Source organism: Hippoglossus hippoglossus, chromosome 3 (genome assembly GCF_009819705.1).
Source record: "Hippoglossus hippoglossus isolate fHipHip1 chromosome 3, fHipHip1.pri, whole genome shotgun sequence".
Taxonomy (NCBI): domain Eukaryota; kingdom Metazoa; phylum Chordata; class Actinopteri; order Pleuronectiformes; family Pleuronectidae; genus Hippoglossus; species Hippoglossus hippoglossus.
Window position 1 is genome coordinate 31,856,101 of NC_047153.1, and position 72,089 is coordinate 31,928,189.

General features: G+C 40.6%; 1 protein-coding gene across 1 annotated transcript; it reads left to right on the plus strand.

The window, feature by feature from the left end:
- Nucleotides 1-27,227: 27,227 nt before the first annotated feature.
- lto1 (LTO1 maturation factor of ABCE1) lies at nucleotides 27,228-50,673 on the plus strand. The gene is made up of 5 exons (XM_034581588.1): nucleotides 27,228-27,398; nucleotides 39,113-39,218; nucleotides 39,519-39,589; nucleotides 44,577-44,694; nucleotides 50,086-50,673. Exons 1-5 carry the CDS (start codon nucleotides 27,340-27,342, stop codon nucleotides 50,155-50,157), a joined length of 426 nt encoding a protein of 141 aa, XP_034437479.1. The 5' UTR covers nucleotides 27,228-27,339; the 3' UTR covers nucleotides 50,158-50,673.
- Nucleotides 50,674-72,089: the final 21,416 nt, after the last annotated feature.

A 72,089-nucleotide genomic window follows, 5' to 3' on the forward strand; every position in this document is an offset into this window, starting at 1 on the left:
TGACTCCGGTTTGTGGAAAGAAAGATATCAATAAAATTGTTGTAAACTACCTGCACTGCACTAGACGGTACACAGACAAGGTCAGCAACAGGTTGATGAATATAGTGCAGCATTTAGCACCTGAAGAGGCTGATACTGACCAGCAACAGAAAAAGAAGAAAAGGTGGCTAAATTTCAAATGAATTCTGCTCAATGTCTCCTCCTCTCTAATGGTTGCGACTGTTGCTCATGCGGTAGAGCAGTTCATCCACTAACCAGAGGGTCGGCAGTTTGATCGCCGTCTTCCCATTCAACATGCCAAAGTTTCCTTAGGCAAGATACTGAACCCTTGGCCAGGATACTGAGCCCCCAATTTCCCCTAATAGCTGTGCTGGCAGTGAATGAATGATGAGTGACAGATCAAATACTGCAAATTGATGCTCTGTATGAATGTTTGTGTGAAAAATTGTAATGTAAAGCACGTGGAGTCAAGCCTAGAAAAGTATCATATAAATACAGACCATGAAACATTTGATATGGCTATATACAGGTACCCCACATATATCAATACTTCAAGTATTTTAGAAAACAGAAGACTCTGCAAACCAGGAGGACAGTAAATACAGAAAATGGGAAAACTATGTGGAAAGGATGTAAGGTTGATGACTAGGTTTAAGGTTTATAACTGGAGCCTCTGCCATCGCATCTCACAACTTATTCTAACATAGTGGTAACAATCAAAGTAAACCTCTTTCTTTCCCTTATGTTCATGGTTGGAGTACATGAAAATGTGACGTAAATTGTAGTTGTAATTACAATTGAGTAGCTCCTCTTGTCATCAGAGCCACCTCCTACATACACTCATCCTGTAGATCACTTAGAGTTGCACAGCATGTTTAAGATCAACCCACAAATTTCAATGATAAGGTCAGGGGAGTGTGGGGTCATTCTAAAAGCTTCAAATTGAGTTTCTTGAAGTAGTTCATGGTATAGTTTGAGATCTGCTTTAGACCATTGTCTTATGTAGAGATCAGCTGTACTCTTTTTTTCTACTCTGTTTTTACTTTCTCTTTCTTGACTGACAACAGAACAACTGCCTCCATAATCTTGTGATATTTAGTAGAACCAATATTTAGTAGAACCAATTCCTCCCTTTGTTTGTGCTGTGATTTCTGTACCACTAGCTGTCATCAAAACCAAAAGCAGAATGTTTCTGCTTTTGGTGTTAGAGTCTGTAGCTCCTTTTCAGTGTTATGACAGTTTGGCTTTGCCTTTGTATTCAGCAGTTTTATCAGACTTTTTTTTTGTCCATATCCTGTCTTCACTTAAACAGTTCCCCATAACTCCCATTTCATCATGGCATTTCACACAGGTGGAGGATGGAAGAACTTATTGTAGGTGTATGTGTGTGTGCATGCGTTCGCAGGCCCCTAATATTGACCAGTGTTGTTGTGCTGATTGTTACACCTGACTGTCCTAATCAGCTCTCAAGTCACTTCATCATGAGTTGGATCTAATAGGGGTTGATCTCTCATTACTACCCATCACAGCCCACCAGTGTGACCTATGACCTCTACTTCCTTACAACCAATCAAGATCTTTTTACCTCTTTATTTCTCACAGCCATCTGGTCAGATGTCACACAATATGTAAACAATTTGTGATAATAAAAAGGCAATGAGTGGGGTGTGACGAATACAACTTACCTTCCAAGTAATGTGAAAATCAACACCAACCTTCTCGTTATATCTTGACCCTCCCCAGTGTGATCCAGGTCATGTTTCATCCTCTCATAATTAGTCTCTATACCCAAATTTCATCACAGATCTATTAATGAGTCTATACTTTGTTTTACATGATTTGTTTAAGAAACAAAAAAAAGTGTTTTCCCTAAAACAAGGGAGTGTAACAGCCATAATGATTAATGTATTTACAGATACATTACAGATTTATTGACTTTGAAGAAACAAACACAAAATGTTTAAATGGTAACTTTTACTGTAGGCATTTAGAATTATACATTTTCAACAAATCTTAGTTACAGCTGGGAAGATATCAACAAAAAAAATCTTCAGAAGAAATATAGCCCTATATTTCTCATATGTTGGCAATGAAGGGGTGGAATTGGGTGGGGTTGTGAGGGCCTGGCAGCAGGGGTCACAGGAAGGGTGGAGGTAAGGATTAGGGGGCAACAATGAGTTAAATGTTCCCCCTCCAGACCACATGGAGGACGAAGCATCCCCCCAGTGTCCATAATTTGTCTGGAATAATTGAAAGAGAGAGTGTGTGTGTGTGTGTGTGTGTGTAACCATGGCTCAGGCCTTGCTTTCTGGTAGTTGGAGGTGAAGGGGCTCTCCAGAGAGAGTGGAGGACCCTCGCTGTCGAACAGGAATCTGAAGAGACCTCCCAGTAACCATCAGTGGTGGGACCCTGCAGTTCTGCTGATTCACAACCCTCAGTGCTCAGCGGCTGAGAGTGAAAATGTTGAGTGATTTAAAATGGGTGTTAGGGTCATATGGGAATGCATGGACCAATGGCTAATAAGTCAATAAAGGTACAGTTGAATGGTCGTCATTCACCAATATCTTCTTAAGAATGTTCTTAAATTTGTTCTTTAGAAGTTTCCTAAGAAAACTCTACGTCAGATTCATGAAGTGTTTTTAAACTCCAGAATTGTTTGCATCTGTGTTCTTAAATTAATGAATAACATGTCTTCGTAGGTCAAGAATGATCGAACGGAAATCCAGAGACGGTGCCGCACTGGACTCAAACCGTTAAAAAATTTAACCTAAAATTAAGTGAAAGCTGTATTGGGAGAAAGTTCCATAATTTAAGTAAAATATATACATTTTAAGTCAAAATAAACATTTTCAAACACAGAGGAAAGAGAAGGAAGGGAAAAGAAAAGGAAGGTGCACAGAGTTATCGGAGCTGGTGCTGTGCATCATTGGAAACTCAGCACTGTAGGTGAACTCTCAGCTGAGCATTTGTGGACACTCAACCTGAACCCTGTACAGTCTATGCCTGAACATGACAGGATCCATCGGGACCGGACATGCCAGGTCGGGTTCAGACAACATTTTTTGAGCCTGGATAAACCCACAGACCTGGGTGCACCCACAGGCCCTCACTATCTACTCACCACTATGCCGATTGAGGGGCGGGGGAAGTGCTTGAGTGAAGTCCTGGCTCCTCAGTCAAACGACCCGCAGACAGAGCTCTGATCTATATTAGTCATGTTCAGAAGTTACAGGATGAAAGAAGAGGTGCTCCAGAAATTGTGTTCCATAACAACATCCACTTCTACATAGACCTCGATCTCCCCGCTGAAGTGCTTCAGAAATGCAGTGAATAAGCTGAAGCCCAAAAAGTGTTAAAAGAAAAACAAATTAAGTTCCAGACCCCATACCCCGCAAGGATGCGGGTCTTTTATGAGGACCCGCATCTCAGCTATTCCAGGATGCTACAGAGGCAACAAGGGATATGGCTGCTCGAGGGTTACTTTGGTGAAGCCTCTCGCTGCCCTGGACAAAGAGGAGATAGGTCTCCTGTCCACCTGGCAGGTGACAGGGGGACATCGTGACTGGCACAGAGATCAGGAACTGGACGCGTCAGACGGCAGCACACAACCCAAGAAGAATCATCCCTCTCAATTCAAAGAAAAACTTCAGGAATTTGGATAACCAGACAAGTCACATTTGACCCATAGGAGATGTTCCAGATCTCGGTTGTGCCCAGCAACATGCCATGGAGTTCCACACTAGTGGCTAAAAGAGTCGGGACTTGCTAATTGGCGAGTCATCTGCGTTTTGTTTTATTTATTTTAATTTGAACGTTGGCTAGCATAAGGTCATATCATAGGGCCCCTCCAGTGTTTCTTATTGGCCCCCCTTATTGGGGTCTGGACTTAAACCAAGCCTCTTCTTCGGAAACATCTGTTCTAAACATTTTCAGTGAATCGTTGTTAAAACTGTTCCATTGCTGTATTTATATGTTCCTTTTCTGAATGAGATTTCACTAGTGCACAATCTTGATGTGGGCAGGGGTATCAAGAGAGAAAATACCTGTGATCATTTAATATACTATGAATAAGCAGTTCATTAAAGTCATCTCATTCAATGTAAAAGGGATCATAAACCCAGCAAACAGAAGTCGAATATTATCAAAAATGAAACAGTTCGGGGGGCAGGTCGTGTTCTTGCAAGAGACACACCACACCCCATTAGAACATGAAAAACTAAAAAGAACGGGTTTCTCAAGAATATATCACTCATCGTATAAATTAGGACGAAGAGGTGTAGCAATATTGATATCACAAAAAGTATAATTTTAACAACTTTTAGAGGTAACAGACAAGGTAGGAGGTATGCAGTAGTTTCCCAAAAAATAGATGGCGTTATGGTAACACTGTGTAACATTTATGCCCCCCCGGAAGTGTTTTTGACTATTACATCAGTGCATAAAAAAGGTATGTCCAAATGGCAGAGCTGGGCATATTAGACCTCTGGAGGGACTTCAACCCATCAGGTCTGGATTATATGTTTTATTCAACCCCTAATGATACATATTCAAGCATAGACTGCCATAGAGTACATTGTTGTGATATTGGAAGTATTCATTTGTCTGACCATGCACCCCTTTCCTGCACTGTACATATTGGTGATAATGCAGTTAGAACATTGTGGAGATTAGATATGAGTGTTCTAAACAACCTATGATTTACGACCCAAATAATAAAGGACATAAAAATGTTGAATTGACTTATTGTAAGTCGCTTTGGATAAATGCGTCAGCTAAATGATATGTAATAATAATGTAATGTTTTACATCTGAAGACAATAATATTGGGGAGGTCAACTCAGCTATTGTTTGGGATACGTTAAAATTGGTCATCAGGGGAAGAATTATATCCACAATAACAAAGAAAAACAACTAAAATTAACAAACCTTAACAAAGAATTAAAAGATCTTGAAACCCAAGATAAAATGTTACAAAGACCACATTTAATGACAAAAATAAAGAAAATTAGGAATGAAATAAATATTTTATACTCTCAAGAAACAGAAAAACATGATATTTACAAAACAGAAATACTACCAATTAGTCTCAAAATCCATGAAACTTCTGATGAGAAAATTCAAAAACAACAACAGACAACACTATACATGAAAAGGGATCCAGTTTCAAAAAAATCATACAATATAAACAAATCAAAATACAAACAATATTCAAAAAGAGCTACAAATCTCGATATACTCAACTCACCCAAACGTAGAGGGCCAATAACAAATTGACAAGTTCCTTTACCCTCTCAACCTACCTGGTCTATCAGAGGAACAAAATCTGATATTAATAGCCAAAATAACAGAGTCATAGCTCAACACTGCCATCGCTAGGCTGAAAGTGAATAAGTCACGTGGCACTGACGGTCTATCAGACTGGTATAAAGCTTTCCAGTAGGAGTTAACACCAATCCTCCTTTGATCTTGCAACACAACCGAACGAGGGGGTAATCACAGCTATTGCAAAATAGGGAAAAGACATGCTAGATTGTGAATCAAACAGGCCAATTTCAGTGCCGAATGTCGACTACAAACTATATACAGCTATTCTCGCCAAAAGACTATCCCTATCCCCCAAAGACAAACTCATGATAACATCAGACGATCAGTGCACATACTGCACCATATCCAACAGAACAATCTCGAAGCTCTCTTAGTAAGTTGGGACACAAAAAAGGCCTTTGATTCAGTGAGTTGGCCTTTCTTAAAAAAGCTCTTGAAAAATTGGGCAGGCATGCATGAAAACTTTATTAAAAAGATATTCATACACTATATAGTGAGCCATCAGCTCAGATAAAAATTTATGGCATTTGCATAAATGGGATTGTGGCACTATTTGCTGATAACGTTTTGGTGTTCGTCATCTAATTCCTTAATTAATTAATTAACCATTTAACAGATATGCTGGATATAAATTTTATATACAAAATACACAAATTCTAACTTTTAATTATTCACCTTCAAAACAACTTAGAGAATTTCCAACTTAATTGGGACCAGACCTTATTGAAATACGTAGGACTGCATTTACAGAAGAATTAAAGATGATATACGCAGATCGATCTCCATCTCTTTTCTCGGTCTCAGTCACAGAATCGACGCTGTAAAAATGTACCTTTTTCCACGATACCTTTTTCTTTTAGTTAACAAATTACAAATCATTCAGTGGTGTGCCTATGAGGCTGGGTTTAAGCCTAACAACATGGATCATAGATTTAAATCATGGATACTAAAGGGAATAAAGGAATAACAAGAACAACTAAGAATATGTTAGAAGCATACAAAAATTATTCAAATAAGGGCATTACCCCCAACCTTACCAAGGCCTTAAGACTAAAAAATCCCACACTACACAATATATTAAGGTTAAATGGGAAAAGGTAATCTTTCAATTTCAAATGAGGACTGGCTGGACGGATGTGAATTCCAGTTGAAATGCACAAACTCTTATATGTGGTGGGAATTCGAATGGAAGTCCTCAATCAATTTCTTCATTACACCAAAACAGGAAGCATATGCAGGAAGAGGAGATGCCGTATGTTGGAGATGTTGTGGATTTCAGGAAGCCGATCACTGGCATATATTTTGGGAGTGTCCGATTCTAAGGCCCTTCTGGCCAGACTGTCACAAAGTACTGACGAGCGTACTTGACACTGATGTACCCCTGCAGTTTTCCAAAATGTTTCTAGGTAATATTAATATTTAGGGCAAGACAATCTGATAAACATGTTTGGTATCTTGACAACGGCTTGTAAACAAGCAACCAGCAACGAGGCACTGGTTGCTTCCTGAGCCCCCCACCATCCAGGAATGGCTCGGGGGAAAAGAAAATCCCCTTTTCTCTCCGTTTCCAGAAAAAAGTATTTATTACATTTTGGACTAAGTGGGTTAAGTATATAAAACCTTTGCAATCAGAATTTGTTTTGAATGGATGACAGATTTTTTTGTTTGTTTTTGCACATGTATGATATTATGTATATATACTGCTTCCTGAGCCCTTCCCCCAGGTAATCCCCACCATTGGCCTATGTATACTGTCTTTCTCTTCCAAACTGTATGAAGTTCTTAAAAAATATGTACAAACATATGTGGATAGCAGTAAAATAGAAGTGTTCTGTTCTTGGTTTACATCTTGTGATATGAGCTCCTTTTAAAAAAAAAAAAAAGCAAAAGAGTGAATATAGGGACCCTTGAGAGCAAGACGGGGCTTCTCCTGTGATATTTAAAAAAATAATGTGAAAGAGAAGCAAATGTGATTAACCAGGTTAATGACAAATAGTCTCTGAACATTATTACCCAACTGACAGTCTTTTGAAATCATACTAAACCCTGTTTTTCAGTATTTACTGAACTTCATTTATTTTCACAAATCTGATCACTAACAGTAAAACAGCATGTACTATACTTGATAACACATACACAGTGTATAGATGAGAGAAATAAATATGTTTTTTATACCTTTTACAACTTTGTGTAAGTTCTCAATAAAGGACAAACATGAATACTAAAAATGCCAAAAGCACATTCATCTCATTCCCAAATAATGTGGAAAATTAGTGTAGTAGTGGTGGACATGATCTTATTGGAGGATATGGAGGTGATGAAGGTGGGATCCAAGGTGAAGACGCAACTGGAGGATACTAGTGCATTGTAGTATGGTAGTATGCAAACAGATCACCTTAAATCTGACATCACACAGTAAAAGGCTTGTCAGAGATACTGTAAGAGGTGGGCTCAAACCCTTGTGTGACAGCAAAATTAAATGATTCACTGCCATCTAGTGTCAAGAGTGAAACATGTGTACATTTTGTCTGTGAGCTTTGACTAACTGGTTTTCACATAGGTGCAGTGTCCACCGTGACATGTTTTTATGTTACGTTGCACTTGCTGGTTGAAACATTAAATTGCAATTTAAAACTAACTTTTGGACTTTTCTGTATTGTTCCTGCATATTGTGTATTATTCCAGGAAGAGTCTTAAACTGAAGCTGCTGGTAGCTAATCCAGCAGAGGGGAACACAACTTGCTCCACTGTCTCTGTCCTTCCACAGATCCGGTTGGAAAGCCTGAGCAGCTGGTGTGGAGAGGGACTGAAGTGTATTAAAGAACAGAAGACATGGATTCAGCATACAGATGAGGAAGTGCTGGGCTGAACTTTTATTGGGTTTTATCCTTGCTGCTGTGATGGAAATCTGAAAATACAAGAGGCTGGAACACCAAATTTATCTACGTGTTTTTAATAGGGGCTTTCTGCAGAAAGGATCAACACAGAGAGTCACAGGGATCTCAGAGTGAAGATGGAGAACAGTCAAATGCAAGGATCTTATATAGGAGAACTAAGGCTGTTTGCCTGAGCCAGTTCAAACTGGTTTTGTAGGCGCAGTTTGAGACAGGAATTAAAACACAGGAAAAAATGATTTGCATACATTTCCATTAGGTTCGTGGACAGTCAATAAGTAATAGAAAGGGCATACAGGTATATAGAAAGGTCATATAGGTTTCAGGTCCCAAACAGTTCAGGTCATAAAAGTCTTAGACAGGTATGCAAAAAGTTACTCTTCAACTACAAAATAGGTTTCAACCACACTTAGTTATTTTCCACTAGACTTAGTTATTTTCCACTACACTGCTTTTTTTTTGTTGTCATATTATTAGTTTTAAGGTGTGTCTGAGTGGGTAGAGCGGTCATCCTCAAGCTAGATGGTTGGCAGTTTAATCCCAGTCTTCCCCATCTGCATGCCAAACTGTCCTTTGGCAAGATACTGAACCCTGAATTCTTATAGAAAAAGTGCTGCCCATAGATGCACCGTATGAATGTGTGTGAATGGCAAAAAACTGTACTGTAAAGGGCTTTCAGTGGTCATCAAGACTGGAAAAGCGCTATAAAAATGCAGACCATTTAAGGTGCAGTCCTGCTATTAGAAGCTGAGCCTGGTCACAGTCACACTGAAGGACACCACAACAAATGGCCTGTGATTAAACAACAGACATGACAAACACAAACCAATAAGACATTTTTGTTTGTGGGATCGCTGCCGAGTTTAACACAAGGGAAGAATTACTGTCTTTGAAGGACACGCATGGCACAGTAATGCTTTGGATTACAGCCTGCAATGTTGTGTAGTTACTGAGGGCATAGCTTTTTTCTTTTAGTTTTCCTTACATATACACACACTTCACTCACCCATACATGCTTTATATGACTGACTGTAAGGATGGGCTCGCAGTTACTAAATACTTTTTAATTTTGTTTAATTGTTTACCCTCATTAAAACATTTCTCTTGATATGCATACTTGGGACACACAATATCATAGATAAATTGGTGAACAGTAAATTAACATGTACAGTAATTTAGTAAAAGAATATTTATTTATTGTTTGTTGATAATTTGGTTGCATACTGCAGGTCCCGGAGTCTGAGGACACAGCGGGAGATGATGGTTGTGGCACCACGTTGCTCGCCTGTAAAATACACAGAGCGCACATTGATTATGTATTCAATGTGGTGAAATGTTGGTTAATTGCTAAGTATAACAGACTCTTTATAAAGTGACAAGTACTGGAAAATGTAGATGTATAGTCAGCTGTTAGCTTACCTCTGTCTGCTCTCCTCTCTCCCAGGGTGTTCGGGCAAAAGACTTCACCAGGGGCATGAATACCTTTTTAATAGTTCCGGGAGGGTTAAACTAATAAGAAAGTGGGCAGGGGGAAGTTCATTCAAACTAGTAGGTTTTTTGTATGATATTTAATAGTATTTATTCACGATGGTTTGGTGGATAAATATTTATTAATTGTATGTGTATATTTTGGTAATGGTTATATTTAAATATTTATTGTATATTTATACTTGGGATTATGTGTGAGGTTTTTGGAGATGGTATGTGCCGGTTGAATTAATTGACAGCCATCTGTATATAAGGCAGTCAGTCTGTGGATACGTGAATGCTGTATCACCTGTGCACCAGGGTGAATAAAATAGCTTCAAGCCTGAACTGAACCTGTATCATGTGTTTTTCCTCTCTGGATGCCTCGATCGCTCGGGCATTCTAACACTGACCTACTGATTCCTACACATTGTATTGATTATATTGTGTTTTTGCAGCACCCCATCACCGTCATCAGCTCACTACAAATTCTCTTGACATCTTTGTTGGTGTAATCTACATGTGTGTCACCACTCTTTCACCAGGAGGTATTTGTTTTCTTTTCTTTTTTTTCATTTTTGGACCAGGTGACCAGCCCTCTCTGGCAGTGGTTGCTGGGCTCCCAAATGGACATGTTTAATACAGGCACTGCACTAGTTAAAACTAATGACAGTGCTTTGTGTTTAGTCTTGGTGGGTCTGTGCTGCCCTCTACAACAACACTGAAATATAATATACCTCCTTTCTGTGTTTTCTTTGCCCTCATTTGATTTAATTATAAACAATTAAAGAGAAAGTGGTAGACACAGGCAAGAGATCCTGAAGCATCCACTGGAGTGAGATAAATCTTTATCATCACTGATTGACAAACAAGGTTTCCCCTGCTCTTTTTAAATAATCACAATGGACTTCCAGTGAACCTTCAAATTTTTTCAGCACCAACCATGCAAACAAACAGTGCAGTACAGCTGCCATTTGCACAGCTGTGCTGCTCTGGAGTACTGCCAGTGTTTTTGAGACTACACATGCTCACAAACATACACACCCACAGATAGCGAAAGAGTGGGATATTAGAAAATGTGACCGTCAGCCTTTATTGACAGTACGCTGCTTTAGATAACCCATGTGATATCATTAAATTGTAATCTCATTGAATAAAAATGCAAGGATGCACAGAAAAAAATATAATTAAAGGAGCAGGGAGGTGGGGGGAGGGGTGGGGTGCTGTGCCCTGTCCTTAAACAAGCCTTGCCTCATTTATGCATTGTTCTCTTTGGGGGGAGGTTGGCTTTCCCTGACTCCCAACGGCAGCATCGTTTTTTTCTTTTTGTTTGCCTTACACACACACTTCACTCACCAGGTGGACCAGGCAGCGGTTGCTGGGGCCCCAAATGGACATGTTTTGAACAGGCACTGCACTAATGACAACTAATGACAGTGCTTTGTGTTTAGTCTTGGTGGGTCTGCGCTGCCCTCTGCTGGACAACACTGAAATTGAATATACCTCCTGGCTGTGTTTTCTTTACAGTCATTTTATTTTATTTTTTTGGGGTGGGGTATTTTTGGCCTTTTTGTTGGATAGGACAGACGGGGGCAGAGAGAGAGTGGGGGAGGACCTGCAGCAAGGGGCCGTGATTCGGAGTCGAACCCGGGCCGCTGCGGATGAAGCATAGCCTCGTTTGGGAGGCAGCTCTACCAGGTGAGCTCTTTGACGTCATTTGATTTTATTATAAACAATTAAGGAGAAAGTGGACACAGGCAAGAGATCCTAAAGCATCGACTGGAGTGAGATAAATCTTTATCATCACTGATTTACAAATAAGGTTTCCCCTGCTCTTTTTAAATAATCACCATGCCAATTCCAGTGAACCCTTTAATTTGTTCTGCATCAACCACTCACCGCTAACAAACATTGCAGTACAGCTGCCATTTGCACAGCTGTGCTGCTCTGGAGTACTGCCAGTGTTTTTGAGACACAGGCTCACAAACATATACACCCACAGTCAGCGAAAGAGAGGGAGATTAGAAAAATTGACTGTCAGCCTGTATTTACAGCAGGCTGCTTTAGATAAGCCAAACATGATAATTCAATTCTCATCTTATTTAATAAAAATGCAAGGATGAACAGAGAAAATAATAGTTAAAGGATCATTTTCAGTATCTTGAAATAAAAGCAGCAATTGGCAACCTGTGAAATTCTTCAGGCAGGTAAGTTCAGCTGATTCAGACCCCACTGAAGAAACACCACCATTTATCTTGCTGTCCCCTCTAATGTTACAAAGCCAGGCCTCAACTAAAAACTTTAGATTTTGATGCAAATATTATTCATATAAAACATGTTTGATTAATCAATAAATGAACACAATATTGTTGGATTAACTGATAATGCAAGAATTATTAGGTATTTGTGCAAATAAACCTCAATATGGAAGCCCTAAACAGACATGGAATCATACATTACATTTCCTCAGTTTTCCAGTGATAACAAGTTAATTAGGGCCCGAGCATCAGTGCGAACTCACCAAACTTTGCGGGCGCGTCAGGCCTGGTAGAAATTTTAATTTTATGGAGTAATTGGAAATGGGCTTGGCAAAATAGCTCAACAGTGCCCCCTAAAAAGCAGCAATTGCATCTGGTGTAGCATGACCGGTCGAACTAAAAGGTCTGTGCCACCTATTTGATTAATGCAACTGGAAGTCGGCCATTTTTAATTAATTGGCCATTTTTGACGATTTACACATGTTGTATTTTAACTAACTCCTCCTAGAGCTTTCATCAGATCAACTTTAAATTCAGTGAGTGTCATCTTGACAAAATGGAGATTAAAGCTACTTCGATTTTTTTTGTGTACGTCACACGGTCTGACCGTGGCATGGCGTCAAAGTTTGATGACTCGCCAAAAAAGAGGGATTTATAATAACTCCTCTGTGCATTGTCCAATCAGCCTCAAACTCTTTCATACGATCACAATCCTGCCCTGATCAGATCCATATGTCCATATTGATTCATTGTCACAGCGTCACCTGCTGGAGACAGGAAGTGACATGTTTTATACTTGGATGCACTGAAACTGGCTGCTTTACAATATACAGCTCAGACAAGTCATAAGACTTTCATTGTCAGAATTGTGACATTTCCTTAAACCGTGTAAACATTGAGGTGCGGCGAAGGTTGATCGTTTCACGTTGCGCAATATGCATGCAACATGAAGCTGTTTCACACTGTCCCTGCCCGCCCTCCCCGGGGCCACATCAGGTCCCGAGTTAACAAGTGCTCGGGCCCCTGGAGTGCTGCTTTGCAGCCCTAGTTTTAGTTGATAACTCATGATAAGGAGATAATTAACTCGTTATTTTGAGATAACAAACCTTTGTTATCCCGAGATAACAGGATAATTAATTTGAGATCACAATCTAATATTTTGTCAATCAACGACTGATGGATGAATTGAACACTTATGTATTGACTCGTGCTATGTGATTTGGCTGCGTCTAAATTATTCAAGGTAAAAAAAAAAAGGAGACAATAGTAAAAATCTGTACATTTACATGACGTTAAACAAAATCGATTTTGTAATATACATGGACAGCCTTAAAATAATCAGGCCAGAGAGTACAAGTCAACATGCATTTTTTTACCGAAGACAAACAGTAACCAATACACAGCGTGGCTACGTATAACAGACGCTGGTTATGTTGACCAGCCATAAAATAAAATCACAACAGCTGCATTTACTTATTCCAGCCACAAGGTTGCATCAAAAGACCCCTCTATTTCAGATACAGCGGGTAAAATAAGTATTGAACACGTCACCATTTTTCTCAGTAAATATATTTCTAAAGTTGCTATTGACAAGAAATTTTCACCAGATGTCGGTAACAACCCAATAATCCATACATACAAAGAACACCAAACAAATAAGTTCAGAAATTAAAAGGGTAAAAGGGGGTAAAAGCAAAGAGCTCTCTCAAGACCTTCGCAACCTTATTGTTGCAAAACATACTGATGGCATTGGTTACAGAAGGATTTCTAAATTTCTGAATGTTCAAGTGAGCACTGTTGGGGCCATAATCCAGAAGTGGAAAGAACTATCATTTCACCATAAACCGGCCACGACCAGGTGCTCCTCGCCAGATTTCGGACAGAGGAGTGAAAAGAATTATCAGAAGAGTTGTCCAAGAGCCAAGGGCCACCTGTGCAGAGCTTCAGAAAGACCTGGAATTAGCAGGTACAATTGTTTCAAAGAAAACAATAAGTAATGCATTCAACCGCCGTGGCCTGTATGCACGCTCACCATGCAAGACTCTATTGCTGAAGAAAAAGCATGTTGAAGCTCATTTAAAGTTTGCTGCAAAACATTTAGACAAGCCTGTGAAATACTGGGAGAATATAGTCTGGTCAGATGAGACCAAAATTGAACTCTTTGGATGCCATAATACACACCATGTTTGGAGGTCAAATGGTACTGCACATCACCCCCAAAACACCATACCAACAGTGAAGTTTGGAGGTGGGAACATCATGGTGTGGGGCTGATTTTCAGCATACGGCACTGGCAAACTTCATATAATTGAAGGAAGGATGAATGGAAAAATGTACAGAGACACTCTTGATAAAAATCTGCTGCCATCTACCAGGATGATGAAGATGAAACGAGGGTAGACATTTCAGCAAGACAATGATCCCAAACACACAGCCAAGGAAACTCTCAATTGGTTTCAGAGAAAGAAAATAAAGCTGCTAGAATGGCCCAGCCAATCACCTGACTTGAATCCAATAGAAAATCTATGGAAAGAACTAAAGACCAGAGTTCATAGAAGAGGCCCACGGAACCTTCAAGATTTGAAGGTTCCGTGTTTGTGTGGAAGAATGGGCCAAAATCACACCTGAGCAATGCATGCAACTAGTTTCTCCATACAGGAGGCGTCTTGAAGCTGTCATTACCAACAAAGGCTTTTGTACGAAGTATTAAATAAATTTAAGTAAGCGTGTTCATTACTTTTTCCCTGTGTCATTCCATTTTATTACACATAACTTAATTTCTGACTTATTTGTTTGGTTTTCTTTGTATGTATGGATTACTTGGGTTGTTACCGACATCTGGTGAAAATTTCATTAGCACCTTTAGAAATATATTTACTGAGAAAAATGGTGACGTGTTCAATACTTATTTTACCCGCTGTATATTGTGTAAATCCAACTAAAACCGGAGTTTTAAAACACATGTAAACATGTTGGTCATGTGGAGCCTTGTTAAGTGTCTTCTGAAATGACGCACACTCAGATATAGGTTATATCTAAAAGCAAGGCATAAAGCAATCTTGGCCTGTGTCAGGCCTTGATTGAAGAAAAATATGATGTGATAATCAAGCTCTTGCTCATCTGACATTTCTACAGTGAATGCAACAGTTCCTGTAATGATACGCTTAATATAGACTTATCTCGGAGTAACGAGTTATTTATCCCGTTATCTCTGGAAAACAAAGGTTTGTTATCTCCAGATAACGACTTAATTATTTCGTTATCACAAGATAACAACTAAAATTAAGCCGTTATCGTGGGAAAACAGAGGAAATAAAATGTATGCTCCCGTGTCCGTTTAGGGCTTCCGTACCTCGAAATGCATAAGAATACTAAGTTATTAAGTAAAGTTACACCCAGTGAGTATTTACATCGTAAGTTATGACTATAACAATGGATCTGTGATCCATGGTCTTTACCTTGAATGATGCCTTCATCTCCCTATCCTCGACACCATATATCAACAACCTTAACTGACTTTAGGAGGCTCAGCTCGCCACCCATAAAAGCACCCAAGTGAGCACGCCTACTCCTCTTGCCTGAAAGCCTCAGCCAGTTCTGAGCGGCGAGAGATGTTGACAGTCATCGTTCGGTCTCATAGATCCATAGTTATAGTCATCACTTAAGATCTATTTCGACCTCACTTTACCTTGGATTACTAGTACCATCAGTGACGCAAGGAACAGAGGACTCCACTGCCTTACATCCTTGCCCACATCCAATGGTGTGGGGGATGCCACGTTGACTCTGTAGAACCTGGAGAACATACAGGGAGCACTCCATGTTGCTGCTGCACAGATTTCTGAAAGAGGAACCCCCCTCACAGCAGCCCAGGAATTGGCCAAGGTATCTGGGACTGGAAGGTTCTTTCCAAAATAGGCCTCAGCGATAGTGTTAACAATCCAATGGGACAAACAATGTTTAGACACAGGAAGGCCAACTTTTTTACCACCAAAACAGACAAATAACAGAGTGTGCATGCAATATAAGCCCTCAGTGCCCTCACTGGGCCCAAAGTAGGCAGGCCTGCTGCCTCCTGCAGCAGAGCCAGATCAGGTTGATAAGCGCTGATTTCAACTACGTGATTTACCGTCTGAGGGTTTATTACTTTAGGCAAAAATCATCGGTTTGGCCAGAGAGACACACCTGAGTCATCTGCATTCCATCTTAAATAGTCCTCACTTACAGACAGAGCATGCAACTCACTCACTGTCTTGGCAGAACATATAGCCAGGAGAAAAGCTGTTTTGTGAGATAGAAACTTAAAGCTGGATCGCTCTGTGGGTCCATAAGGAGCCTGCATCAGGGACCTTAGTATCAAGTGGAGTTACCACAACGGAGCCTGGACAAGAGGTCTGCTGAGTGAAGCCAGATGCCGAAAGGCCCAAAACAGGAGTTCCTGCGCCACCTGGAGGCGCCACCTGGTGATTTATATGATACACAGTGGAAGAACTGTTCTTATCAAGACATGCCTGCCCTGGATGGAGGGAAGGAGAGCCTTTAGAGCAAGGTGAACCACTCTCACCCAGGACATTGATGTGTTCGGGTGCAGTTTGAAGGCATTCAGCCACTTCGGCATTGGCCAGGCCCTGAGGAAGCCACTACAGCGAAAATCATCCCCAGCAGCAGCCTCTGAAAATGTATTAATTCTAGCTTCCTACCAAAAAACGCCCGTTGTCTTGGCTCGAGGTTGCTCTTTTTCACATTCACCTCTAAACCCAAGGACTGTACATTTTAGATCACCATCTGGGTGTCTTCTACAACTTGGCCGAGTGATGGAGCACAACTCAGCCAGTCATCCAGGTAGGCTAGGCAGTCTAGGAAAGGCAGAATGGCAGGACCTTGAACTGATAGGCTTGCCCCTGGAATGCAAACAGAAGAAAGGGTCTGTGGTATGGACAGATTCATTATTGCATCCTTCTGCAGAAGGCTTAAAATGTCCTCAGTCAAGATTAGAGCCTGGACTGGATCCCTGGCCATGGTCATGCGGACCCCAGAGAAAGGAGGGGGCCGCCACCGAAACTGAATTCTGTATCCCTTCGATACTGTAGCCAGGACCCATGGGTCTGACACGGTTTCTTCCCAGCTGTCCAGGTATAGCTGGGAATGAATTTCGGCAGACGTCCCCCCGCCATCGGCAACACCACCCAGAGGTTATGGACCTCAGGGGGGGCGCTTCCTCTGGAGTGCATTTCTAGTCGAAGGACAGGGATGAAACCCTTGCCGACGTTGTGATGGCTGTTTGGAGTCACCGGAGGTTGTGAATCCTATACCCTGTCGCCTGCCATATACCCAAGATGATTGGTGGGGATGCTAGCAGCCTGGCAGTCACAGTCCTGCTGAATGTGCGCCGAACACACTCTCTCCTATGCAGAGACTGTACAGCCTTATCTAACACACCCTGGGAGTCAGGATGAAACATGTGTGCTGGCACAATCTGCATATTGGTCAGTTCTTTTCTGATATTTTAGGGTTGTCTGCATTGCCTACAAATGCTCCTTTTACTCATATAGTAAAAATATGTATCATCTTGATTGGGCATACATAAATGGTTGTCCTGGATTTCAGCCTAATTTCAGCAGATAAATAAGTAATTTTGGTTATACTATAGGTATATTTTAAGCCAGTCTTTTAGACTTAAGGTAACCATTATGTCTTAATGTGTTTTGTTTTTTTTCATTACAGATTGACAGCTCAGTAGTTGAAGAAATAGACAATGCCACTATGGCTGCTTACATTCCCGCATATGGTGATAGGATTGCTACACAGCGTTTCTGTTTGGAAAAACAAAGAGGTGGAGTTGTTCCAAAAAGACTGTCCTTGTTTGAAAAACTAAAAAGAAAAATGGACACAAAAGCAACCAGCAAAGCAAAGCAGCAAGGACAGTCTTCAAGATTTTTAAGGAAGAGCATTCCATGCAACCGACAAAGATGCATCTAAGAAATTATAAAAGGGCCTCGAAGGTTACAAGAAAAATAGAGTGAGGGAGGATACATGATAAGAGATAGGTGAGAAAACGCAATGGTGGAGGAACCAGACTTCTTGATATTTCCAAGAAAGCCACAAAAAAAGACATTCTGTCACATGCTAATAGGCTATTTTCACCCAATGAGAAATCGAAAAAGGGAAAGTGGAAGGAGTTTAGTCACAATATTGTTGACTTTCAGGAGGCATACCTTGATGACTGTATTAGTGTGAGTGAACTCTATGAGACACATAAATTGGGGGTGTTAAGATTTTACCTGTTCACAGAGCATCTGACCAATGGAAATGACATGTTCACAGAAATGGCAGAGGATGGCAAATGTTGAGCAGCTGACACAGAAAACACTAGACAGAGAACAGCAGACACACACTGTGGAAGTTGATGGGCAAAATACCCCCAATATGTCAGTGTTTCTCTCTACTACTGTTGAGATTATTGATCTTACATCTTTGTGCAATACATCAGAAGTTTTAGGTGTTTTTGATGATAATCCAATTTGAGCCTATCCACACAATAGAAGAGGCACAAATAAACACTTACACCTACACCTCAACTCCTATTCATACCTGCTGCCCCACCAAGACCTTCATATGAACTTTTGCATGTGACTGTGAAACTTCACATAGTGAATCTCTTAGATGAGCTGATTACTCAATTCAAGGATGAAGCCATGATTAGCTAGTCTGTGAAATACAGCTTCATTGATGAAATTGTTGCAGATGTGGATGGGGTGTCCAGGGACATATGTTGCCTTCTGGACAGAATTTATAGACTGTGCAGTAGAGACTGCAGCATCTGTGCTATCACTATCCCCAAAATGGCAAGAAGAAGAATGGAGATCATTTGGTAGAATATTGGTCAAGGGATTGAAGGACCATTGATTGATTGAGGACTTCTCGGCTTGCTCAAGCCTTTACAGCAGCAGTCACATTTGGTGAACATTCTGTCTCACCTGATTTACTGTTTGACTCCCTTATGTTGTATCTTAGTCAGTCTGAGTGTGATCTCTTGTCCACTGCTTTGCAAGATGCTCTAGTTGGTGATGATGAAGATGAGGTCCTTGATCTTGTGGATCGCATGGGAGTTAGAACATTACCAACAAAAGAAAACTTTAAAGATCTTAAAATTGTTTACTGCTTTTGTGTATTTTTTTCATCTAAATATACCTGCTCAGTGCAGTTTTGTAGACCATGTGAAATTCTTTAACTGGGTCAAAAGAAATCATCCTCTAAACATGTTTATATAATGTTGTTGGCAGGAAGTCTTTTGTGCATTTTCTTGTGTTAAAATGTTCAACGTTTTACACTGAAGTAGAGTCAAATTGTTTTGGAAGTGTTGTTAATGCAAATGTTGATGTTTGAAATGCCTGAAAAGCCTGGGCTTTTCCATTCAAGTACTTTAAAATGTCTTGCATTAATTAAAAAAGCTTTTCATTTATTTTACAGTGGTATTGCTGAAACAAAAGTCATAATACAAAAAAATACAAAATAAGATGTATGTAAATACATTTGCATACATCTTATTTTGTAAATGATTCAGAAACATCACTTCAAACTTCAAATTTACTTTTATTTACGTTGCCTTTTATCAGTTTGAGTAGAATCTTTTTACCAAGAAATTATAATTGAATTGGAGCCAGGACCTCTTGTCAGCTGTTAATACTGGCAGTGAATCTGTTCAAATAAACATTAGAGGGTACCTCAAAATTTTCCTGCTTTCTACCAATAAAAAGCACTGATTGCACTCTTGTTTTGTGCATTTGTGTTCAAACTAATTGTGTCTTTACTGTAGATTAACGACACATTGCTACAAATGGTATTTTACTATTTTCTGTAATCATTTATATGTTCTAAAACTGGTGATCTAAAAACATGGATCCAGCCTCAGAAAAATTGCTGACTTATGATAACTGCAACTGCACTGGATAAAAACTAATATTATCCATCTAAGTCACTTCCGAGTATCTTTTAAGTAGACATTTCCCTGTTAGTTATGGGTTAATTCAAAAAGGAAAAAAACTATTGCACTTCTCTGTATTAGCACTTTTGTCTGATTCCAAACACCACTGGACTGTGGCCAGAAGTTCAATTCAATTCAATTTTACTTGTTTAGCGCCAAATCATAATATACATTATCTCAAGGCACTTTACATTGAAGGTCAAGACCTTAAAATGTTTTGTCAAGAAACCCAACAATTCCCACAATGAGCAGCACTTTGGCGACTGTGGAGAGAAAAAACTCCCTCATTAACTGGAAGAAACCTCTAGAAGCAGACTCAATGGGCCTCATTTACTAACATGTGCGCAGAAATGTTCTTAGTCTGCGCAGAAAATAAGTGCGTGCGCAAAAAATCGCCGCTGGATTCATGACACGTGCGCACCAGCCGATGTTGTTCGCACCACCGTGCATATGTTTGTGAATCAGAATCATTCTAAATCGACAGGCGTGTCAGCTCTCTGTGATTAGCATACTGCCATGCCTGTATTTCTCCATATAAGGACATGCGTTTGGCACGAAGAGAGCGGTGTGCTGAACAGAGAAGTTATAAGAGACGGCCCCCAAAAGTTAAAAAACACAAGAATTTCACAACAGCAGAAATTGAACCGACATCATCGATTAATAACTAAATATGTGTGATTATCCGTTGGTCTGAAGAGGGACAGAGACGAACACACACGCGCACACACACACACACACACACACACACACACACACTCCTGCAGATTATGACACAACATAGAAGACGCAACATTGTTGCAGAAGAAGCGACGCCCCATTTATCCAGAAACATAAATATGAATTCAGCAGGTTTGGAGATGATGAGGATGAAAAGGCGTAATTTTCATAGTTTTTTAATACATTTGGTCAATGCATTAGTAAATTAAATTATTGCGGTCTATCTAATATTTTTTTTAATTATTAGCTCAACAGAGGGTTACACAGCCAGCAACATGGCTGAGAGTGCAACCACAAGTAGTAAAAAAGGAAGGTTTTTATACAATGTGATAAACAGGAAACAAGACAGAAAGCACACAGGAAATGTCTGCTGTCTGGCATCACTGCTACAGAAAGAGAAATCAAACCCAGCACACAGTTGCACAGATAAAGGTCAACAGGAGGTGGAATTACCAAGTAAGGGCATGAACTTTGAGGTTGTATCAGCTAAGTGCACAGAAAACAGTCAAAACAGTAGTAAGACATTACATTGATCAGTGTAATTTTCCATTACAAACGTTTTAAGTTTAACCTTAAATGTAGAGATGGTGTCTGCCTCCTGATACCAGAGTGGGAGCTGGTTCCACAGGAGAGGAGCCTGGTAGCTGAAGGCTCTACCTCCCATTCTACTCTTACAGATTCTTGAAACCACAAGAGAGCCTGTGTTTTGGGAGCGAAGTGATGTATTTGGACAATACGGTGTCATGAGCTCTTTGATATATGAAGGGCCTTGATTGTTAAGGGCTTTGTATGTGAGGAGCAGGATCTTGAATTATATTCTGAATTTCACAGGGAGCCAATGCAGAGAAGCTAAAACAGGAGCAACTGGAGGCTTTTAACAGACTTACTGGGACATCCTGATAATAAAGAATTACAGCAATCCAGTCTAGAGGTAACAAATGCATGGACTAGTTTCTCAGCATCCTTCTGAGACAGGATGTTCCTAATTTTCCTGATATTGCGCAGGTGGAAGAAAGCTGTCTATAGAGACTTGTTTTATGTGGGTCAAATGACATGTCCTGGTCAAACATAACTCCAAGGTTCCTCACAGTGGAGCTAGGGGCCAAACTAACACCATCCAAGGAGACTATCTGATTTAAACCAGCCTAATGTTGTTCCTTTAATCCCTACATGTTGTTCCAGTCTCTGTAACAGAACCTTATGATCTATGGTGTCAAATGCTGCACTAAGATCCACAAGGACGCGTATCCGAGAGACAAGTCCATTATCTGAGGCCATGAAAAGGTCATTGGTAACTTTTAACAGTGCTGTTTCTGTGCTGTGATGGATTCTAAATCCTGAGTGAAAGTTTTCCAACAGACCATTACTATCTAAGTCAGCGGTTCCCAAACTTTTTAGGCCACTCACCCCCTTCTACATCCCGACCGGTTTCACACACCCCCAATCCCCCACACCTTAAAAAAAGAAGAAGCGCAACAGAGCCTATTTAAAGCCGCATTAAATGCATCATCTTTAATCATGAACACATGATCAGAACACACGTGCAGAGTGTACCTCTGCACCTATGGTTTCGGCGTCAGGTCTATTTTTTCCTCTCGCTGCGAGCGTATCGCGCCAGGAAACATCCTGAAAAATGATTTTAAACGATATAAATGACATATTATATAGGATAGAAATGATCAAATATGCATCCCATACTTTGGATTTCCCTGCTGTTGTCCTGGAGTTTCAATTTCCCCGATTTTCCCCCTCACATTATTGAATTTCCCCATCTCCCCATCCACTACAAGCACACAAGCAGACAGACAGAGAGAGAAAGAGGGGGCTATGAAGACCATCATCATTTACCCCCGAACCCCTACATTGAACGGAGCATACAACAACCAGCGGAGAAAGCAGAATCGCGGGCTGACCGGCGCGGGGAAATGCGCGTCCGGTGTGAACAGCCAGGCGGCTGCGCGCTTGAGAATGGCGCCGCGCTTCCGCGTCCGGCAGCCTGCAGCAAGAGAGAGGGAGAGGGAGGGGGAGAGAACACCATTACATTTTTCCACTCGCGCACCCCCTAGAGGCAGCTCGCGCACCCCCACACTTTGGGAATCCCTGATCTAAGTAATCACACAGCTGGTTAGCAACAGCTTTTTCTAGGATTTTAGAAATGAAGGGCAGGTTTGATATGGGACTAAAATTAACTAAAACCTCTGGATCAAGAGTGGGCTTTTTTATTAATTACAGCTACCTTAAAAGCTTGTGGTACGTAGCCGGGGAAACAAAGGCATATTAATCAGATTTAATATGGAACTGTCAATTAGGGGGAAAACTTCCTTAAAAAGTGTAGTTGGGACAGAGTCTAATAGACAAGTTGTTGGTTTAGATGAGGAAATTAGTGAAGTCAATTTGTAACAATTGACCTTGTTTAGAATGTCAGGGGAAAATTACATACGCTATTCTAAAGGAGAACGGGTGGATCTGTCACGCTGTGTATGGGCGCCGCCAACTGAACCTCTTACAATAAACGAATAATACTTTATAGGATCGATAACCTTGTCATCTGCCCCCACAACATATGAAATAATATATATAATAACGAAGACGGGGAAGTGAACACAACCACTCAACTTCAAACAAATCACATACATCAGTCCCTACATAGTCCAGAATCCCCAAAAACGTCCCAAAGCAAAGTTTAAGCAGGTGTGGCGTGGTGAGATTGCCGCAAACAATAATATACAAAATAGTCCACGCTATTCTCCCCACCTCTGACCGCCCAGAAAAAGAGTCCGGTCCTCACGGCAATCCCTGAATTTTTTCATTTATTTTATTGGTTTATTGGAAAAAATCCTTTGTAGGTCCTTAGGTCCGCCGTTTCACCGAACTTCGCTGGTCGCTCACCGGCCCGCACAAACAAACAACCCCCCCCTTGAGACGTCACTTCCCCCCATTTATAACATTCAGATATAAAGAAAAAATATATATACAAATACAGATGGGGATCCAATCCCTTATCATTATAATTTAAGGCTTCTGACAGATAAATATGCACAGACTATAATATATCTAGGTAACAAGAACAGATTACCTGTCCTCCCTAACACATTTACTGTACATATAAAGTGCACTTAGGTGACCTTTACAAATTTAGGAAGATCAATTGAAGAAAAGTGTTCCAAATATAAATCTGGTGCTACAGGTGGTTCTATGGTTTCTGTACTAGACAATGTATCTGTGCTTTAATAGGAGGTTCTGGCATTTTTAAGTGCTTTCTTGTAATTTATCAGGCTATCTTTCCAGGCTAGGTGTTTGAGAAACAAATCATGGAGCTAATCTCCTCTGGTTTACTTTCTTATTTTTCAGCAGGGCGACAGCGTCAAGGGTGGTTTTTAATGAGGCTGCTGTACTAATAACAAAGTTATCAACTAGTGTGGGAGTGAAGTTTTGATAACGTTCTTGTATTGTATTGACACATGGCTGTGAAGTAAGTGTAGAAGGAAGCAGTTCTCTAAATTTGTTCACAGTTTTATCAAATAAACACAGCCTATGATAGAATATCTGTCCAGAGTCAGTGTAGTCAATAATTGTAAATTCAAATGTCATTAAAAAATGGTCGGACAGAATAGGGTTTTGGGGAAATATTATTACGTTTTCAATGTCTATGCCATATGTCAGAACAAGATCAAGAGTGTGATTTAAACAGTGAGTGTGTTTATTCACATGTTGAGTAAAACCAATCAAGTCTATTAATGAGTTAAATGCTGAACTAAGGCTGTCGTTGGCAACATCTACATGAATGTTGAAACCACCTACTATAATGATTTTATCTGTCCTAAGAAGTAAGAGGCAGGCGGACGATATATGAGAACTAGATGAACTGGTTTATGTGATTTCAGGCTTGGATGTATGAGGCTGATTGTAAGATTTTCAAATGAGTTATAACTACCTTTATGTCGAGGGTTGATAGATAAGTCAGATTCAGAGATTGCTGCAACCCCTCCACCTCTGCCTGTGCTTCGAGGAATATGAGTATTAATATGGGTCACTTCATTCCTTTATCACTTCATTTATCACTTAATTTAAACCTATATATTCACCATTTTGCAGCCAGGTTTCAGTTAGACATAGTAAATTGATTTGATGATCAGTAATCAGATCATTGATAATGATCAAAGGTGGACAGAACACTTTAGGGAGCTGCTCAACAGACAGCCACCTGCCCAAAAGGTAGAGATCCCACCAGCCACGCACACGCTTGACATCAACTGTGCCCCCCCAACAAGATCTGAGGTGAGGAAGGCCATCAAGGCATTGCGACGTGGCAAAGCAGCAGGGCCAGATGACATCCCATCAGAGGCTCTACAAGCGGATCTCGACACCTCAACCACCATGCTACACCAGCTAATAAAGACCATATGGATTGAAGAAGGAAACATACCAACAGACTGGAAGGACGGGCTCATTTCTGTCATACCAAAGAAAGGAAACCTCAGGGATTGCAACAGCTACCGAGGGATCATGTTGCTATCAACACCAGGCAAAGTGTTCAGCCGCATCATCTTGGAGAGACTGCGTAAGGGGGTTGATGATGAACTGAGAGAAAACCAAGCTGGTTTCAGGAATGAAAGATCATATTGCTAGCCTCCGGATCATTATTGAGCAGTCCATAGAATGGCAAACACCTGTTTATGTCAATTTCATAGACTTTGAAAAGGCATTTGACAGCGTAGACCATGAAATGCTATGGAAACTCATGGCACACTATGGAATCCCCCCAAAGTATATCAACATCGTTAAGAACATGTACTGGGACATGCAATGCAACGTACTCTTCCAGGGATGCGCACAAGAAAAATTTAAAGTGCTCACCGGCGTGAAACAGGGCTGCCTGCTTTCCCCTTTCCTCTTCCTTCTGTGCATTGACTGGATCATGGTACAATCAACCCAAAATAAAAGGACTGGCATCCAGTGGAGTCTGACAGAACATCTGGAGGACCTCGACTTTGCGGATGACATCGCACTACTCTCCCATAGCCACCAACAGATGCAGGACAAATCCAAACTGCTAGGAAAAACTGCAGCTGGACTTGGACTCAAAATAAATGGACCAAAAACCAAAGTAATGTGGATAAACACCAAGAACATGGACCCAATAACCATCGGGGACCAGACGCTGGAAGATGTTGACAAATTCACCTACCTGGGAAGTGTGATAGCTGTTGATGGTGGGACAGAGGAGGACGTGAAGACAAGAATTGGGAAAGCAAGAACAACATTCAACATCTTAAACAAAATTTGGAAAAGTAAAAAAATCTCCCTCAAGACGAAGCTTCAAATCTTCAACTCCAACGTTAAAACCGTGCTGCTCTATGGCTCCGAAACCTGGAGAACCACCACTAACATCACGAACAAACTGCAAACCTCATAAACCACTGCCTAAGACGCATCCTAGGAGTCTTCTGGCCAAACACAATTAGCAACATCAACCTGTGGGAATGCACAAAACAAGAAACAGTAGATATACAGCTGTTAAGGAGAAAATGGAGCTGGATTGGACACACACTACGAAGAAACACAACAGCAATAACAAAACAGGCACTGACATGGAACCCACAAGGCAAACGGGGTAGAGGATGACCCAAAAACACCTGGAGAAGGACCACAGAGCAGGAATTCAAGAAGAAGGGGCTGACGTGGAAACAGCTGGAGAGGATGGCTCAAGACAGATGAGGGTGGAAACAATTCATCAATGGCCTATGTTCCGAAAGGAATATAAAGGCCAAATAGAAAAATAGAATCAGATCATTAATAAATAGGGATTTTGGATTGAGTGACCTGATATTTAATAAACCGCATTTTATACTTCTATTGTTTGCTAATGATATATTGGTTGTGCTAACTTTTATTAGGTTTGAATGTATTACTACTTTTGATTTAATTAACTTAAGTGGTCTGGGGGCAGACATAGTTCTATCTAAAGGATAGTGAGAGGTATATTGTGAGGGTGATTGCTCTATTATGGGGACCAACTGATGGTAGTTTCCAAGCAGGTGAGTGGAACAACCAGTCGCTGGTATTCTGTAGATGTTTGTAATAAGGCTGCAGGTTTATAAATTTTAAATTTTCCTATGAATTAAAGTTATTTTGTTGAAGTGTGTTATGCCCTTATGCCTCTGTTAGGGTTATCCAGTGCAGCACATTATTAATTGGTCTATACATGGGCTGCCAGCACTGTGGTCCTTTCATAGGGTTTTACCATCATGGTCCCAGGTTAGAGTTTGTTTGACAGGGAATAAAGGTGACACATCATATAAGTATATAATACATAGTTCTGACAGTAAGAGAAACAGATTTTATGATTTTGTAGGATTGAGCTGTGTCAAATAATTACAATTGTAATATCAGAGTCAATCAATCTTAAAATTGTGCTGTTTATTCTACTTTTCCTTTTAGGTGATAATTTTAATAACACAAAATTACAACATACACTTAAAAACTAAGAGAAAGAATTCAAGCTTCAAGACAAATTTCAGAGTTTCAGAGCTGTAGCCTTCGGGCCACCAGGGGGCTGCATGGCGCCTGTATTTCGCTGATGATTCAGGAAACAGACTGACTGTACCGTGTCCATGAACGGTCACACACATGTTATCAGCGACGCGTTGCGGACACATTTTCAAACCTTGAGACTGAAATTAAGAAGGTGGAGATGGCTGGCGGCCGCGGACACGAAGAGCTGTTTGACAGTATTTTCCTCGCGGATGAAAGGTAAGCTTTTCTGTATGTGAACAAGGGTCATGTTATGTTAAAGTTGAGGCTCAGCTGGATCACCGGGAGCGGTTTGGCTTCGTTTACTTTCAGACAATTATTTTTCATAGCGAAGAAACACAGCCCCGCTTTCTTGTCAGAATAAGAATTACAAATGAGAAACCCAAATTTATATATCATCGTTGAGTTAAAGGATGGCAAGAAAGACAGACGTGACACGGAAGTAAAAGTAAATATTTCAAAATAAAAGACATCAACATGGAATGATAACCGTAGGAGATACATTTAAAAACCCATGCATTGGTAACATTAAAAAATAATATTTGTTCCATTAGTTTGTTCTTTAACTACATAGTCTTTATATAGCGCATATTGAAGTGTGTTGCTGTTAGGGTACCTGTTGTAATGGCCAGGCTGGTGTTGACCTCAATAAAAAGGCACCTTATGAACATACATGAATGTTGGCTCTGCACTTAAAGGAATAGTTCACCCTAAAATGATAATTCACTCATAATCTACTCACCCCTATGCCGATGAAGGGGTGGGTGAAGTGTTTAAGTCCAGAAAACACTGCTGGAGCTTCATGGGTAAACAGCATAGCAGCCAGGTAGCAGCTAAATCCAATACAACTGAAGATATAAGGGGCTTATCTTCAGATGCAAAAAAAACAAACATAACATGCCTCCATACTGCTCGTGTGATGTCATCCAAGCATCTGCAAAGCCCGACATTAATATTTGACTCTAAATCAGTTTCAGATATTTACAATTTAATTCTCATTAGTCACAATTCAAGTTTAAGATATCTTTACTTTGCCTCAATTCAAGATACTATAAATTAAATTTGAACCTGTCACTAGTTTAACAGACAAGTGAATTCATGTCTGTATTGACAAAAAGTATGGCATCATCCTCCAGCAAGTTGTTTTTGTGCTTTAGAGCGTAACCGCTTTGAAACAATCAGTAAATTACATTTGTGACTTTGTTTCACTGTTTTGTGTTCACTATAGGCGCTAAATCTCTCCTTTTAGCCTATGGGTCTCTCAAACGTTGAGCTGGAAAAGCAACAGTCATCATAAGTATGAACATTTTACATTTAAGCCTTTAAAAACTATGCAAAATGTGAAGCTGATATCACATGGCACATCAACGCAACATCACTGCAGTAAATGTATGGTAGATTGTACTGTACAGTACAGTTTACACCTTAAAGGTCTTTACGGTCTGCCAGAGAAGAAGAAGAAGAATGACTCTAAGTTCAACATGTTTTCTCTTTAGGTTTCAGGGCTCCAGACTAACTTATTTTATTAGGAGCACTGTAGCCCCTTACAGAAAAGTTAAGGAGCGTAAGCAGAAAATTTAGAGGCACACCTTAAATCGACCTTCAACGCAATTATTCACATTTTCCCCCATAAATAGACAACTTACAGAAATTACAACTTCAGGGCTCCAGACTAACTTTTTCCACTAGTAGCACTGGTTTTAGGGGCACCAGCACAAACTTTAGAAGTACCACTTACAACAACATGCAACGCAACACATTCATATTTCGGACTTTTGCAGGTTATTATAAAGATAATTTCTACGTGTGAGTAATTAGAAAAGAGGAGATGAGCACAGTTGCTTGTTGATCTCTGCTGAGTAATGCACCTCAATGCAGTGGTGCTGCCACCCGGATACAGTAAAGGTTATAATCAGAGGTTTTCATCACACAAGCCTTAGTCCATTGATGTGGAGAGCGTAAATCTTTTTTAAATAATCACTGTATCGTGATGATTCGGTCGATACTGTCCAGCATCAACCAAAGACAGCATGCCTCCAACATGCAGGCTCACAAGCACAGCATTTGTTGTGTGTTATAAAAACATTGCGGAAGAAGGTTAGGTAGGGACTGTAACAGCGGGAAACTGTTAGTCATCTCTGGCAATAGCTAACAAATACTAACATCCACTGTTGCCAAATTGCGTGTGTTTAACAAACGCAGATATTTTGTGCCGACTCTGACATTTGGGGTCAACATCTGCACGTAACAAGTTGACGACCTTCCATACATAATGAAAGTACTATAATCGTTTTTATTAATAATAGATATTATGTCAATACACAACTTACTATAGTTTTTTTATCAGTATTTTTTCAACATTTATACCACGATAATACTGATAACCGTGATAATTTTAGGCACAATAATCATAAGCTTCTGGGGAATTATGTAAAAGCCACAGGTTGAGGATCAGTTGATTTCTTTAATGCAGCCTTAGGCTGAAAATCTGATTGTCGATCTGCTTCAGTATTTTCAATACTATTGAAAGTGTGATAGTGCCATTGTAACATAGGCCACCTTGGGGACATGTTTGGCTATTTTGGTTTTTATTTTCCAATAATTTTGGTGGTGGTATTGCATATGAGATTACATTTTCCAAAGGTGTGTATTTTTTGTGGACTTTTTATATTTCATCCTCCTTTCCCATGATAGGTCTATTTTTCACTGTGTAATGAAAATACTACCTTTCGGCCCTTTGAACAGAAAATGTCCCCATTTTTTTTTTTATCCCACTCCCATTTGCACAAAAAAATGTTTTTTCATCTAACTCTCCAGAAAGTGCCATCACACTACTAATTCCCTCCAATGTTGTTGAACAACATTTAGTTACTACTGCATGGTCAGGCACACGCAAAATACAAGTTCAATTCTTTGTTTATGTGCGCCCAGCCCACTAGTTTGAAGAAATACATGTGGCATCATCATTTTGAAACTAAATATTAATACAAGTTATTTCAACTATTCACATGGTAATGAACCTCTAATAAGCAGTGGCCATTCTTAATTTCTTCTCCCGCTTTGACGCAGCAAGCATGTATGTTTGTCCACATGTAGAGAAAAAAAATCAATACACTTTGTCTAATTCAGTCTGTTATAGATAATTGCAGTTTAAGCATTATTTAGTTCAAAAGGAAACATTTAGAGGATTTGGAGTCTGAAGTTATTAAAATATTTACTCTAGCATATGGATCAGATTTAGGAGGGAAGTTAAAATTTAAAATTATACAGCTGATTGGAAATTTAAAAAAATGATTATACATTATATAAAGAAAAGTGGGAGAAAGAGGAAAATATTGGGCTGTCAGTGGATGAATGAGAAGAGATTAACGTGGTAATCAACTTGCTCTTTATCCTGGTGAGAATTTGGATGGAAGACCATTACAACTCCAGTGCAGAAAAAGATATATAGATACAAGTTGTTAAAAAAAGCTAAGTCTTGCATGTTTTCTAGGGTTGCTCCTCTATTAACCTGGCAAAGGTTTGAGAAATACATGGATACAAATATTTAGGCTAGAACAGAGGTAACCAAAAGTTCGATCGCGAAAGCCTTCACTGTCGATCCCCTTAACGCTCGGGACACACTGGCTGTGGTTGCTCCGCGGAACGGCTGCACCGCGGAGCTGCTGGTATATCTACTGTATTTCCTTGAATAAAAGTTGGGTTATGTACTAAACTTAATACTAGGACACTACGGTATAAAATCTATAAAAATCTTCTGGTCTTGCGATAACAACCAAAACCTTGATAAAACAAATTAATGGATTCAGTCAACAGAAATGTTGAAGTGCTGGGAAAATGGGAACGAGAAGTGATGCAAATATGTATGTTTAGGTTATATTTTCGACAGACATTGGTGGTGTTTCACAGTAGAATATACAGTGAAAATTATATTTCAACAGACTTTTATTTATTTATTTATTTTTATCAGATATGTCACAAAAATAAATATAAACTCCTGTAGCCTACCCGTTTCAAATAAATGCAGGGAGCGGAAGATGTACAGCTTTATACTGTGTAGTACTGTTGTTTATTTGAGTACATACGACTACTTTTATTCAAGGAAATACAGTAGTCACATTTATGGCCATTTTCAAGGAAAACCCTCTGCTGCAGAACTTATTGCTGAACTCCGAAGCTAAATATTGTGCACTGAACAGATGCTGTACATTTTAATAGTTAGTATTGAACAGCTATTAATGTGAGTATTATGCATTGAATAGATAAAGTTGCATAATTGTCTTTGTGTGTTTGTATATATGCTCGTACATTGATCCTGTTGTAAAAGAAATTGCAAAAATAATAAATATGATCCTCTTAAGTGGGTTTTTTGGAACCCATCGGGGGGGTAGATCACATTTGGAATTAAAAAGTAATCTTGGCCTTAAAAAGGTTGGTTACCACTGGGTTAGAACAATGATATCCAAGGCAATATACTCTCCATTTTGACACAAGTAGTAGTACAAGGAGCACTGAAAACAAAGAATTTCAGCCTTATTATTCAGTCTATTTTCATATATGTAGCAAATTATGTATGTAAAGTGTATGTATTATGTATGAAAATTCTGAGGTATATACAGAGATATATTTTTAGTAAGTGGTGAAAGGGAGACAGAGAGAATGGGGGACGTCACGCAGCGACGGGCTGGAATTGAAACCTGGCCGCTGCAGAGGTTTAGAGCTTCATTACGGGGCGGCAGCTCTACCAGATGCATGTTTTTTTGATATAGTTTACTTTATCTTTCTATTGTTCATGTATCAAAGATAATTTAAATATTTTTGACTACATTTTCTTAATAAAGAGATTTAAAAATACAACACATTATTAAAGATTAAACCTTTTTGGCTCTGATAATCTGAAGCAGAGTCTCTAAACTTAAAGCTGGGAAACTATTGTCTGTTAAGAGTGGAGGAGAAAAGAAAAGAACAGGGAAGAGAGGGGAGAAAACAAGATTTTCATGGCCTGATCGCCCTTCGCCAAAATTTGAGGTTATTTATTTTTATTTACAGTTATTATTGAAAACAAATCATTGGTTTTCACATTACTGATTATTAACATTATATTATTGGTGTATCATTTCTTAAGAAGTTAATATTTAAATTTCAGTTTTTACCTTTTATCCACAACACACAGAAAAAGGAGAAGAACAGTAAATATTGACAATAACAGGAAACACATAAATGACTATGAAATAGAGATGAAACAATTTGAAAATTTTGTATCAGGATTATAGTGACCATAATTATCACGGTTATCAGTATCGTTGCGGTATTGATCAAATGTGCTGTAAATGTTTAAATATTACTGATACACAGCTATAGTAAGTTTTATATTATTAATTAATTAATTTTTATATTGACATAATATATATTATCAACAAAAAATTATGATAGTATTTTCCCTTAATTTCACCCTCTGCTTGTCAAAATCCAGAAGGTTCTGCCAGAGTAACAATGTGGCTCACCTAAACAAAGAGAGAACACAAAAGCACACCAGAAGACAAAAACATGTGCCAGAGTGAAAATATATGACACAGCTTGCCTGAGAGTGAAAGGACAGTAAATGTTCCTGTCCTGTTGGCAGGTGAGGGCTGATAGGGCTGGTTATTCAGCTCCATTAGATACTCTATGGTATATTATTAGTTGTATTAAAAAAATTCTGAATTCTTTTTTTTTTTAACTTTTATTAGAACAAGTTCCTTGACAGTGAGTCTCACACAGCATGTCATACAATATTACAAGTGTAGACCAAATAAAAAGAAAACACAAATGGCAGAAGGGTTATCCCAATGGGTTCACATAGTTTCATATTCAATCCAGCTTGTCCAGTCAAATGTCAACAGAATGTTCATTTTAACAGATACATTATAACAGGTGTCCATTTTGCTAAGTAAATGTCCATCCAGAGTCGTAGGCTTGCAGTTAAACTTTCCATGCAATTCACAGCCTGGAGCCTCTGGGTCCACTGGTCCACGGTAGGTGGGTGGGGCCTGAGCCAGTTTACTGTGATAATTTTGTGGGCAATTAACATCATAGCTCTGATCATATACAATTCGTTTTTCCCTAGCCCCCTTGAATGTGTAGTTCCCAAAATCAGCTGTTGTGGGTCAATCGAACTATCTAAGTTCAAGATCTCACGTATCTCACTCTTCACCTCCTCCCAGAACTTCTGCAATTTAGGGCAATCCCAGAAAATGTGAGAAAAGTCCCCTATTAGACCACAACCTCTCCAGCAGAGAGGGGAATACTTCTTGTCATACTTAGCTATTACTATGGGTGTTTTAAAATATCTCATTCTTAGCTTCCAACTAAATTCTCTCCAGGTTGGACTACTTAAACATTTGTGCCAGGACACCCAAGAGCTTTCCCATTCATCATCTGCAATAATGGTGTTAGCCTCCAATTCCCATTTACCTTTTATATCCAATGTGTCAATAGATGTATCCATATGAATTCTACTGTATAAACAGGATATTATATGTTTTGTTTGAATTCGATACTCAGCTATCTCCACCCAGCACTGTTCAAAATTGCCTGGTGTTTCCTTAATTTTGTCCCATTCCTCGTGTGTGGTCAAATAGTGCCGAAGTTGGAAATATCGGAATAGATCATTAGCTTCAATACCATACTTTGCTTGAAGTTGTGCGAAAGCCCTGAGAGTCGTTCCTTCAAATAATTGACTTATTGTGGTCAAACCCTTCTCCGCCCATCTACTAAAACCACTGTCTAATTTAGCAGGCAGAAAATCACAAAGAGCAGCTATTTTTGTTGCCCTAGATACAGATAACGGTAGGTTTAATACCTGTCTTATTTTCTTCCAAACCTTTAAAGTATACTTAACCCATTCATTTTGTATCCTGAGTTTACGCCATGCAATTGTCGTCAGATAGGGGAGGGCTGAGAGTGATGTGTTTACTGAACTTTGCTCTATATGTACCCATTTTGTATCCATATCCAATCTCATCCAGGAGACCAGTACTCTAAGTTGTGCTGCCCAGTAATAACTTCTGAAATGAGGCAAAGATAAGCCGCCCTTCTCTTTATGTAAGCAAAGAACTTTGAGTCTCACAGCAATAGGAAGAGAACAAAAGAGAAATAACAGCCTTGGCAGAACATTCATCCTAATGGTTTCTACCCTCCCAACCAAAGAAAGGGGAAGCATCTCCCACCTTTCCAAGTCATTTTTGATCTGGGAAATAAGTTTGTCATAGTTTGCGCTGTATAATTTAGAAGAAATAGGAGTCAAAAGCCCCCCAAGTACCTAAAGCCCCCCTTCGACCATCTAAATCTCACAAGTCTGTCCAATTGTGTAGGCCAGCTTCCTGTAATCATCATTGCTTCCGATTTCCCCTCGTTAACCTTATGTCCTGAAACATCCAGATAGTTCCTCAGACAATGCATAACCGCTGAAATAGATGACAATGGATTTCTTATAAACAAAAGAATATCATCCGCAAACAACGATATCTTATGCATCATGCCCCCCTCATCTGCTATACCTTCAATTTGATCATTACCCCTTATTAACTCGGTCAGCGGTTCAATACTCAGTGCGAACAAAATAGGAGACACTGGATTTCCTTGCCGAACCCCCTTCTTAAGTTTGAAGAATTGAGAGCAGTGCCGTTAAACCTAACTCTTGATATTGGGTCTTTATTTGTGTGTTAATCCATCTAATAAATGTCAAATTAAATCCCATTCGTTCCATAGTATAATTTAAATACGACCAGTCCACCCTATCAAACGCCTTCTCAGCGTCAAGACTGAGAAGCATTGAAGGACGGGCAGAGTCTCTTGCTACTGATTGTAAATTTAGAACTCTTCTAATATTATTTGCACCTTGACGGCCCGGTATAAACCCAGTCTGATCAGGATTGATTAAATTCCTTAGGTATTTCTGCATTCTATTCGCCAGTATAGAACTAAGAATCTTTACATCACTCCCAAGCAGACTAATTGGCCTATAGGCGCCACACTCCAGTGGATCCTTCCCCTCTTTGTGTATGACTGTTATTACGGCTTCTGACCAGCTCTTGGGTGGGTCATTTTCATGTAATGCATAGTTAAAGACCCCACAAAGCTTAGGCACAAGCTCCTTCATAAAGGTCTTGTAGAATTCACCAGGCAGACCATCTGTGCCCGGAGATTTGTTATTTTTCAGAGACCTGATGATTCCTTCTATTTCGCTTTCTAAAATTGGGGCTGTCAACTCCTCCGCCTCTGCTTCCGATAGCTTTACTAAATTAAGATCTTTAAATATTCCCTCCATTTTCACCGTGCTTGGTGCTTCCTCTGGTGTATCGTAAAGATTCTTGTAAAAAGTTTGAAACGCCTCTGCCACTTCTACTGGATGTGAAACCTCAGCTAAGGATATTGGATGCCTTATTTTAGGAACAATACGGTTTGACTGCTCTTTTCTCAACTGAAAGGCAAGTAGCCGGCTTGCTCGATTCCCCATCTCATAATATCTCTGGTTTGTATATCTGAGCGCTCCCTCAGCTTTGCGTGTAAGTAATTCATCCAGAGCAGTTCTACACTCCTGTAGTTGTTTCAATATATTTTTGTCCCCAGTTACTCTATGCTCATGTCCTAATCTTTTTATATCACTTTCCAATTGTTTCTCCTTTTCAAGTCTCTGTTTATTTAATTTAACGGCTATTTCAATAAATTTCCCTCTCAGCACAGCCTTAGCCCCATCCCAAAGGGTGGAGGGGGATACTGCTCCATTATCATTTATTGCAAAGTATTCTTCTATAGTTTGTTTTAATTGTTCTTGGGTTATCGGGTCTGTTAGCAAAGAGATATTTAATCTCCAGTATTTAAAATGCCTTTCGAAACCCAAGTTCAATTTCAGTCTTACTGGGCCAGGATCAGATAGAGTAATAGGTTCTATAACACACTCCTTAGTTTTATGAAGGCTCTGCTTTGAAATGCAAATCAGATCAATTCTGGAGTATGACCCATGAACCGTAGACAGAAATGTAAAATCTTTTGTCGTTGGATTCTTGGCTCTCCAGCCATCTACAAGCCCCAACTCTTCCAACAAATGTTTTGCAGCTTTAGATTTCCTGCTAGGGGGTCCATGGTCTGTGGGTAATCTGTCTAATTTCGCATTTAAGACACAATTAAAGTCTCCTCCTAAAATTATGGTACCTTTAGCTTCCCTTGCCAATATGGATGCAATGTCCTTAAAAAACGAAGGATCATCTTCATTCGGAGCATAAACATTCATGATGGTCAGGTCTATTCCACCTATTTTTCCTATGATTGCTATATACCTGCCCTGAATATCCTTTACTTACCTATGTACTGCAAGTCCGCTGGATCGACTAATCAAAATTGCCACTCCTCTCTTTCTGCTATTTGGACAAGATGCATAGAACACCTGCTCCACCCAATCTCTTCTCAATTTCTTGTGTTCAGCCTCATTTAGGTGAGTTTCCTGTAGTAACCCTATTGAACAATTGAATTTTTTCAACTGAGCTAGAATCTTTTTCTTCTTTATGGGATGATTGATACCTTTAACATTGTAACTGATAACCCCTAAATCAGACATAAATAATCTTCTTTCTCGTTTTTTTCCCCTTCCCCTCAAATCCCCTGTGTTTAAAATAAAAAGCTTTACTTCAAAAATTACCTCATGTACTTGTGTGGACTTAACAGACATGTCAAGGATATAAGAACTAAGAACAAACACATTTAAATGAACCAAATAAACACCTTTGACTTCCAAAAACCCAGCTGGCTGAAGAAATGTGTCCACCAGCCCCTGTTGTATTATAGGCAGAGAGTTGTGACCTCTAACTCTCTCTGGGGAATATGCACAAAGTGCCAACCAAACCACAGACCAAAGAAAATAACCAATCCCCTGGTGAGGTTTTCGTCCCATCTTGGGTATTATCATAAAAAAGAAAATGGGAGCCCTTCACTCCCTCTTACCTTTAATATCACTCACATATACTCATCACTTATATTCAGTGTGGCTAGCTGTTTCAAGTGTCATATGAGGGGATAGATATAATGTCTTATTCCGGTCGACCGTTAAACTTAGCACCGACTTTCAAAAGTCTGTTAGCGTTACCTGAGCACAAATGTCATTTTCTCAATCCTGCAGAAAAGACCGTAAATCAGTGTCTCTCAGAGATGCGGCTCCTCTTCCTCTCGTCCCGTCCTCCTGCCTTTGCCATGTCACCCTCGAAAGCTCCCGTTCCATCTTCTCCCTCTCACTCACCTGCACCACGATGCCCAACTCACCAAGAGTCGGCAGAGCCTCGACCAGCGTTGGAAAAGTTTTCACTCCCGTCTCCAAGGTGACTCTCAGCTGCGCAGGGAAGCGACATCCGGCCCGAATCCCCTTCTCCTTCAGCTGCTTTATAACTCCACGTACCCGTGCTCTTTTCCTCTGTACCTCCGGAGAGTAATCTTGGTCGGAGTTTTCCCTGAAACTGGACTTGTTTCTGCGTCCAGGCTTGTCGTAGCACCGCTTCTTTCACTGTGTAGTCCAGAAATCTCACAATGATGGAGCGCGGAGGTGCGGTGTTGTCTGGTTTTAGCCCCAAAGATCTGTGCGCCCTCTCAATGTGTACGTTAATTTCAGGCGGCAGCTGCTGCGTGGCTTTAATAAGTTGTTTAACAAATCCAGCCATATCTCCTTTCTCACTTTCTTCCGGGACTTGATAGATTCTCAGATTGTTGCGGCGCATTCGGTTCTGCAGGTCATCACATAGGTCCGTGAGGGCCGCCTCACGTCTCACCAGGTGCCGGAGCACCCGCTCATGTCGTTCACTAGTGTCTTCAGCTGCGCCGACTCTGGTCTCCGTCTCTTCAACCCTCTGTTCGAGTTTCTCCATCCGTTGTTTTAAGTCCGTTACTGACGTTTCCACTCTAGACAGCGAGGCTTTGGTGTCGGTAAACGACTCCTGATTTTCTTTCCTTAATTCTTTCAGTTCTCGAAGTATCTCCACCATGTTCATTGCTCCTTCTTCTCCGCTAGCTTCGCCTGGGGCAACGTTAAACAGCGGCCCTTTTTTTCCTTTTGCCTCTTCTTGGGATTTTTGCTGCTTCCCTGCGTTTCTTGTATCTCTGGACGTGCTCATGTCTTCCCCTAGGACTAAACTTATCCCATTTATCGTCAGAATATTATTATAATCTCCAAGCCACACCGAATTTTGAGGGAGCTAACACTCCTTGCGACTTTCTCAAAACATGGCGTTTGTATATGTATGATGTTATAAGCAATTCTGTATATGGTTTTCTATGGTAATGAGCATACTAAAAATAAACCGAATAAGATTTAGTTATTGTATAATTAAAATCAGCACTGAAAATAACTTAACACAGAATCAGACCAGTGAATAGATGCTGTACTCACAGCAGCGGTTGTCAGGCCCACAGTAAAGAGTGGGACTGCAGCAGTCACACCAGGGGCTGAGTCTGAGGCCATTCAGTTGTTAAGTCATGACATGTGATATCTTTTTCCAGGTCCAAGCTCTGGTCCCTGACTGTAATTGTTGAACTCGCATGGTGAAGTAATTTAAATACGAAGCAAAACAAAGATTGTCTTTTGCCAATTTTTTGGGACTCTTGACAAAAACATAATAATGGTTCTGACTTTTTGTTTGGTTTAAAATGAAAAACAAACTGTCACATAGGCACTGTCTCACCCTGATCTTTAACACAGCAGCTGTTTCAGTGTAAACTGAGCTTAATGCTGCAGATGCAAATGCACTAATAGGTCACCTATAAAGAAACCTGTCCCGTGTCTCACGTTAACAACGGTGAAATAGTTCTGAATCTAGTACAAGTTAGACAAGCAGCATCCAAATTAAGATAAGAAATGTACAGATTGTCTTAAGCTACTGCCACCGAGTGAGTCCAGTGTGACTGTTTTTCAGGTTCCGAGGGGAGGGCTACCAGGAGGGATTTGAAAGAGGAAAATGCAGAGGATTGCAGGAGGGCCACAGGCATGGGGCCTCTCATGGGGCCAAGTTGTCAACTGAGGTGAGTGATTAGCTGTGGGCCTATATCAGTAGATGTAGTTGTTATACCTTTTTTTTCCTATGATGTGAAGCTTAATGTCAGGTATTCAGAAAGCTTACTATTTTGGCACAAGCATAATTCCCACAGAATATGACAGTAATTATGTTGTCTTCATATGTCTTAACAGACAAGAACTAGTCTTTACAACCTTCCTATGTCAGAAATATTGAGAATATACATGGTCAGTCTTTCTTTTAGGATTAGGAAGAATAGTGTTACTTTCAAGCTGCTTACTGTCTCTGGCCCTCTAACCCCCTACAGATGTCCTTCTATTGTGGGTTTGCCATCACATGGAAATGCCTTCTCCAAAATAAAACAGATGTCAAATCAAGGTACAGTCTCTACAAACAAGGCAACCACCTACTATCACTTTTTACTTCAACACTCTGGAGCAGTATAATGATAGGTCTCATATCCTACATACTTAAATAAGTGAAAACAGTAGGAAGTAGTAGTGACAAGGGCGGCAACTAGGGCTGGGCGATAAAACAATATCCATAATTGTCACGATATATCTTTTCCTCCATATAGATTTAAGACGATAGTCTTAAGTCGATATACGTCGATAGAACTCATCCCGTCCATGTTTTGACAGACAACACAAACAGCCAATGAGAATAGTGCCGCGCCAAAACAATCATATAGCTGGAATAGAGTTACACCCAAATCAAGTTAGGTTGACGCACACAGAACAGAGCGGCGGAAGAGCAGCAGCACACATATTCATTTTTGGGCTACTGCAGAGAGGAGGACAACTCTTCATCTATGCAGTGAATGAACATTATCATGTTTTCAGCTACGTTCATAGACATGACGTGACACGCACAGTCAGGACATCAGGGTTAAAGTGACTGGAACGATCCAGAGTCATGATCCGCCATCATCGATTAATAACTAAATACATGTGATTATCGGTCTGTGGGTGAAGAGGGGCAGAGACGAGCAAAGACCTACAGATTAGGTCTTCCCACAGATTACGACGTAACTCAGTGTATTAATTTCATTGTTGCAGAAGAAGTGACACCCCATTTATCCAGGAACATAAATATGAATGCAGCTAACGATCCTCTTGGAAGGCTTTAATGTAAAATGTTCTCACACTTTTGACGACGTGTCTCCATCATTTATCAATGTTTACAACAGAGGTCAGACTGATGTACTGCCCCCCTACATCAGGGGACGTTGCCACTGTGTGTGCCATTTATTATACAGACCGATAATCGATAACTAAATTAGTTGCCAACTATTTGATTATAATCAATTAGTTGTTGCGGCCCTAGTAGTGACCAGACCCCTCTCGCCTTTTCTACAAAGTGGCTAGTCTAATACAAGCTAACATGCTGTTAGCATGATCCTGTTATTATCATCCAGCCAAGTTATAGTAAATGAGTCAATCTTAGGTGAGTTATTTGAAATAATTGTTGGGTTTATCTGTACATTTTAAGGTCCTGACCTTCTATGTAAAGTGACTTGAGATAATGTATATTATGATTTGGCGCTATACAAATAAAATTGAATTGAATTTTCTTTTGAAGTAAAGGCAATGTTGTGCAATAATGCATTAAATGTGATACCATTAAATGGTGTGCCTTTCGGCATTCAATAAATTTGGTGATCAAAATAAAACATTGAATATTAATATTAAAAATATTAGTATCAAATAATAACTTTAATTGATTAAAGTTACCTCGGGGCACCACCCTTCAAAGGAAGGGAAAAGATAGCCAATTTATTGATTAAGTCTCATAAAAGTACTAACTACAAATTTGGAAAACTGATTAACATTTAAACTAATAACTATAACCAAAATTACCATATAGATAGTTAGCTAAGTTGAAGGATATAGAGTTCTTGACAGTGTAGAGGTTGGCAAAATTCACACTTATGCATACCCTTAGAAAAACATGTGTAAAATATTCATTTTATGTGGTATTGTTATCAAATTTGAACTTGGGCTAGGTAAGGCTTCATGCTGTGGTCCCATTGTGTTTTCCAGCTCATAGGTCCCAGCTAGAGTCATCTGCAGGCATCTGTTTACCAAAAAATATTCAGGCGGAAATAAAACCCTTCTACTTCAGTGTGTTCCAACTTCTATTACTCAATGCCAGTAGCACTTACAGTGATTCTGACTGTTGAGGGACAAAATTCAGTGTTACCTTTCAAAAGAGACCAAAACCATGCATGTACTCTAAATGGTTCAAGAACAGCTTTCAATTTACTTTGGGTATGCCTTTTAGGCGAATTTCACCAGAATGAACCGCTTCATAACTGGTTAATCAACCTAAATTCACTCACACTACTCCGCTCCTCCGCTCCCTTCACTGGTTACCAGTGGCTGCCTGCATCCGTTTCAAAACATTGGTACTTGCGTACTGTGCTGCGAACGGATCGGGTCCAGTCTACATCTAGGACATGGTCAAACCTTACACCCCAGCCCGTTCACTCCGCTCTGCATCTGCCAATCGGCTTGTTGCTCTCTCACTGCGAGCTAAACACTCAACAACATCACAATTGTGTGCATCTCTTCCGACTATACCTTGGACCAAAAAAAAGAAATATAAAAAAAAACAGTAGCGATTTACTAGAACTTATATGGCACTTACCTATATCACTTTGTAGTTTGGCTTTCTTGAAGAAAATTGTACTTTCTTGATTCTTGTTGTTCTGGGTTTGTACCCTCATGGTTGAATGCACTTATTGTAAGTCGCTTTGGATAAAAGCGTCAGCTAAATGAAATGTAATGTAATTTAATATCAATCAACACATTGAACTAAACAGAACACAGGCCTGCTTTGTCTAACCGGTTGCAATACCCCTGCCTTCTTCTGACTTTGCCCTATCGAAGAAGAGAGTAGAGACTGCTGAAGAAGAGAGAGCTGCTGAAAAGGCAGTGCTGACCAATTAGGGAAGAAAATAAAACTAAATCAGAGAATTGGATTTTCTACACATGGAAAAATCTGAGTATCAGGAGTAGTCTAAATGCCTTTTCTTGGGCATAATAATATAGCACAGCTGCACCGGGGTATGAGCACAAACTGTCTGGAGAACTTGATTCAGTCAAAAGTTGCCTTTTGTTGTTCCGAGGAAATGTATACTCATCAGCTACAGATACAACCCTCCCAAATAAAGACTGCTAAATTGCGTGTGCATTAAAACAGATTGCACGTTTGGATTGTGGTCGTTTTGCAGGTGATCTACTAAAAATAATTGCGCAAATGATAACAGGTGCAAACATGGTATAGGCAGTGTATTTAAAAGAGTGTTTTGCATGCGTTACTGGTTTCCGCCATGGAGCATTACAGAGAGCAGAGTGACTGCAAGCACAAAGTTAAATTTAATGCCATGGAATTGGAGATGTTAGTGGAAGAGGCAAACAAACATGTTGTTGAGCTACAGCAAAGAAATATTAATATAACTCAAAGAAACGCGATATGGGAGAGTATCTGGGAGAAAGTAAATGCTGTGGGTAAAACGAAAAGAACAACCGATGAAATAAGAGAAGATGGCAGGACATAAGAAGAAGAACAAAAGAAAAAATAGCTCATAATAAAGCCTGGGCAAATAAAACAGGTGGGGGGGCCAGTGGAAGAGATGCCTCTGACCAATATTGCGCAGCTGGAACAGCTTACTTTCTGTGAGACTCGGGCCATTGTAGCGCACACGGCGTGCACACCAGGCAGCTGGTCAGTGCTGTATCTGGTGTGACGATGGCCATCAGTGCCCTGGCAAAGGGATTATTTTTGCTTCTGTCAATCCAAACATGCTAACACGAGCAGAAAAAACCCGTTCTCTCCGTCTTCTTCCATGCCGTCTCCTCCTCACCACAATAACTGCAGCCATTAGTGCGTAAAGCTGTGTCGATTAGCACCTACCTTTCAAATGTACTAAAGATAGTCACAATCACTGCAATTATTTTCAGGCTTTGTAAATCACATTGCGTGTGCTAAATTTAAGTATTTGCATATACTCCTCCCAATATTGTGCGCACTCAGGTAGAAATTCCCAATAATGCATATTCATTAAGGCAAACGTACTAAATGGAAAGTGCATGTTATTCTGCACGCAATCCTCAGTGCGCACCGTTAGTAGATCAGCTTGCACGTTTCTTTGAGGGGTGAAATCAAGTTTGCACACGTTTTTACACGCGAAAACCATTAGTGGATCAGGCCCAAAATGTTGACGAGTAATTTTTCATAATGTTTAAATGCAGCCTCATAATCTCTGGAGTGAATCAAACAAACACTAAGTTCTGTCAGACAACTCACGTTCAAACATTTATTGCAGCAGTAGAACAGGTTTACTGTTTGGCGTCTAGGCTCCAACTTCATCACTCCCCCATATGATTACAAAGGAATGATGGGAATGATGAGCAAATACTTGTAACCCCCCTGTTGGAGCCTACAGGTGGAGGCTGGGGTGGTGGAGGGGCTGAAGTAACTGGTAGCAATACTGCAGCAGCAGTGAAAGCAAAGGGGATGATGGGAAATTCCCCTCTGCTTAAATAGACCTCCATTAAACTTCATTTACTGATCAGGTCCTGATAACTGATGAGTGTTTATTAGTTAAAGTGAGAGCACGTCAGAGTGGAGGAGGAAAAAGTGTGTGTGTGTGTGTGCTGTCTGGGAGCACGGTTCTAGTTTCTGTAATGTTAGCTGCTAACAACTGCAACAGCAGCTAATAACTGTTAACCTCTATTTTTGCTTTGCACAAATTGCACTGGACATTTTTGAAATGGAAATGATGGTGATATTTCCAGGAGTGGAGCCTGTTCCAGAGACTGCTGCTGCTTGAAGCTTCCATCTTGAAGTTACACTTTACAAACCATTAACTTTTCTTTTTTCATGCCACAAAGTGGGGCATTTGAAACCCTGAATATCAAACACAGAAATGCAATTTCATTTAATTTAATTTATTGTTGCTGCCGCTGCTTCGATGTCACGGTATACACACATTATATACCCGGTAACCCTGTACTAAGCTGTATTACCGTGCCAGCTGCGCTCACTTTAACTAACGTTTGTTTGATTCTCTCGAGAGTTTATGAGACATGTATTTAAAAACATTGAAAAAAACGTCCAACATTTTGGCCGGAACCGCCCCTTCTGCTAAAACAAATCCTAGAGGAAACACTGATTTAATGCCTGACAATTATAAAGTAATTTCAAATTTTTTCAAATGTTAATTTGGCTGATAAACTTGTTACACATGTACAGTTACAGTGGCACAGAGACTGTTCAGAGATTATTTCCTTGATGGACTGTTTCTCGAAGAATCCTAAGATTCAAATTAGAGTTTGTGTTTGTGTCTGTGTGCCTTCAGAAAGCGTATAAAAACTCTGGAGGCTCTCTTGGGTTTGATCCAAAACTCTTCTCACAATGATCCACAGTCTGCAACACTACAGGAGGAAATGGAGAAGCTTCGGGCCAAGTTCAGACAGGTACTCCACTGTTATTGATGAAAGATATCTTTGTATGGAGGTAATCATACTGGAATTAATTAGTTGCAGCAGATGTCCAATGTCACCTGTACATTAGCTGTTGTAGCCACTCCAGGGCTCCAGAATAATTTTTTCCACTAGTCACACTGGTGCTCCCTTCAGAGTATCAGTTACTGTAAATTGACATTGTTTTTCCATCTTAACTATGTTACTGATCAATGCTTTGTTAAATACATGTAAATTTTAAAGTAACAATGTGCTGGTTTGTTTTAAAAGTTATAATATTAGATTCCATTAGATGTCACACTAGCACAAGCATCTCGGACCAAAACAAAAGCTTGTCAGCCACATCTCCCACCTCTCTTTAGTTTTCTCATAAAGGTGTTGCCTGTACCAGAGTCCTGCACCAGGTTGGGTAACCGCAAAAAAGTTGAATAATGGATAAAAAACATATTCATATAAATTCACAGGCACAATTAAAATAAATTAAACGTGGGAGGCAGCAGGTGAAAATTAAATAATTGTTCAATATTTTAACATCTGAATAAGTTTATATGAAGCCAGGTCAGCTGCAAGGATTTGTGACGTGCACAAAACTCCAGAACAAGCTTCTCAATTTGACTTGCTAGCCCTGATTGATGGAAAACCAGTAAATAATTACTTAATTTTGTCCTTAAACATTTTAGTTTATTTATTCTAATATTTAGAGCAATTGGAGACTAAAGTAGCCAATCAAATATGTTATTTACTTGTACATTAAGGATGTACTTTAGCTGCCACTGAGGTCAGAACTTATTAACCCCTTAACCTCCTCCATCCTTTATTATTTGCTATGTTAACTGTTTGTGAACATGTTGCAGGGGGTGGCCCTCATTCAGTTTTACTGATTTCACCTTTCTCTCAGTAGTTGTGAACACATCAAAAGTTAAATATGAATGTAGACCACATATCACAACTGTACTGAGTATTACAGTTTTTCTTGATTTTTCTTTTCACTCAGACATTTCATAATCCATTTCAAAAGAGTTAACAGAGACTGAAAAAGAAGCACACTTTCCAAATTGACACATTTTGTTTGTGAAATGCTTGAACACTTACAAAACATGAAACACCAGACCTTGTGGTGAAATGAATATATTAGTTCAATCAATCATTACACAATGAATAACAAAAAAAGCTTTCAAGTCAGGCTTGTTTGTCATATGCCTGTGGGCATTTGTCCCATAATTGTAATGGTTGCCAGAAATGCAAGCAAACCTATCACTTCCTGAATTGTATTTTTATACTCAGTCGATAATGGGTTTTGAAAAAGCCTCCCTGGCTTTATTTGCCACAGTTTTACATTTCACAGTTTTAGTTCCTTTAAACACTTAATTTTCCATCAGAATCAATGTGAAAGCTTCCTCTGAGAAATATGGTGCCCAGGGGCCTCATTTATAACCGTTGCGTACACATATTTCAGACCCCATTTTGTGTGTACGCCACTTCTCACGCAAACGTTGGGATATATAAAAACAAACTTTATGGGAGAATGTGCGCACTTGTATGCAAACTTTAAACCACGATGCAGACTTGAGGTGGTAATTTGTAGCCAGATCATTGATGCACTTCATCATTAAAATTAAAACCAACAGCATTATTTGTGCTTGCGTGACAAGCTGTATGTATGGTGAAAGAAGTTGCAATCCTGCAAGTGCAAAAAATAGTTAAAGGTATCACCAAAATCTAAGAAAGAAATCCCTGTGTCCGGTACCCATTTTCATCACACTACACCTCACCTCAGACATACTTACGAAATACAACACAGAGTCACGGTTTGATCGGAGAAGAGCTGGCGGGCGTGCAGAGGAGAGGGTTAAATTTTAGAATAGAGGAAAATATTGTGAATATCCCTTGTACATTTGGTGGTTTTCTGCACAATTTAGGATACCAACTACCAGTAGATGTTAACAGGTGGTAGCTGCCGCGAGCTGATATTAGGGACATAACTTCAGTTGTGCCCCTTAGCCTCATCAAGTGTTTTGGCCTTGTAATCAACGTTACAGGCAGAACTTGAGGGTACGCTGAGGCTAAACGTAAATCTGCAGTACTATGACCATGTGGCCCGCTCCGTAGATCAGACATCAATACCTCCTATGCCTTTTTTTTTTTATCTGCATTTTCCCAATAAACATACAGAACAGCAGGACAGTCCCACAGCAGTGTACAAACAGACAGATAAAGCGAAACAGAAAGAACTGCTGGGTAGAAGCTTATCTCATTGGGATTGGTTATATAAAAAGCCCACAGGTCATAAAGAGTCATCTGCTAATTACATAGCTTACTCCATTCAGACTTACACTCAGGAAGGTGGTGATAGGGAGGAAGGTCTAGAATTAGTGAAGATAAATGGCTTCAAGACTCTTTCGAATTTATCAGAGGAGCCTTGTAGTGTGAGTCTTAAGTTTCTCAAGTTTTAGATGCTGCATCACCTCTCTCAGCCAATGAGTTCAGCTCTGTGGATGAGGTGACTTCCAATAGAGAATGATCAGTAGGATGGATTACTGTTTTGAAAACATCAGATAATGTTTTGAAGATTGAACTCCAAAAAATTTGCAGGCTGGGACACTGCCACAATGTGTGTGCAAGAGAGGCAGGTGAGAGTTGTCATCTATCACAGTTGGAGTCAAGATCTGGAAACATTTTAGAGAATTTGAAGTTAGAGAAGTGAAGGCGATGCAGCACATTGAATTGAATCAGGGCCATTCTGGGCACAGATAGATGCCATGTGCACTCCTCACAGGGCTTTTGATCCCAAAATCCCCCTCCCATGCAGACCTGAGAATCTATAGGCTGTCTGGGGGGTTCGAAGGAGAACAGAGATTCCATGGAGGACTCATATGGCAAATTAGGAAAAGAGGGTTTATTAGCTTTAATGCGAACATGGAGAAATATAAAGAAATGTGATTGTGGCAAGTTAAATTTCCAAGTTTTAAGTTTCCAAATAACAAAAGAGTCGCCCATGATGGATGGGGAGGAGAGGTGGCTCAGACAAACGGGGGCCAGCAGAGATCCTGCCATCCATAGGTTTTCCTGATAGAAGCCAATATTGTACTGTATTGTACAATAATCGGATTGCTATTAACATAGTGTAATGATAGAGGCATTGGAGAGAACAAAAGGGCAGTCAGAGACGTGAAATAACATGAGTTACCTTCCATCCGGACCCATATTATAAAGGAGAGAGCGTGAACAATACACGCCCAGTAGTAGAGGCGGAAATCAGGTGGTCCCATTGACTCATCCGGCTTTGACCGATGCAAATAAGATTTCATAATTCTTGGTTTCTTCCTGTTTCAAATGATATTTGAGATTATTTTGTCAATTGATGTGAAGAATTTTTTTCGTAAGAGTATAGTTTGGAATAGGAATAGAAATTTGGGAAGAATATTTTTGGCATTGATTCTGCCTGCCAAAGAGATAGGGAGATGGGAACACCTCAAGCTTAAATGCGCTCAAATAATGGCTTAAAGTTTGCTTTGAACAAACCGGCCATGTCTCCGTCACCACCATACTCAGATATTTAGTTCATTGTTAATTTGAATGGCAAATGTGTGTATGAAAGGCTTTGAGCAGCTGTATTGATTGGGAACCATTCTGATTTCGTCAGATTTAACTCATAATACAAGAAACTGTACCATATTCTTTCAAAATAGTCATAATGTCGGGAATGGATTTAAGTGGCTTAGTTACTTATAAAAGCAGCTCATCTGTGTATGCCAAATGTTTGAGACGAGACAGACGGTCGGATATAGTATAAGAAATAACCTGCCCACGGATATAGGCTTTAAGAGCCTCCCAGAGTGATCCTCTTGATACCTCTCCGATCTCATTATTAGAGATATTGTGCTCTATCTGGGCAGAAATAAATTCAACAAAACACTTGTTTTAGACCTATAGTACAAAAGTATTGATCTGCTGATAAATTAAGCTTAACTTTTACAAGTTTAGCCCCCTTAGCACAGATGAAATAAATGTCCCACCATATTTAGTAACCTCTGCACTTAACATACCCTAGGAGGAGCAGCAGGCATAAAGTGCCAAACGATTAACAATAACATAGCTGCCCACTATCTGTTTAGGAAGAGAGATTTGTATAACATAATAACCTAGACATGTCAATATAAAAGTGCATAGTTATATCAATAGATATATACAGTAACAATAAGCCGTAAATGCTGTATAAGTGGAGTTGATAATTCTCTCCATGTTCTCAACTCTTGTGAGTGGAGCATCGACTACTGTAAGTGGCCACATCAGTCAGGGTAACAGGAAAAACTGTAAACATCAGAGCTTTAGTTTGCCAGGAAGCATGGACTGGATGATGTTCTTAAGGCCACTGCTGATATCCAGCTTCAGTTGCTGGACCTGCTCGCAGTCTTTGAGACTTGCATCATTGCATCTTCCAAAGCTTTTTATAGGTTTGTCAGATACAGTTGGAATGGGTTCTTCATTAATGTAGAACCTATGATCTGATCCCTGACCTTTGCTTATTGAGATGCTTCTTAATTTTGATGGATTGATCAAAGACAACATAAAGGAAATTATGGTAAATTGGTGTAAAATAACTGCTACAGAACCGAGTGATAAATAGTTTTTAATAATATCTTCTATAACACTGCACTGATATAGGAGTAGGGGGAGAGAGGGATGAGGAGGAAATGAGTGTTTAGCAACCATTAAGATTCCCTGGCCAATGATGATGACTGACTCATCAGCTGATTTATATTCTATAGAGCTGTGATCTTGGATCTTTGTTCTGAACTGAATCCAGTATATCACAGACTAACCTGACAGAACCGGACCATCTCACCACTCACCACTCAGGGTTCATTAGCAGACAGTTACTGTATGTGTGATATGATTAACACTTTATAATATTTACCTTTCTATGTAAGGCCTCATTTCATAATTTTAAAATTACTATTCTGTAAAATTGTATAGATCGGTGATATCGCAGCTGTCTCTGAATTTGTAATGCCTGCAGTTTTGGAGGCAAGTCCCCTCACATTCTGTCATTCACACTCAATGCATTAACAGCAGCAGCAACACATTACCACTCAGTATATTTCCTTTTATTTATGATATTCATATAATAAAAATATAATATAGAATATAATAATATTTTTGTTTTATTTCTGGGTAGTGGAAGGAAGCAAAGACACGTCATAAATCTTTTTATACAGTCTGGTACACAGAGGCAAATGGCCGATGCTGCTGCTCCTGCTTTGTAGCCTGCTATATTTTCATATATCAGTCTCAGTATGACTGTCCTGCATGTCTATCATGTAATGTTCCTGCATTAGCAGAGCAGTTAAAGCAGACAGCTAACTTCTGTCTGCTATCATCCAGGTCTGCTCTATGTTGAATGTCCCAACTGACTTCAAGGATTACATCAAAACCTCCCAAGGGACTTCTTTCTGAATCACTCTTGATCATGATGACGAGGAGGAGGAGCTGAGAGGACATCTGCAATCCGGACAGAGGAGAATCAGGATGAGCTGCTCTCAGTCAGCAGTCCTGCTGTTCGTCTCACAGGAGGCAGCAGCAGGTGACTGGTCTGTGGTGGATTTATTGTGTAAAGCAGTGACAGCAAGGGAGTGGTCTCTGCTCTCAGGTTCTGGTGACATTTGGGGGAGGTCCAGGGTCCTCATTAATCTCGATCAGTCAGAAGAGATGACTGTTGTTATCTCCAGGGGGAATCTTTGTGTGTAACTTTGTTAAAAGACTGGATTAATTGCAATGGTTCAGTGTGTAACAGGAACTGAATTGAGAACCTGTAAATGTAATAAACCGACTGCAAGACATTCAGTTGTTTTCAACACAATTTCCTCTTTGATGTCCATTTTCAGAGATTTGCCTTGATTAAACTTTTAATACTTTTCAATTGTTTAGGATTACTATATGTTTACTTTTGAGGTACTTTTATTTTTTTTAGGTGATATTAAGTATATTATTTGCTTCTACTTTATAATGCACTACAAGCAACATTTAAATGTGTATTATCATCCAAATCAGTTTCAAGAAGAAATTCACTGGTTCCAGCTTCTTTTATGTTAATTTTGGTGAGATTTATTACCAATTACATATCTGGGACTTTGCACTGTTGGGTTGACAGAATGAGCACTTTGAATATGTTTGTTCTTAAATTTTTGGATCAAATGATGACATCAAGAAGAAAATGAGTCCTTACATCAATAAAGAATTCTTCATCTACTACACACAGCAGTGTGGTGGTGCAGGCTATCATTCAAATATCACAAGCAAAATCTTTAAACCAAGAAGTTAATTGGTGAAGCTTACACTAATGGTCTTCAAGTTCTGAAATGTGTGTTGGTTTAAATACAGTAAAGGAGTAGCCATTCTAAATATGCCTGTTTGGAATAATTCATTCTGACAGATAAAACAAAATTTATATTTGTGCAAGACGAATTGCAAGCAAGAAAAAGGAGTCTTTCACTCATACTTCAACATCAGTCAAAATTCATTTGACATGCTATACTGTATATCAAATCATCATCATTATTATGTTATGGACTAACAGTCTAATCTATTGCCCCTTGCTTGAAAGGTTAAGTATATCCTATATCAAACTCTAAAATATTGATTATGATATTCTTTTATAGATCATAAACACAACATTCCCAGATGGAGCATACACAGAGTTAATCTGGTTGGACACTTTCCATTGTTATCCAGTGTCCATTTTGTCATAGGGTAGGGGGTTTCCCTGGCCTTATGGCTCATTTGCAGGGCCACCAGAAGTCTTTTGTAAAACATAGAGGTAAGTGCATCTATATGATTATCCTAACGTTTCATAATTTCAGTTTTGTTCCAGGATCCTGTACAAAGAAGACTGGTCTGGATTTGGAGGTATTGTTTACAATTTCAATATTGTATTGTGTCATAATCAGCTATTATGCTCAAACTACAACTTTTCTTCATACTGGGTCTTCCGAAGCAGACCTATGGGAATGGTTGTGTGGTCTTCATGATGATGGTGAGAAAGGAAAATTCCATGATGAATTAATAAGGCATGTGATTGCTCCTGAACACGATTAATTGCAATTACAACACACTACCACCACCTAGACCTGACAAACAATCCATAATTTGTGGCAGTGATATGTTACAGCAGTGAACATAATTAGCCTTAAGCCCTGTGTGGAGCAGGAACTTGTGTGTTCTGTACTTTTGAGGTTAGGTATTAGAAAGTTATCAAAACATTTTATGCAGGATTTTTGAAATAGGCTTCCATTGGTCTTGCCTAGCCAGTAATCTCCACAGCTGCTGTGTTAATAAGGAGCCCATTACAGTCCGTGAATCAATTATTTGGCACCATAACAAAAGATACATGAAGTGATATTAGGAACTTTTATTTATCTTTGATACTCCGAAAGAAAAAAGCTGTTTTGAACTTAAAAAAAGAGATGTTGGTCAGCTCCAACCTTATATTACAGTCAAAAGCTTTTCAAAGTGTGAGTTGTTTTTAAGGAAAATGTTGAAATGCCTTATTTGGTATAGTACACATATGAGTCACTGTGCTGTAGAATATCTCCAAGTACTATATGTCAAATCAAATACACATAACATGTGTGTGTATGGTACCATGCTTGTACCTCACTGTACCCCAGGACAGCTGTGTGCTGTAATACCATCTTTGCAGATGTGGTAGCCTGTGTGCCCACTGAGATGGTTTGTGCAGGGTCCATTTGGCATCCCATTTTGTGGAACAAACATCGGTAGCTGCTATGTGATGTACTCTGTTCAGAGAAACAGATTTACGCCAAAAGTACACACATGGACACACGGATTTTACATAAACTCAGTCTTGGTTGTCTAATGCAGGACCTAATAAGCTGTAAGAGATAGCTGATATAAATGTCCTGTTTAAATGTCCACGCAGCCATGTTAGCAAGAGCCCGTTTACACCCACACTCAGGCCCAAGGCCAGCCCAGCCCCACTTACTCACACATTAACACAGACAGTGAAGCAGAGAGGAGAGATAACTCGGTAACGTGAACGATGCGGTAAATGTCGTACAGTGGCAACAAAAAATGTGAATACAAGGTTTCCACAACTGACCACCAATGCAAAACAATTAGTGCAATTAGTGCTTCTGCTTTGACACTTACTCTTACACTTTAACAATAAAGACCAACACTAATCTCAAGTCATTAGGATCTAAACAGTAATGAAGTTTACTTTGTGTTTGTTTGATTTACTCCAGAGTTTATGAGACACATTTTTAAACACATTGAAAAAAAGTCCAACATTTTGTGCGGACTAACTTCACCTGCTACACATGACAGGACATCAGTGTTAAAGTGACTGGAATGATCCGGATTTATGATGCGACACCATCGATTAATAACTACTTAAATGTGATTGTATGTTTGTGTGTGGAGAACAATGGGCAGACACATACTGTACATGTGCACATGCGCGCACACACATAATCCTAGAAGAAATGCTGTAATACTAACATAAAACAACACAAACCTTAAAGCTCATGTAAATCATAACCTTGATTTATATATGTTGCCACATATACAGCTCTGGAAAAAATTAAGAGACCACTCCAAATTTTTCTTAAATCAGCATCTCTACGTGTATGGCAGCCATTCCATTCCAGTGACTGTTGAATTCCAATACAGGCAGACCTGATTCTACTTAATGAGGTACTGATTAGGTGATGACCTGAACCAAATCCTATTCAATGAAGAAAAGTATAAAAACCAGTGCTGTGGTAATCACTATACTCTTGCAATAGGACCACCTGGATGGCAGAAACAGTGCTAGTAGTACCTCAAAATTAATTGGAATTAAAAAAAGTGACTATTGACCATGCCAAAAGAGTTAAAAAGAAAAGTATTGAGTGAGGAAAAGAAGGGTTCAATTCTGGTTTTACTGGCAGAGGGATACAGTGAGCGGCAGGTTGCTTCCATCCTTAAAATTTCAAAGACAGCCAAGGTCAAGCAGCAGACATTAGGGACAACAAAGCTAGAGACCGGCAGAGGACGAAAACGACTCTCCACTCAGCGGGATGACCGCCAACTCATTCGAATGTCACTCAACAACCGTAGGATGACATCAAGTGACCTCCAAAAAGAATGGCAAACAGCAGCTGGGGTGAAGTGCACGGCGAGGACGGTTAGAAACAGGCTCCTAGGGGCAGGGCTGAAGTCGTGCAAAGCTAGAAAAAAGCCCTTCATCGACGAGAAGCAAAGGAGAGCCAGGCTGAGGATTGCAAAAGACCATAAGGATTGGACCATAGAGGACTGGAGTAAGGTCATCTTCTCTGATGAGTCCAGTTTTCAGCTTTGCCCAACACCTGGTCGTCTAATGGTTAGACGGAGACCAGGAGAGGCCTACAAGCCACAGTGTCTCGCACCTACTGTGAAATTTGGTGGAGGATCGGTGATGATCTGGGGATGCTTCAGCAAGGCTGGAATTGGGCAGATTTGTCTTTGTGAAGGACGCATGAATCAAGCCAAGTACAAAGTTGTCCTGGAAGAAAACTTGCTTCCTTCTGCTCTGATAATGTTCCCCAACTCTGAGGAGTGGTTTTTCCAGCAGGACAATGCTCCATGCCACACAGCCAGGTCAGTGAAGGTGTGGATGAAGGACCACCAGATCAGGACCCTGTCATGGCCAGCCCAATCTCCAGACCTGAATCCCATTGAAAACCTCTGGAATGTGATCAAGAGGAAGATGGATTGTCATAAGCCATCAAACAAAGCCGAGCTGCTTGAACTTTTGCGCCAGGAGTGGCATAAAGTCCCCCAACAGCAATGTGAAAGACTGGTGGAGAGCATGCCAAGATGCATGAAAGCTGTGATTGTAAATCAAGGTTATTCCACCCAATATTGATTTCTGAACTCTTCCTAAGTTAAAACATTGGTATTGTGTTGTTTAAAAATTAATATGAACTTGTTTTCTTTGCATTATTCGAGATCTAAAAACACCATCTTTTTTGTTATTTTGACCAGTTCTCATTTTCTGCAAATAAATTTGGGAGAAATGTGGTCAGTAGTTTATAGAATAAAACAAAAAAAATCATTTTACTCAAACACATACCAATAAATAGCAAAACCAGAGAAACTGATCATTTTGAAGTGGTCTCTTAATTTTTTTTTAAAAAAACGATTTTTTAAACATCATATCTTCTTTTAACTTGATACAACATGTATGTGGACAAACACACCACCATGGTCATACCTTGGACCTCGTATTCACCCTGGTTTTGAAAATAACCTCAGTCAAATTGCTAGATTTTATTATTTCTGAGCACAAATGTATATTATTCGACTGTGAATCACTGGTGGTAAATATTGTCCCACCCCACTTGTCGTACACTCACATCTTTAATGAGCACAGCATATGGTGTGCCCCAGGGGTCGGCTTGGGGTCCAATTTAAATTTTCCTCATATATGCCCACCCTATGTCACATCATAAACAAGCATGGTGTTTCATTTCATTTTTATGCTGATGACATGCAGTTGTACCTGCCTGTTAGACCCAAAGACCCTGGTATGCTTGGTTCTTTAAACAACTGTCTTTCTGAGATTAAGAGCTAGATGTCCAGAAACTTTCTGCAGCTGAACCCAGTCTAAACTGAGATAATTTTAATTGGACCTGAACACAATACAAAACAAATACTGCCATCTGCTGGTCTGTTATTGGACCACATCAACCCTGCTGCAAAGAACCTTGGCGTCTGGTTTGACAACAATTTAACTTTTGAGCAGCACACAACAAAGCTGGTACAATCATGTTTTTATCTTCTCCCCTGTTTATAGTTTTTTTGGGGTCGTTTTTTCCTTACTCTTGTTGAGGGTTAAGAACAGATGATTTCGCACCTTGTTAAGCCCTATGAGTCCAATTGTAATTTTTGAATATGGGCTATACAAATAAAATTTTATTGATTGATTGATCTCCGAAATAAAAAAAAAAATGTTACTTTTAAAAACACAGACGATTTGACATGCTTTTTATCACATCATGCCATGACTATTGTAACAGCCTTTTTACTTCCCTAACCCAGAAATCCAATGATCCACTCCATACTGTACGGAACTCAGCTGCCAGGCTTTTAACCAGAAGCAAAAAACATGACCACATCACTCCTGAGACTTTACACTGGCTCCCTGTATGTTTTAAAATTTATTTTAAGGTTTTACGGATTACTTTTAAAGCTCTCCATGGCCTTTCACCCAGCAACATATCAGACCTTTTAGTATCTTAAGATCCTCAACCCAACAATAGAAACAACACGTGACGTTATGTCACGTTGTTGTTACTCACCATGGTTTTTCTTAACCACATCAGCACTAACAGCCTGATTGGCTTATTTCACTTTGAGGGACACGCGACCTATCACTGGTCTCATTCTGGCGCATTTGACGATCTCTGGCTGTAAACACAGCTGAAGGTCACATTATGTTTAGATACCGCTATAGAAGACCAGCCACATATTTACAGTGGGTTACAACAGGATGTTTCTGAACGGTAAGTTACACCGACCTCATTTTTGTTCAAGTTTTCCCAGGACAGTCGGCCAATGTAGGAGTAACGTCCCGCGTTACAGTACGGAGTTTCACAACAGAGTTTCAATACGGAGTAACGTAGACTTTACTCCGTACTGAGTAAACCAACACGGCACGTCAGAAGAAATAAAGCGTAACCGCTGGTGTCGAACAGTAACGTTCTTCGGAGGAATGTGCACGGACAGATTATCTTCCTTGCATCCCTCCACACTGAAGTGTTTCTTCAATGATGTTTGTTGTGGTTAGCCTGTGGTAGCTAACAAGCTGCTAGCTCAACAACATGCCTGATTGGTGTCGCATTCGGTGTGGAGGGGTGGTGGTGGGGAGCGGGGTTGGTGGGTTCAGAGGCTGGACTGGTACCGGCTGGGTGGGGCTGAGAGACAAGTGCGATCCCGAACGACTCATACGGGGGAGGAACTACGACTAAGACGTTTCGATAACATATTTCTTAGAATGGACTGAGTGAAAAAGTCCGGGGAGTGACTGATTTCATACTTTGAGGGTCCCTACTGACCCCTTCAAGTAATTACGGATAGTAAAAGCCCAGAAAATGTATTTTACACAATATGGGCCCTTTAAGAGATACATTTATCAAGTCATTAATTGTCCTTAACTTAATAACAATAATCCCCCCCTACAATACACACCACAATGTGTAATTGTTGCAAGTTGCTCTGTTACTGTATATTTTCTGTAATAAAGTAATTTTTTACTGAACACAAGTGCCTCAAATGAAGTTAGCATTGCTAATAACCAGTTGATATATTATTGTAAATATGCATTTCAATTTACATCATGTTAGTGGTATTTTTTATCAGAGAAGCCAGTTAATTTAATGTATTATACCGAAAACTTAGTACATCGCTTTGCTTCAACCTTTTCCTAGATCTTGCACTCCTGCATGCTTATAATCTTTTTTATCAAGGTGGGGGGTGGGCCAAGACCATGTAGGGAGACTTCCAGTGCCTTGTTACGACACAAAACCCAGGAAGCTCAATCGAGTCGCTCAAGCATGACGTTTCTGACTTAGAGGAACCATAACAAAACGCGCAAGTGTTTTTTTCCCAGAGTTTTTGGGTTGGTAGACATGCCAGATACCCACATTAACCTGTAGAAGCACTAACAAAGTGGAATTTGCATGCTATGTCCCCTTTAAGTTTTATTTGAATTTAACTGAAGGAAGTTAAGTGACATCCAGTCCTTAATGGCAGTTAGGCACTCTGTTAGGACACTCAGGTGGCTGATGTTGTCTAGCTTTGTCTATCTGAGAGATATGACTTGAACCAACTAAGGGCAGTTTATTATAGTCTGCTCCTGGACTTTCATTCTATGCTGACCAAATCACACCTCAAGTTTATTTATCCCGATCACTATATTCAAACCCGCCTCTATTTCCATTGCAGCCTGCACCACCTCCCCAATCTGATCCATTACATCAGTACCAGTTACCCCATATCACGAGCTGCAAGCAAGAGTTCTGGATCGCAGAAGCACAAGTGAAGTTGGGATGCCTCGAAGGAGGAACCTTCGTCCAGATGACCCCAGAGGACACCTGCACCATCCACATCAGAATTGGTGCAGACACAAGTCAGGAGACATCTAGGTTAATTCATTTTAGCTAGTTTCTTGCCTTTCTAGTGGCATATAAACCCTGTAAGTCAAAAACAAAGACTACTTCCTGTTTCCAGGATGTGGCGCTGTTGAGCCATTTTGCCTCACCTCCCAAATATTGTCCTTGGGGTGTCTTCAGGGAGGGACTCTTATCACACATATGAAGTTTGATAGTTCCTGACTTTCATGTGCTTTAGAAGACGCAGGTGCACGTACCAAGGTGGTCCAGGTCAGATTCAAGATTCAACTGTGAGGTGAAATAAACAATATGAAGTCTGGTAAAATGTAAATGTTTTTTTTTCTATTTAGTGGTAGCATTCATCGGCATAGTGGCATAATTCAATTTAATGCTTTATATCGATTCATCGATGATTGCCTCTAACCTATGCATATCTAATTAACCTTACGGCTTTATTATTTGGTTCTTGTTACGCGCTCCCACCTTCCTTTACTTCCCTCCCTTTACTCTTTGCTCTGCTCTCCTCTCCTCCTCGATCTCTCCTCTCAGGTGTTGTTGATCTGATCATTGTAGCCCTGCCCCTGTATTTATATATATATTTTATTGAGCATCAATGATACAATGTTTCAACAGAACAGGAAACAAGAGAAAGTCCAAGAACGTAAGTTATGACTATAACTATGGATCTATGAGACCGAACGATGACCGTCACCACGGTCTTTACCTTGAATGATGCCCTCATCTCCCTATCCTCAAAACCATATATCAACAATGTCACGTCAGTGACCTTAGGGGGCTGGGCTCGCCGGCCATAAAGGTCCCTGGTGAGCGCGCCGCCTCCTCTTTGCTTCACTCACCTCATCCGAGACCGGCAGGTAAGTGATATATATTTTGGGACTCCACTTTTATCAGTCCGCCACTTTTGTGCAGGCGCCTTGTGTCCCTGAGGATTGTATGTGGTTTCCCCCTTTTCTAATAGTGAGGCAGAGAGTTACATGGCATGTGTTAAACTCTACTCTTTGTTTCAGGCAGCCTAATTTGCTGCAACTGGTACAAACTACTCTTGCTTGCAGCTTCACAGGGTGGCCGACTTTTTTATCACCAAAACAGACAAATAACTGAGAGTGTGAGCCCCTCAGAGACTGTGTGCATGCAATATAAGCCCTCAGTGCCCTTACTGGGCACAAAGGCAGGCGGGCTTCCTCCTGCAGTAGAGCTGGATCAGGTTGAAAAGTGCAGATCTCAACCACCTGATTTACCGTCTGAGGGTTTATGACTTTCGGCAAAAACGAGGGGTTTGGCCAGAGAGACACGCCTGACTCACCTGCTCTCCATCTTAAACAATCGTCACTTACAGACAGAGCATGCAATTCACTCACCCTCTTGGCAAAACATATAGCCAGGAGGAAAGCTACTTTGTAAGATAGAAACTTAAGGCTGGATTGCCCTATGGGTTCATAGGGAGACTGCATCAGGGACCGTAATACCAAGGGGAGTTCCCACGATGGAGCACTGGGAGCCCTGCTTGGTCGCAGGTGGTATGCTTCTTTAATGAACTGAGACACTAAAGGATGTCTCCCAACTGTAACATCTCCCACTGTCTCGTGGAAGAAAGAAATTGCAGCAGTGTATACCTTAATGGTTCTGGGCGCCCTGTTCGAGTCCAAAAGTGACTGAAGGAAGCGGAGAACCAGCTCAATAGGACAAGTGGCTGGATTTTCCTGTCTGTTGTGACACCATGTAGAAAACACCCTCCACTTTTGGCCATAGTTAGCCCGAGTTAGCCCGGGCATTGTCTATGGTCCTCAGGACAGCCTCATCTAACCCCTGAGAGAGGTACTGAGGAGGGGCCAAGCCCAAAGCTGCAGGATGTCTGATCTGGGGTGCCATATCTGACCTTCAGCCTGTGAGAGGAGGTCTGCCCTGACTGGCAGGGCCCATGGTTGACCGTGAACCAGGTGAAGGAGTGTTGGAAACCAATGCCTCCCTGGCCACCTGGGGGCTATTAACAGCACCTCGTAGTGGCCCGAGGCGATCCGGTTGAGTACCTGGGGAATCAGAGGGAATGGAGGAAAAACGTACAACAACCCTTCCGGCCATTCTTGAGATAGTGTATGCAGGCCTAGAGGACCTCCCTGGCCTTTCAGAGAGAACCACATCCTGCAGTGGGTTGTCTCTGCTGATGCAAATAGGTCGGTCTGAGCCGTGCCAAACCGACTCCATAAGAGGGATACAACTTCTGGATGAAGCCTCCCTTCTCCTGGGGGAGGACCAGTCCTGGACAGGAGATCTGCTGCTCGATTTACAATCCCTGGGATAAAGATTGCTTTGAGTGAAGCCAGATGCTGAAAGGCCCCAAACAGGAGCTTCTGTGCCACCTGGAGGCAACGCAGGGACTTTGTGCCTCCCTGGTGATTTATATGAAGAGCCTTCAGAGCAAGGTGAACTGCTCTCAACTCCAGAACATTGATGTGTTCGCCACCCCAAGGGGGTATCCACGAGCCGCGCACCATCCTGCCTTCCCAGACTGCTCCCCAACCTGTGAGGGAAGCATCTGTCATCACCACTGTCCTCCTCAATGGAATGTTCCCGAGGGGGACTCCTTGGAGCAGGAGCACCTGGTCCGCCCATGGGCGTAAGGCTTGGAGACATGCACGTGTCACACGAAGTTTCACGTGTCTGTCCAGCTTCAGGTCGAGCTCGAAGGCATTCAGCCACCTCTGCATTGGCCGGGCCCTGAGGAAGCCCAAAGGAACAACGGCTGCTGTGGCTGGAATCATCCCCAGCATCCTCTGGAAATTTATAAATTCTAGCTGCCTGCCGAGACGGAATCGTTCCAGGAAGGCTAGAATCCTCCTCACCCTCTGGGGGGGGAGGGAAGCAGACATTGTGAGGGAATGTCTGCATTATAAGTCCGACACACCAGTCGGTCCGACTTATCACACTCTTTCAGTGGACAGCTTGGATTGGCGGTTACCCGCTCTGGACCCAGAGATGTTAAGACGGCCATCTCCCGCTCAACTGGAGGCATATCCCCCATTCCTGTTTCGGGAGCATACTGTATCTTCGCCAGTCTCCGGCAACCTGCATTGAACTGAGGTGCACCACTAGGTATGTTCCATGCCTTCCTGAGCATGTGCAAATAGTCACCAGCCGCAGGTACAGTAACTGACACTAGACGAAAAGACGCATTTTCGTCACTGCAAACCTCTGCAAACTCGCCTAATTCCTGGCAGTCAGTGCCCGTTTACAGAAGGCGAGTTCCGCGTTCGCCCGTGACACAAACGAGCAGGAACGTGCCACCGTGGAGAAGGTGTTATCTAATTAGCATATGAATCGCAGCAAAATCACTTGTTAGAACTTATCTCACTTCACCATTGGATGAAACCACAAACCTTTGAAACGTAAAGTCACTTGTGATTGGCTGGTAGATCTGTTGCTATTGGTCACCCTGGGTCATTATAATACACACGTGAGTAAACCCCTCCCACACAATATTAATAATAATAATAATTAATATATAGTTATTATTACTAATAATTTATATATAAATATATATATATTATTAATTAATATATATTATTAATTATTAGTAAGCCTTTACCAAAAGCACTGCAGTTACTGAAGACTATACATTCATTCATGTGATGCTTGATGTTATATGTTGAACACATTGTAGAGGGAAAAAAACATTAACAAGGTATATGTTGAGTCAAAGCTTTATTTACATACAGCACAAATAATGTACAAACACAACTGGCCTAACCAGTGAAAAACTAATCAGGTGAAGCTTGAAATGTCTCTTTGCCGCCTCTGGGTCATAAGTTCTTTGTGGGACTCTGTCCGAATCTGCTCCAGTGTGTAGAAGTCTGTGGTGTGTAGCTGTGAGATTCAGTGTAGCTTCCAGTCTTATTTGAAGTGTGGCACACAGGTCGGCGAGCTCCTGGCTGTGGAAGGATGGATCCATGTCATCTGACCCGCTTCAATCAGCTGTAAACACAATCAGTACAATTAGCACAGTTCAATGACAACATACACCTACACATGTAAACGGAAATAGCCTCGCTACATCACCGTTGGAAGATCCACAGTAAACAAACACAATTACTTACATACAATGGCGTCATTTTCCACACTGCAAATCCGGACTTGCAGCTAGAGTCTCGGCCAAATGTGCAGTGACTGCCTCGTTGTGTGTGTGGGGGGGCTCAGGCTGTGAAAACACAATGATGAAATAGATCAGATAAAGTAAACCTGGAGAATGTATTTTATACAGCACAGCGCGTCTCTTCTTTCATCTTTCCCTCGCTCCGGTTCGTGGCGCCGGCCATTTGCCTCAGAGGTGTGAAGAGACGGGCTGTTTCCTATTAAATACAACAGGACAAAAATTCACGTTTATGAAAAAACTCGCGGCTTTGCTTTCCAACGCACTCCTCCTCTCCTCCAGGGAAACAGTGTCGTGTCGACTTCAGCAAGTTTTTTACACCGAAAACAGAGTCACTAGTCGGACCACGCAAAACACGAGCCGGTAGTTTCTTGTCTGCAGGAGACAGACGCTTCCTTCACGAGGCTGTGATTGGACGAGCCCTCTACCGCGTTGATGTTAACAAGTGACGTGGCATGAAGCTGAGTGTGACGTTTTCAGAGTAAAACTTCACAAATGACCTTTTCACTTTTGAAGCAGCGGTTATAACAGTTTTTAAATTGTACTTTACATTTATATGGGATGAGTATGTGACTGAGGACTGTCGTGTTCTTTTGTCCCGAGATATGAGAAGAGCCGGTCTCGGTTTGGTTCAACAAGTATTTATTCAGAAGCAATGAAAAGGAACAGCATCGCTATGGGCACTCAATACACAGCCTCGGCTAAGTCAGTAGCACGGGGTAGTCAAGAGTCGCCCCGAACGGACGACAGGTGCAATATTTATAATAGTAGGTAGAACTTCATTGGTCAATAACGAGGGGGAGTCAGCCCTGGCTCTCCCTTGCTGGTGCACAGGCGTGGTCCCAGCATCTTGGAACTGGAATCCACCAATGATGAGGAGCTGCTCCCAGGTTCGTCCCTCCTTTGATAGTAGCTGGGCAAATCTTCACATTCTGACAGTGTTTGGTTTTTGTGTTTTAAAAACAATCTTTGACCCGGCTGAAGCCTTGTGGGTCTTCAGTAGTTTTGCAGATACGGTGTTGTTGTTCATTGGAGTGTGAAATCTTGTGTTCCTGCTTTATCGGCTGTATGTTCTGTGTGCGTAAGCATGCGTATTCATCAGACAAGACAACGCCTTTCCTATCTGCCCTTCAGAAGCTGGGGCAGCTGCTTGATTTCTTTCTAAGGCATAGGTCACAGTGTCTTAATGAGCACAGTGCATTCATGTATGTGTGATGTTGAATAAAGCTAAAGGAATACTGTAATATATATAAAGGTTTATGTATGAGAACAAGTTTAAGTACAGTGTTATTGTATGCCACGGATTACAGTCCTAACACATAACAAAACATAAATTCTTTCTGTTAAGGTACAAACATGGTGCGCGTAAAATCGATCCTTTTCGGGGCTATAGTGTCTAATTATATTATTAAAATCCTAACAGGACCAGTGTATTCTTTCTGGTGTTAAGTTAATGTACTTACATGATTCTTGCTGTTCTGTGTTTATACCCTCATAGTTGAATGCACTTATTGTAAATCGCTTTGGATAAAAGTGTTGAGTGTTTTAATGGAATACTGGGAAAGTTTAATAACAACAATAGGATAATTGAAGTTCAAATTATGAGGCATTTTCAGCAAAGTCAACAGCTTAGTATGCCATGGACATGTGAATATGGTGCTGAGTTTGGCAGTATTTTGGGAGGACAAATGGTTGGAACTTTGACACGCGATGACACAATTGATTTATGTGAAGCACAGTGTTTTGGTGTCAGCAGAAAGACTTCTCTTAGAAAACTGTACAGTGGTGCCACTCTCTCCATTACAACATATTATCTTGGATGAGCTTGACAGGCAAATGTTGAAATAAATTGCACTGTTTCTAATTTTTTTTATAGCATTGACCTTTGCTCATGGTATACAATGTAATTCATAAGGGAAATCTATATAAGCTACAATTTCCGATTTTATATTTATTTTAAGCCTAGTGTACTTACGTAATTTACATGTGAAAGCCTCCCCTAGGCTTAGGAGCAGGGGGTCACCTCCCAACATTCTCAGGCTTGTAAAACTGCCAGAAACTAGAACCCTGCATCAATTCCCGGCAGTTACTGGCAGTTTTCTCTGCTGCCTGCAGATTCCTGTGAACAGCCGTTAACCTGAAATTCCACTGAAATTTGCAGCGACAGTATCTGACACAAATACTTCTTTTCATGCAGTGTGATTGCTGTGACTGAGTGATGCCGGCCCGAATCCCATCCACTGGAGCAGGAGCCTCAGTTGGAACATTGAGCCCCACAATTTTTGCCGCACCTGAAACCTTTGAGATGACATCCATGGGTGAAGGCTCACTGTCACCCATGTTGCTGAGGTTGGACTCCCCCTCAAATTGTGTGGATTTAGGCTGCTCTAGCCCAGCAGCGCCATCAGACTGCTCATCACATTTTTAAAAAAAGGGAATTTTGAGCATAGAGAGAGAATGTCAGGGTGAACCACATTCTCCTCCTGATAGGAGGGTAACCATTCCGGGGAGGATTCCTTTGAGTGCCCATGCCCCGATGCCTTAGCTGTTGTGGCCGGGTACTGGGCCTCAACTCTACCCAACCCCTCTGACAGACCACGTATGGCAGCTAGGATTTGCAGGTGAGTGTCATCCTGCTGACCAGCTGGGTTCTGTGAAGATTGGGGAGCCTGTTTCTTGCCTGAGCCCCACCTGCAAACAGGGGTGTGCTCATGCCTACGTTTTCGGGGGCCTTTCTTTGAGGTGTGTCCCCTTTCATTTAGTTGGGCTGGTAGAGGCTGCACTGCTCCAGCACGAACAGACTGCTCCACCCATCTGGCTCCTTTAACACGCTCCTCCACAGGCAGTTCCACTGCTGCCACACAGGGGTTCTCAATATCATCCATCAAATGTGCCTTGCCCAAACAAGTAGGGCATTCACGTGGCCATCACGGATTTAAGAATAAATAGATAAATAATAGCGCCCAGCAGCTACGGATAGCTGATAAAGGGGATCTAATAAACAGGCTGATCACAGCTGGCCACAATCACATAAAACGAAGGAAGGGGTGAAATAAATGTAATTCACCTGAAAATGCCCACAGAAAAAAGCGGGGGGGGGGGGAGAACAAAAGTCCAGCCACTGCGAACAGGGCTTAAGGGAAATAAAATGAGCACCTAACAAAAGGTGATAACTAAGAACCAACTGTATTTTATATAGGGAAAACAAGTAAACAATCCCTACCTGGCCTCAAATACTGTTTATTTATTCATTTTTAAAAGGCAAATAAACGTGAAAGGTTGACTTAAAACTCACCTCCACTCCTCACTGTGCGCGAACGCACGAGGGGGGGGGGGGCAACCCCGATCTAAATCAACTTGCCTTTAGGAAGAGATAATTTAGCGATCACGCTTCTAAACTCTCTTTCTACCCATTCCTGTAACAGAAAAACTGTATGGAAACAAACAGCGTGAGATTAACAACACTTACCCGAAGCTGCAAGCAAGAGTAGTTCGTACCAGGTGCAGCAAATTAGGCTGCCTGAAACAAAGAGTAGAGTTTAACACATGCCATGTAACTCTCTGCCTCGCTATTAGAAAAGGGGGAAACCACATACAATCCTCAGGGACACAAGACGCCTGCACAAAAGTGGCGGATTGATAAAAGTGGAGTCCCAAAATATATATCACTTACCTGCCGGTCTCGGATGAGGCGAGTGAAGCAAAGAGGAGGCGGCGTGCTCACCGGGAAGCTTTATGGCCGGCGAGCCCAGCCCCCTAAGGTCACTCACGTGACATTGTTGATATATGGTCTCTTCTGTTTGTGGCTGTAACAGTTCTTTATACAGTAAATGCTTATTGGGTCATGGAGGAGATAGACTACGCAACCTCACTTGTTATTCAATAGGTTGCACAATTAAATAATACAAATTTCCCTAAATGAAGAGTCTTCAGTGTGACCCAACCCCTGGGATAAAAACAGCAGTCAGACAAAGACTCATTGCATTTTTCACTTCACTTTTATGTAAGGTGGACATTAGGGATGAGCGAGTACACCATTATCTGTATATGTATCTGTATTGGTTTAACAAACTAAAATATCTGTATCCGTACTCTGAAGTGGGTTGGGCTTAAACAGCAAGTTTATATTTTAAGCCTGATATGGGTTGATCAGAAGTTGCTATATTTATCGCTTATTAGAAAACTATTTACAGAACATTCTTAGAATTGAGCTTCAGATCAATGTTTTTGTTCACACGCGAAAGAGTCCATTTTGGTCTGCACTGTTTTAAACCTCATTTAAAACTACATGTGACGCAGAAAATAAACAAACTTACGTTTCACAGTGTCTCTGTCATCACGCTGGACATCAACAGTAGCGTAATTTCTCATACTGTTTAACATGTACATTTAAATGTCCAGTGGGTAATTAGCTGCTGTAATGAAGAATATTGCAAAAATAACTGGGTTGAGAGTAGCAAAAACTAATCAATTGTTAACCCCACTCACCCTGTCAAATGGTGCTGTTTGAAACCATGTAAGTTAGCAGTTAGTTACATCTGAGCAGCTAATGGAAAAAAGCGAGTTGAGGATAACATTCGTTGTTATTTTCATATTAACCTGCAGCTACACTAATGCAACTATCTAGCTGATGTAACCTTAACTAACGTTACAACAACATTGTTACACACAGAGTTGTTTATTCATGCTATAGCTAACTTAGCTATACAGTTAGCCAGCCCGGCCAAAAGTGGGCCTCTTCGACGGTATTAGCAAGCGTTATGAAGTCAAAACCTTCTGAAATCATGTAAATAAGCATTAAACTGTTGTCAAAAACAACGACACTTCCAACACTGATTGACCACAACAAGATTGTTCACCTTACCATACCTCTCTAAGCTGTATGAATGACCGCGGTCTTCCTGGTTGGATCTGACCCGGTCTGAAGAAAAAAGAAATTCACGCGCTTGTTCCCACGGTTCCGGCCCATAACTGCTTTGATTCTGCTGGCTGACCGTGAGTTCCAATGACACCGCCCACTCATGAGTACACAGCCTGGAAGCAGTCCATATCTGGTACGGAGCCGTAAAACAGGTGTGACTGTAACCAGGATCTCCCGGTCTGGAGGCGGATCCGGTCCAGAGTCAGCTGCTATCTGGGTAGGCCCTGTATAAGGAAAGAGTTCTGTATGTGGCTGGCCTATCAAGGAATGATGTGGACACAGCTATCCAATGAGAATTTTCATTCATCACGAGTACGGATATTGACACATTTAAAAAAATCACTGGTTATTGGTCCAACTTTGATACCATTATAAATCTTAAAGTTATTGGAGGCCTTTGACTTAACCTCATACACCGTTAGGCTTGGGCAATTCTTAATTACATTTCCACATGATAAATATAGGTTTTTAAAAGCAACCTTTCGACACATGTTTACATAAGGGCTTTCCATGATTACATTTCTTTATGCTTGATATATAGTGCTGTCATGTGAGAGTGTACAGCTGCAGCCATAGCTGCATCCTGATATTGGCCAGGGGTCTCCCTTATCTCGTCAGTATATCACATTTTGTCATTTATAGCCTCATTAGCCTGCCCAGCTGCAACTGTTGTTAACTTGAATCTTGTACCATGCCGCATACGGATCCTGATGCCCTCTATCTGTACACAGACACATAGTATAAGTACATAAGTATGCAAAGGATAAATGTATACAGTTTTTTACAGGTTTGTGGCGAGTTATCGGGTGGAGAGCAACACTGCAAGTGACCAAGGAGTTGACGAGAATGTGCAGGTGCAAACACAATGGTTTATTATGGCCAGATAATACTTTTGCACACAGCAAGCAATAAGCCCACGATAAAATCAATTAAACAAATAATTAAAATGTCTTAAAAAAGGTCTGTCAAGAATGTGGGCTGAAAAGGAATAAAAGAATAATCAAAGAAATGCGAGTATGTCCAAATATAGGAGACCCTAAAAGTGACTCAGGTTTTCCGAGGGGATAAAACGAGCGGTTTTCTGGGGCTTTCCAGAGGAAATAATAAAAACATGGCAAATAATACAAATTTACTCACAGATTAATAATCATGCATATAAATAAAACCCAAAATATTAAAGCATGCAAATTCACTGTAATGAATTAATAACCATCAAATCAAAACTTGGCCCTTGTGATATTTAGAAGGTTAGATTTGAGAAAGGTCATTCTCTCACCAGAAGGTTGGCCGTTCGATTCCCAGTCTTCCCCATTCCACATGTCAAAGTGTCCTTGGGCAAGATACTGAACCCCAAATTGCCCCTTCTCATAGAGAAAGTGCTGCACATAGATGCACTGTATAAATGTGTGTGTGAATGGGTGAATGTAAAACTGTACTGTAAAGCGCTTCAAGTGGTCATCAGGACTAGAAAAGCGCATATAAATACGGACCATTTACCATTTTTCATAACAAGTGACACCACACTGGTTGGTGGATGACCAGTTCTACCTCCTGAGCCATTCAAAGCATGGAGAACAGTGTTTCACAGCCAATGGTTTGGGGGTCCATTCTAAATGGGTCTCGATTGAATTGTCATATTTTCCTTCAGCACAGCATCGTTCGACAATCGTTTGAAATGTACACCTAAGAGGTCAGATGGAGTGATGGAGTGAGTTCATGAGTTGTTGTTACACAGTTGTATATAAAAATCACAAATCAAATATAAATGTACAATGTGCAAGCTCTGAAAATCAGGTTAGCATTATAGCATGAGTCCTTAGTCTCTAAACAGCTCAGTTGGAAAAAAAACATTAAATGGAATGAATAGTACAAGTAGAAGTTCAATGCACACATAAAGTGTACCTCCACGAAGGAACCAATATTTCCCTCAAATTCAATCAAGCTCCACCAAATTGAACACACTCAAATATATCAGTCTCCTAAATATGATTGATTTCTTTTTCCCTAAGATCCATGCATTTGTTCCTGGAAAATTGGTGAAAATGGCAACAAACACCTATTGCAATGTTAAAGGAAGAGTCAGAAATATCCCGACTCTGCCCCTTTGTCCACATACACATAATAATTGAATGGATTCTTTCATGGCACCTGTCCCATCTGTTTCATGGATATCTGTTGAGTATTTTTGCATTATCCTGCTGCATAATCCTGCTGAGAAACAAACCAACCAAACATAAAAGGATAGTGTCGAGAACATATCCTCCTTGGTGGAGGTAAATATGGCGTAGAATATAGTGACATCTATTAGTGACATCTATAGGTGAAGTTGCATGTTGCAACTGAGTACCCCTCACCTCACCCTCCCCTTACAAACATGAAAGAGAATCTGTGGTAGCCGTAAATTGTCATAAACACTCAAAAGGTGTTTAGTTTGAACAGCTGGGACTACTGTAAAAACACTGGGGCCTCCAAAGAGAGGATGTAAATATAAAGTATTTCAAGATAAAGGGCCAGTTCTAGGACACAAGCACACAAGCACACCAACAAGCACACCAAATCGCGTGTAATTTAAAAGATTACATGCGAGTTAAAACATACCTAGAATTATTTTATATTCAATTTCTGCCAATAGATCCCTTTCACCTAAATCGTACCCACTGAACCGTTAAGTGGAATAATTCTTTAAGAGTCCAAACCTTTGCAGGAGGAAAAAAGAAGAGAAAGAGAGAGTACAACAACACTGCGTTTGCTGTGATAACAATAAGGATGTGGTCAATGTTTCTCTACTAGACTACTACACATATTGCACTGCTCCTAAATTAAGTCTTTCTGCAGATATGAAGCCACTGGTTATTGTCAAACTCAAAAGAGGGAGGCAGGGGGAGGCAGGGGTGGAAGTGTGATAGTAGCTAAATGAAAGAAGTTGCATTCAGATGAGTGATTTAGTAAACTTGCACCCCCTGAAAGTAAATAACAAATTATAGGCAGAGACAGGGTGAACAATTATCAAATGAAGAATGCAAAGAAAAGTTATAAAGAAATGGCAATAGCATCAGTTAAGTGTAGAGGATAAAGAGGACCAGACAGGGTACAGAGTAAAAGTAGGGGGAATAATAATCAGGAGGAAGGGAAGGAGGACAGAAGAAGGAGGAGTGGAGAAAGATGAGGAAGAAGAGCAGGAGGGAGAGGAGGGGGACTGGGTCTTCGAGAGAATGTAGAGGAATGTGGGGAGCAGGTGGTATGCAGTGACATGAAAAGCAGTCGTGACAAATGTAGTCGTCTGGTCAGACGGCAGCAGAAAAGCCCTCTGAATGAAAAGGTGGCATCAGATTTTACCACAAGCACACCAACAGCTACACAGGGGTGGGCTTTCATTTAATTGAATAACACATTTACACATTAAACCTTAAAAATCACTTAGTGAGCTCTTTTTCTTGTTCAAACTACTTCTTTGTTGAGATCTGGCAGCAGATTAAATTAAGTTAAGTAGTTAACTTAGGTTCAGGAGCAGACCCACTCCTAGACCACATCTATTATCACCTGTCAACCCAACCCGCCCTGTTTGTCTCAGATTCATCAACTACAGAATGTGCTTCATGCACGATCGCTCTTTAATGTAACTCGCTACAAACCTCGAACCTCGAACCTGAACTACAGATAAACCTGCCCAATTCAGAACGAGACTTGTATGATGAACTGTTTTACACCGGCTATCTATCCACCCTTTTACAACAATCAGACCACCACCGAGCTCCGCTTCTCCTCTCCTTGCGATATCTCTCGACTCCGAATAGGTCTCAGTCTCCTCTCCTCGGTCACCAAAGACCGAAAACAACAAACACGTCAGATGTGATCCCATCAACCCTCTCCTCATCAGTGTCTCCCACGTGCATCCACTGGCTATCCACCTCGATGTAACTCACCTTCCTTTTCAATTCTGCAGCCACTTCCACGTCCACAAAATGGGTTCAACATCAGAGACTTGGCCGTTGCCCGCCTGCAAAAGCATCAATATGGGAAAGGCATTCCAAAATATTCTAAAAAAGAAACGTGTAAAACATAGTAAATTAGCAATTTTATCAGATGCCAACACGATACAGCGCAATTTTATTCTCATTATATATGCTTCCACTAGGAAACATTATCAGGACACACTCTGTAAATTTCCACTGCTATGCGGATGACACCCTGCTATGCGGATGACACCCAGTTATTGTCAATAAAACCTGAACAGTGTAATCAATTAACTAAACTCCAAGCATGTCTCAAGGACATAAAAACCTGGATGACCCGCACTTTTCTCTTATTAAACTATAATTAAACTATAATACTTGGCCCTAAACAACTTAGAGATACATTATCTAATGATATAGCTGCGCTAGACGACATTGCCCTTGCTTCCAATGAAACAGTCAGGAACTTGGGAGTGATCTTCGATCCTGATTTGTCCTTTAATTCTCACTTAAAACAAATTTCTAGGACCGCCTTCTTCCACTTGCGTAACATCTAAAAAATCAGAGGCGTCCTTTCTCAAAAAGATGCAGAAAAACTAGTCCACGACCTTTGTTACATCCAGACTTGATTATTGTAATTCCTTATTATCAGGCTCCAGCAGTAAGTCGTTAAAGACTCTGCAGCTTGTCCAAAATGCTGCAGCACGTGTCCTGACAAGAACCAGGAAAAGAGAGCACATTTCTTCTGTAATAGCTTCACTACACTGGCTTCCGGTTAAATCTAGAATAGAATTTAAAATTCTCCTCCTCACCTTCAAGGCCCTTAATAATATGGCACCATTATACCTCAAAGAGCTGATAGAACCTTATCAACCCACTAGAGCACTGCGCTCCCAGAATTCAGGCTTACTTGTCGTCCCTAAAGTCTCTAAAAGTAGAGTAGGAACCAGAGCTTTCAGCTATCAAGCTCCTCTCCTATGGAATCATCTCCCACTTTCAGTTCGGGAGGCAGACACCATCTGTACGTTTAAGAGTAGGCTTAAAACCTTCCTTTACGATAAAGCTTATAGTTAGAGCCGGTCCAGGCTCGTCTTAGACCTGCTCTTAGTTATGCTGCTATAGGTCTAGAAGGTCGGGGGACACATGACACACGGAGCTTCTCTTCCCAGCTTCTCCTTCCTCTTCTCAATCGTTAT

Bases quoted from the DNA above. Each gene is read 5' to 3' on its own strand.
- lto1 (XM_034581588.1), top strand. From the start codon at position 27,340: ATGGCTGGCGGCCGCGGACACGAAGAGCTGTTTGACAGTATTTTCCTC. The intron at 39,590-44,576 runs GTACAGTCTCTA...GTGTGCCTTCAG, and splicing joins AAAACAGATGTCAAATCAAG to AAAGCGTATAAAAACTCTGG. The intron at 44,695-50,085 runs GTACTCCACTGT...GCTATCATCCAG, and splicing joins TTCGGGCCAAGTTCAGACAG to GTCTGCTCTATGTTGAATGT.